At 33.9% G+C, this 69,386-nt stretch overlaps 1 protein-coding gene and 4 long non-coding RNA genes across 11 annotated transcripts; 1 reads left to right on the top strand and 4 right to left on the bottom strand.

The window, feature by feature from the left end:
• Positions 1-32,969: 32,969 nt before the first annotated feature.
• LOC129872994 (uncharacterized) lies at positions 32,970-35,580 on the bottom strand. Of its 2 annotated transcripts, none has more exons than XR_008762628.1 (4): positions 35,383-35,580; positions 34,898-34,957; positions 34,428-34,676; positions 32,970-33,217 (listed from the first exon to the last, which is right to left on the bottom strand). It is a non-coding gene; the product is annotated as an uncharacterized LOC129872994 (long non-coding RNA). The 2 variants fall into 2 exon arrangements; XR_008762629.1 differs by having other exon boundaries at positions 34,428-34,524.
• Positions 35,581-36,382: 802 nt separating this feature from the next.
• Positions 36,383-57,746, bottom strand: LOC129872995 (uncharacterized). 3 transcript variants are annotated; one of them, XR_008762632.1, is made up of 5 exons: positions 57,599-57,746; positions 57,016-57,197; positions 55,730-56,062; positions 55,529-55,580; positions 36,383-36,694 (listed from the first exon to the last, which is right to left on the bottom strand). It is a non-coding gene; the product is annotated as an uncharacterized LOC129872995 (long non-coding RNA). The 3 variants fall into 3 exon arrangements; XR_008762630.1 differs by lacking the exon at positions 55,730-56,062 and having other exon boundaries at positions 36,391-36,694; XR_008762631.1 differs by lacking the exons at positions 36,383-36,694; positions 55,529-55,580 and having other exon boundaries at positions 55,587-56,062.
• On the bottom strand, positions 40,540-54,111 carry LOC129872993 (uncharacterized). Of its 2 annotated transcripts, XR_008762626.1 has the most exons (16): positions 53,844-54,111; positions 53,741-53,756; positions 53,056-53,224; positions 52,233-52,293; positions 52,088-52,117; positions 51,859-51,921; positions 51,114-51,180; positions 50,319-50,783; positions 50,101-50,229; positions 49,907-50,001; positions 47,299-48,983; positions 46,937-47,029; positions 46,672-46,862; positions 42,714-42,773; positions 42,241-42,337; positions 40,540-40,739 (listed from the first exon to the last, which is right to left on the bottom strand). It is a non-coding gene; the product is annotated as an uncharacterized LOC129872993 (long non-coding RNA). The 2 variants fall into 2 exon arrangements; XR_008762627.1 differs by lacking the exons at positions 51,859-51,921; positions 52,088-52,117; positions 53,056-53,224; positions 53,741-53,756 and having other exon boundaries at positions 52,233-52,283; positions 53,823-54,110.
• Positions 54,117-54,498, bottom strand: LOC129872996 (uncharacterized). Its single transcript, XR_008762633.1, has 3 exons — positions 54,459-54,498; positions 54,314-54,372; positions 54,117-54,203 (listed from the first exon to the last, which is right to left on the bottom strand). It is a non-coding gene; the product is annotated as an uncharacterized LOC129872996 (long non-coding RNA).
• An 822-nt stretch (positions 57,747-58,568) lies between the features above and the next one.
• Positions 58,569-67,151, top strand: LOC129872991 (uncharacterized). Of its 3 annotated transcripts, XM_055947967.1 has the most exons (9): positions 58,569-58,730; positions 60,160-60,316; positions 60,433-60,487; positions 64,189-64,247; positions 64,358-64,450; positions 64,526-64,739; positions 64,861-64,953; positions 66,281-66,331; positions 66,447-67,151. In XM_055947967.1, the coding sequence occupies exons 1-6, from the start codon at positions 58,682-58,684 to the stop codon at positions 64,542-64,544; spliced, it is 432 nt and encodes a 143-aa protein (XP_055803942.1). In that variant the 5' UTR covers positions 58,569-58,681; the 3' UTR covers positions 64,545-64,739; positions 64,861-64,953; positions 66,281-66,331; positions 66,447-67,151. The 3 variants fall into 3 exon arrangements, with proteins under 3 accessions (XP_055803942.1, XP_055803941.1, XP_055803943.1); XM_055947966.1 differs by lacking the exon at positions 64,861-64,953; XM_055947968.1 differs by lacking the exons at positions 64,189-64,247; positions 64,358-64,450; positions 64,526-64,739; ... (1 more) ...; positions 66,281-66,331; positions 66,447-67,151 and adding exons at positions 60,571-60,628; positions 60,719-60,966.
• The last annotated feature ends 2,235 nt before the right edge of the window (positions 67,152-69,386 follow it).

Here is a 69,386-nt window from a genome sequence, read left to right as displayed (position 1 = left end):
AACTCTTACTCAACTTTGAACAATAGATATTTGACGGATGTAGTACAGTGAATAGGGTTGCTCTTTCGTTAACCAAAAGTCTCAAGTTCGAGTCCTGAGTATGAAAAAATTCTTGATAGAAAGTGCTTCTCCTGAATGGGGTACCGAAAATCGGATGGAAAAAAAATAAATAACCTTAATAAAAGCATAATTTTTCATCGTTATGGTACTCGTTTTCCTCAGCTTCTATCTTATCAGAAGATCTTATTCAAACTCAGTACCTACTGCTTTAATCTCGTCTTTGCCAACTTTTGCTTTTTCTCTAATTCCACAAAATCTCCCTTTTTGTGCAAGTTTTTTTTTTTGGGGTAAGTAAGACATATTATAATAAAATTTCCATTTCAATTTGGATCGTTCCGAATGGTCCCAGTACATAGTTAAAGGCCAATGATTGGCCTGCATTGTCGATATTATATACGTTAATTTTTTCTAACAAAAGTAGTTCGTAAAGTGTATGCTTCCAATAGCATGCACTGGGGGAACGCCAGCTCCTTCCTTTGTTAGCTCATTTGCCACCTTTTAAACGTAAATATGAGTATTTTTAAGCTAAAAATATAAAAATAGATCAAAATGTCCCATAGTATTTTAAATATGTTATCTGAAAAATTATTTAAAGATTGATCAAAAAATGAAAGGAACTTTTAAAAAAATAAACAAATTAAAAAAAAGAGAAATAATGAAATAGTAACCATGAACATGGATAAACTACAGGCTTTTCGTTTTATTTTATGTATCTTGAGTATAAAGTTTTATGGAATGGGTGAGACTTTTAAATTTTATAATTTAAAATAACAATTATCAACAATATATTAGAATAGTTAAAAATCTTAAAATTTTAAAGATATAATGTGAGATGTTAAAGAAATATATAAAATTAAAAAAAGTATTTTTTTTAAAAGAAAATAAATCAACTCAAAAAGTAGGACATATAAATTGAATGTAATTAATACTCCTTACATATTAAGTAAATTATGTTTCCAAGAGTGCCGTTAATCCTTCAATTCAATGTATTTTGATAATTTTATTTATTTTTAAGAAAGACTGAATGTTATAATCCAATTTCGAAAACCAAATTACAAAACCGTTTCATAACTTGGCAAAAATTTTCATTTAAATTTACTTTTTTTAATTATTATTTTTTTTAGAAAAAATAAAAAATTTTGAAAAAAAAACTTTAAATAAACTAAAGTCGAGTAAGGATTCGAGCAATCCTTTAACAAAGATTTTACGCACCTTAAAGACCCACTAACATGCGTAAATTTAGCTAAAAGACAAATTAAATTAATTTTTTAGAAATCTTATATTGAAAATGACTATAACCATTTAAAACACCAAACGTTGAGTTCCCAAAACCTTTTCGTCGGTGCTCTCCAAAACCTCTTCGAAACCCTCTCTCCCTCCTTTTCTCCCCCTTTTTAAACGGAGATAAGTGTCCGATTTATAGCAGCAAATAGCCAATTTGAATTTCAAATTGGAGCCGCTTAAGAGGGGGAAAGGAAAATCTTTCTCCAAGATCTTGTTTGAAAAGTCTTTCAAAGATTAAGAAAAGTAGGGAAGAAAAGGATGACAAAAGGGATGGGTTACCTACTCCTAGACTGATTTGAGGGAGATGGATGAACACAAATTTCGCCGGATTTGGGGGGGATCTTCTCAGGGAAAGGGTTGGTGGTGAGGACTTCCGGTTCTTGTTGTTGACAAAAAGAGAGAAAGATGACTGAAATGTGTGTTTGTTTTTTTTTGGAAAAGGGAAAGAGAAGAGTATTGAGTTGGGGTAATTTGAAGTGGAGTGGGCTGAGTATGAGGAAAATTGAGCCTGATTAAGGTCCAGCTTTGGACGAAAAATGATCCTAAATTGGATTCAAAAATGATCTTAAAATTGACTCAAATAAATAGGTAAAGGGACCAAGTCCCTTGGGAATTTTTAGTAAAATAATTATCAAATTATCAAAACAAAAGATTAATTACTATTTAACTATAATTTAACTGAAGTAAATACTTATCTGAGTTAAACTCCCATTTTTTGAGATGATTTTTTAAATTACTATTAAAGCCAATAAATATAAATATATATATATATATATATATATATATATAATTATGTATATAAAGATATATATTTTATAGAAAAATGGCAAAATTAACTTGCAAAAAGATTTTTAAAGTATTTTTTAATTTTTTAAAATAATTATTTAAAATTATTTAAAATCGAAGAAGCTTGAAACTTAATTTAATTGTGGAGAACCAAAATTAGGTGTCAACAGTGACGATCTGAGAAGAAGGTGAAAACCGATCTGCTTAAAAAGCTTATAATTGTCATTCTAATCAATCGAAAGAAGTCCACACAAAAAAAAGGTTATTTTATAGAAACAAGACCACATATATAAGCTTTTTGAGCAGGACAGCCTTCACCTACTCTCTCAGAATATCATATTCTTCCTTAAAATGAAAAAATATCAAAATAGATTGAACTAGAGGTTTGACTACAAAAAATTCTTATTTCCTACTCTCTCTTTTATTTCCTTTCTCTCTAGTTAGGAACTATTTATAGTGAAAACAGACCTCGCATTGCACGCACAACACACACTTTTATTGTCCAAAAAACCCCATGTGTTAGGAGATCCCATTGCATTGTATTTATCATTAATGAAAAATTTAAAACTCACAAGGGACGTGCATTGGGGCCGTAACTCGTTATTTTACAATTTTAACCAACACTTTCCAAATTCAAGTTTTGACTACTTTTCCACTCTCAACCACTCCCACCTTGCACCAGACTTACGCTACTATGTTTTAATTTGGGCCGTTCAAAATCAAATCATAACCAATAATTGAATTGTAAATTTAATTTATTGACTTATTGATATTGAGTTATTGGATTAACATTTAATGAACATCTTAAAAATTTATAATCACTGATTTATTGATATGAAGGCAAATTGCTCAATTTTCTTATTAGATAAATCATCAATCCATTAAGAATTATCATATTTATATTTTTTCTAACATATAATTATATCCCCCCCCCCCTTACTTCTATTTTTTTTTCTTATTAATGTAATCTAGAGATTTGATTTGTTCTTGGGACAGATCTCATGACATATTTAATGAAAAAAGATAAAAGTTAATTAAAGCAATGATAGGTATTTTCTTGTTGTGATTTTAATTGAGGAGAAAAAAATATAACAGTAATATTTAAAATGTATGTTGGTGCTATAATTTAATTGATACATCGTTCGACAACCGTTTAATCATTTTTAATTCGATATCAACTAATAGATATCTTATTTGTTGGCTAGCGAATTATTATATTTAAAAATTGACATCCAATAAGTCAAATCGCAAAGTGTGATTATCCATTTAATTTGCCCGATAAGCAGGCCTTGTTTCAATCATCTCTACATTCTCATGTGGATCCCACACCCCTCGAATTCACCTCAATAACAAATTTTCTATAACATAAACGTAGCCCAAATTAAATTTATAAACTTGCGAAATTCTACATAGGCTTTCTTTATCACTTTATTACAGTTGTATTAAATCCGAATAAATATTCAAAATTGTAAAGTTGTAGATCAAGCACTGAGCTGGACTTGGCTAGTCTATGAGCCAAATAAAAATATTTAATTCAAAGTTATACAAAAAAAAAAGGTAGATTTACATTGCAAAGTCTAAAGATGAGTCAAATTCAAATCTGCATAATCCATCATATATATTTACATTGCAAAGTCTAAAGAAAAAAGTTTTAAAAATTAACATAAAATTATATTTCTGAAATATGTAAATAACAATTCTAAGTCCTAGTCCTAAAAGAAGCTCTCTTTCGGATACCAAGCTTGTATAAAGACCAACAAATTAATAATAAAAAATATATTATATAATTATAATCATACTGAAATCAACAAGCCAACTCGGAAATTCTTTACATAATGAATATTACTAATTATTAAAAACATTGAACAGTTAGATTAAGACAATTTAATTGTGATTTGAAAATTAACTAGCAATACTACATATATTTATCTGGTATATACTTATGTTAGCATTTTTAGAATAGAATTTTGATTAATAAAGTTCTGAAATTTTATTTTTTAAAAAATAGAAAATATACGGATTGGCACGGCCCACGGCCCACGTAGAGTTGGGCTGAGTTTAACCATATTAAGGCTCATTCAAATGATGGGCTGGACCAACTCCCTTGTTAAATTTTAAAGAAAAAATTATCAGGGAGAACACTAGTTGTGCAAGAAAATAATTTCTGATCTGTTTTATTTTAGAAAATAATATTTCACAACATATTTTTTGTCATACCAAGCACATTATTTCAGCTCCACTAATAAGTGAAGTTTCTAAAAAAAAATCCCCTTAAATTTGATGGTCTTTAATTTTTGCCTTTGATGCTCACTATAAAAATTTGTGGGTCAGAATATACTTATTTATGATTTAATTTTATTTGGCATACGTTTAAAGAATGTTTGTCTCGCTTGACATAAATTTTATAGGAATTAAGTTATATAATATAAGTTGTGTAGTATTTAACTCTCTCAGTATAACTTTAAAGAACTTTTAATTTGTCTCTCTTAACATAAGTTCTGTAAAATTATGTTACGTCTCTTACGACATAACTTGCGGGTTTCTAAAATTAATTTTTGTTCTTGCTCGACATAAGTTTTGTAAGAACTAAATTATATCTTTTATAGCATAATTTTTATGCTTTGAACTGAATTTTATTTCGATCAGCATAAGTTATATTATATAATGATACAAAAATATAAATTTATGTTAAACGAAAATTGTTTGTTATTTTGGTGTCAATGTTATTTTTAAAAATTGTAAAGAGAAAAAATTAAAATCATATATTTAAGGGGACAAAATTAAATATCAACCAAAAATATGAATGTTTCAATTACTTTTACTTAATATTTTGAAACAATATACTACTCTATCTACTTGTATACAAGAACAAGTACTAAGATGATTTGGAGTTCTCAAGGTCGAATTTATTATTGAACTTTGTGAATGATTTAAATTTGTATTTTACCAATTGTAATTAGTCCGTAGAGACAAATTAGAATTATTTTTATAACGACGGAGATAAGAACGAGACATTCTTATAATAGAGAACAAAAATTCTAAGATAATTTTTTTATCCTTTTATCGTAAATTCATGTGCAAATTCTGAATTCAAATCTTGCGCTAAAACTAATGCAAGCAGATAAAAAACGTAATCAAAATTGAGAGACCTGAGGGCTTGAAAATCTCCTACTACTTTAGCTAAGAATGCTTATTTATTTACTCCCTCTTGCCAATCTATTGACATTTTCTTTTTTAAGTTAATCCCCACAAAAAAAAAATGATAAATATTTGATAACATTATCAATATTCTACTCCCCTACTTATTTGGAAAAAAGTTTACAATGTACTATTTCCATGATAAAATTGATCAACAATTGTAAAATGGAAAATTAGTGTTTTTTTTTCATAAACGGAAAATTCAATTAGTCAAGTAGAATGGTGTTGTTAAGGCTATCAATAATTCGAAGATAAAATTAATGATTTGCGTCAAGTTCAAAAGTGTTTTCAATACTTTTCTCATAATTAATCAACCGTTAAATTAAACTTTTCAATAATTTTGACCGACTGATCATAATCATACTCGTAATAGTGAAAGAGGGACTAATCCGTCATGTGTTTCATGATTAATGGGACTAAGTAATTACTCATCAATAAGCACAAAATCATATATACTGAAGTTTTAGCAATTAGTTAAATTCGCTCGGATCTGGTCATAATTAATAACAAAGATAAATTTAAAACTAAGTGATAAATTATAAATTTTGCAAAGTGGTCATTCGATCCTTTGCTTTATCAAAACTTCTACATCTATAGAAGTTCTAATAATAGTGAATTGTAAGATCACTGTTAAAGCAATTAAGAATATTTTTCAAGGCATCTAAAATATTTGGCAAATAATTTTTAATTTTTAATTTTCCTATTGATTATATTGATTACTAACCCCCAATTGGCATTATTTATGGGCTACAAAATACACCAATTCAAATTAGCTTTGCCGGAAAATTTAGCCTTGGAAGATGTTTATATTAGTATGATTGTGTGTTAATTAATCTCTGATTATGAAGTTATTTCCACCTTATGAATAAAAAACCCAGTTTGTTGATCCTTCATATAAAAAATTACTGAAAATATTTTTCACGTACATAAAAATTATTACTATATTAAAAAAATAAAGACACTTAAAATGTTGATTGAGTTTTTATCATTTACTAAAAGGATCTACAATAAAACAAAATTGTTATTACTATTTTCTTCAAATAATTTTCACTTAATTATTATCCTAATATTCAGGACTTTGAAAATTAATTAAAATTAAAACTATTAAATTTGTAAGACGTAAGAACTATTAATTTTTTTCTGTTTTAGTATCGTATTTTGTAGTAATCACATGTGTGATGGTTGATAACTTCGTTTACTCTTTATTGATTATTAAGATTGTATTGTAGCAATGCTTGAAAGTGGGAAGGTATATATATTTTGATTTAAGGATTGAATTGTATAGAATGTTAGTTCATCGTATACTGTTAAACATATGTATACTTGCCTTAAGACAATTTTAGAATACATAGTAATGAAGAATTTTAGTAGAGATAAGAGTTACCAGAGGTAAAGGTAAAGAAGAGAAAACAAGCAAGTATAATGCAACACACGCAAAACACGTATATTAAATTAATTAACTAAAATAACCAAGTAAATCTGTGACATGTCAAATATATTTGCACTGAATTTTTTTCTATAAGAGTAATGTTATTTGGCACGAACTGACATGATATTGCCAAAAGACATCTATGCCCTTTTGGCTCCAAAATCATTCAACATTTCCCTCCAAAATTAAAATCACCTTTGACTTTTTTTATTTTTTTTCCTTCCAATAACTTTATTTCTTTTATCCATACTAGCTTTCATTTTGATTTTAGCTTTTTTATTTTTTTCGGTCATCTCTAAATTCAAATCGCAAAATTATATTAAATTTGATTTTTGATTTTTCTTCTATCATTTCTAAATTCAAGTCATATAGTTGTATTAAAATGAACCCTAATAACCAATTAAGCTAAAATTATTTTTTACATAGTTCGAATCCACTTTACGTTTTTATTTCCTATTTTCCAAACCTATATATCCTTTTTAATTCAATGTTACGTTAATTATTTATTTAATATAATTATATGACAACTCTTAAAACTCGTTAAATTTGAAATTCAGTGTAGGTTTTTGATTTGAAAAGAAATTTTAATAAAAATAAATTGATTTTTAACATAGTTCACATTCAGTGTGGGTTTTTATTTTCTATTTTTGCAAGCCCGTTGATATTTGAGTTAATTCAACGTTACATTAATTGTTTATTTAATGTAATTGTTGACACCCAATTTTGATCCTCCACAACTCAAATTAGCTATCGAGTTTCTTTGAATTTTGAACATTTTTGAAATAATTAGCTTTTATAAAAACAAAGATATTTTCATGTTATTCTTAACTATTTTTATCTTTTTATAAATTTTAGTATAATATACATATTTCTATATAACTATATCTTTAACTATTATTTATGTGGTTATTTGAAAAATTATTTCAAAAAAAAATTATTTTTAACTAAATACAATGTTAGTTAGGTTAGTTTAATTATAGTTTTTATTTTTAAATTTTTTAGTTTTTTCTAAAATAAAATAAAATAAATAAATATCTCCCATATCGAAAATTCTTGTATTTATTAGGTTCGTGAGAGGTATTAAATTAGACGTTTTTCATTTAAAAAAAATATTTCTTCTTCCTTACCTCTTTGCCATTACTTCCTCCCCCACTTCATCATACACCGTTCTTCTTCCTCTTTTTTCTCAGTACACTTCACTTCCTTACCTTCGTCATTTTTTATTTTTTTTTGGCCCCATTGTCATTTATATCAGTATTGTCAGCAACGTCATAATTGTTCTTGTTTTGACCACCACCATTTGATAGTCCTCTGCCTTTCTTGCCACTCTTTTGAGTAGATCTCCGTCTTGACTTTGATTTCTTCATTAAATTGATGTATATTTCTGTTAATTTTGTGGGATAATTTTTATGTTATTTTTTGCTTTGCTCAATTTTTTTTATAGTATTTTGATTGTTATGAACATATTGTTTTGACTTTAAATTGATCTTTATTTGTGGAAGGATTTTCATGCATATATTTGATTAAATTGGGGGAAGAAGATAGTGGGGTTGCCGGATAGCAGGGGAAATGAGGGGGTGGGGAGTTACAATTTTTTTTAAATTTCTTTTACTTAGAAATAATTTCCTTTTTCTTTTATTCTATAATATATTTTTAATATTTTTTTAAATTCAAAAACACGTGTCATTATTTAATTTGTCAAATTATCATATCACCGCGAGTGTATTTCGCACGTCTTACCCTTTTAGCTTATTGTCACAATAATATTCAAATTTGAGAGGGTAAGGGTGTTCAATAGGTACAAGATCGAGTTGAGGTATCTAAGTGAATAATGCGGACAAGTTTAAGAGGCTACAGATGACTTAAGCATAAAAAAATACTAGATAGTTTGAATGAAAATTACGGTTACTATAGATAGATGTACAGTTCGATTACGAATATAAAATATAGTTACTTTAAAGTTTTAAAATTTTTTAAATCATAATCAATCAATGAAAATTTGCACAAAATGAAGTAATTTAAGTTTGTACATTATCAATGGAATAGACTCTTCTTATTAAAAAATAAATAAGTACCAGAATAAATTTTACAAAAAATAATATATTTTGTATTGACTAGTTTTTTATTTTTTCTACATGTGTTAACTAGTTCAAAAACTAAAAAAAATTAAAAAATACTAGAATAAAAATTTCACATTAATGCAATAAACTCTTCTTATTTTTTTTTAATAAATAAGTACTTAGAATAAAAACTTACAAAAAAATATTATATTTTGTATTAACTGTTTTTTTTTCCGCGTGTATTAACTAGTTCAAAATTCAAAATCTATAAAAAAGACACCACCTGCTCACTTTATAACTCACCACCATCATATTACGGAAGCCATACGCTACCGGATTGCTGATCTTAACTGTTCCGGTGACGATGTCCGATCAAAGCCCTAAATCAATTTTCCCGGTGATCATCTTCTCAAGTAATGCTGCTGTTCTTCCCATTATCTTGCTGATTCTTGGCATATTTTAAGGAATTCAAGAAATCTTGGAATTCTTGCATGCATTCTTTTTAAGAAAAAATCAACAACATTAAGCGATTGGTATTCTTAAAAGCATGTGTTAAGGATGTTCAAGAATTATGTTGTCCGATCAAAACCCTAAACCCTAAATCAATTTTCCCGCCGTTCTATCTGCTCTCTACTGATCTTCCCATTATCTTGGTATTCTTCCGTCCATTAAAAAAGAAGGAAGGAAAATTCATGGCGTTTTGAAGTTACATGTTTACTGTCATGGAACATATCAAGAAAATTCAAGAAGTCTTCTAAAAAAAAATCATGTTGTATGTTAAGGATGTTCAAGAATTTGTTTTTTACTTTTTTAGGGAGATGGGGAGCATTAAGCGAATGTCTGAGGCTATTTGGAGTTCAATTCAGTCAGGGGTTATCTTGTAAGATTTCGCACAGTTTCGATGCTGGTGTCCCCAAGGTGTAATTTACCCTTTCAAAGTTTCAATATTCTTTATCGCACACTCAATTGGACAGACTTTCGTAAACACCCTCACTGGTTAGTTTCTTTTACATGGTCTGGACTTTTTGATTTTTATTGTTTCTTAAAAGTTAAAATTGTGCCATGTACGAGAATGAGGAATTATATTTTTGTTTCTGATTTTGTTATGTTTTGTGGATCAATCATCTCATCATCTGTTAATTTGAATCTATTTGCTTCTTCATTCATCTGGTAACCAATCATATCGTGTTGAATTTGCTTCGAAGCCCTTCTCTCTTCTATGAGTGTTCTTAGTAGGTTCACAATAATTCTCCTTGCCTGAAAGACATTTATCTTAATTATTTAGATACGCTCTGAAAGCATATAACATGTTAAATCATACTGATAGCATCACGAAATTGTACTGTAATCCGCAATGATAGTTGGTGTTGGGAAGGTTGATAGGTGGTGAAAGTGTGCCTAGTACTAACTTGAAGAATTTAGGCATGAATTCTTGAGCTAAAGAGCTAGATTCAATCCCAGGAATTTGCTTCAATGATGATAGAAATGCCATCTATGGGAAAACTCAGATTAGAACAGAGTCCAAACAGAGACTTTTTCTGTCAAATAAATTTGATAAGACTTACGGACTGACCCTATTGGTTTTTTCTTGAATGTCAATGACTCCCAATTGGTCAAGTGGGATCTCATGAACTCATCAATTTTGGGCAAATGTTGGTCTCTGATCATTTGTAGGGCTAATTAGAGATAAATGTGTCTTTTTACATTGTAGGGCTAATTATAGATAAAAGTTGGTCTCTGATCATTGTAGGGCAAAAGTTGGTCTCTGATCTCATGAACTCATCAATTTTGGGCAAAAGTTGATTGCATGCATTACTCAACTAATAGGCTGTTTGAGCATTTGTGTTCGTTGGTATCTTTTTGCAGATGTTTTTTTTATTTCTTATTTTGTGGTTTTACTTGTTATTCTTGAATGGCTACACTTTTACCTTTGTTGTTACTTTTGCCAGTAGGTGTAGTAGAATCAGGTGTTGAACCATTCTTCACAGCAGGTGCTGAACTATCCTCCGTCGCCTTGTATAATAGTACTGGTCTCTTTTGGGGTTTAGTGGTTCTTTTCTCATCAGTGATTTCATAGTAATAGGAGTTATTGACAAGCTGAATATGTAATTTGCCTTTTAGATCGGTGACCTTTATCCAAATACATTCTGCACGCTCATCATCGTTCACGGTTACCTTGTCAATACAGATGATTTCAAGAATTAATAACTTGTGCTTAGCTACATATTCCCCCCATCCTTTTCCTCCAAGGTATTATCCCTCCTCACAAACGGCAGTAACCGGTGAGGCTCTTCAATGAATTCTTATGTTCCTTTGTTTGCTACTTCTGATGATGAGGGCACATGCTTTATATGAAAATTGATGCTGTTTTTTCTCCTCTTAGTATGATGCTCCTAGTTTGAACTTTAATCTAGTTTCCACTTTCTGCCAGGTATCTGTTGCTATCGGCATTGGGACCTTCTATATTAAGGTGGATGACAATGGTAAGTATTAGTTTCTTTTCTCATGGATCTAATGCATATTGATGTGCAGAAAGTTATGCTCAATTTTATTATTTTACTTCATCACCTGAAGTTGTACCTTCTTTTGAAGGATCTGGTGTCTCACAAGATGGACTGGTGCTGATGGGAAAAAGATATGGTAATCTTTTTGCAAAATGTTGGACTGACATCATCTTTTTTATTGTATTGATGCTGCTGTCCATAATTTGTTTTGCCGACAACTATGATGTTCATAACTTGGAATGGGATTGCATGCATTACTCAACTGATAGGCTGTTTGACTGTTTGTGTTCATTAGTATCTTTTTACAGATGTTCTTTTATTTATTATTTTGCAGTTTTACTTGTAATTGAGAAAAGTGGTTTGGCTGTTCACAACACAAAATATTGATGCTGACAATTTTTTTTTTGCTTTTATTATAAGAACATCGCATTTCTGGTGCTTCATTTGCAATAAAATACTTTCTTTACCTGTATCGCGTCCCCCATAAAAAGGGAGGATATATATATATATATATATATATATATGGAGCCAGAGAGAGTGAGAGAGAGAGATGAAATATATTTTTTGTTGATCACTATTGCATGTAGAAATGTTTTGATTATTTGTTCTAGCTGAAGTTGAGTTGGAACATACTTATTGGTGCTTAGGTACTTTTAGCCCAGCTTATGGAGACAGTATATGTGCCTGTTTCTTTCATATTCTGTTGTGCTTCCTTTTTGTCTGGAACTATGGTTTGGTATGCTTGCTTTACACCAGCTATATCAAAATAGAACCATTCAGATTATATGTACGCTTTCCCAGCAAGCTTGGGCTTTGGAGGAGATGCTCTGAGCTCTGTTTCTGACGTTTCCTTGTTGGAAATTGTTACTAAAACTCACGGGAGGTCAAATGGATATCGTAAGGTTTTGAAGATAAAGTCCTTTTGAGTTTTAGTTGGTAGTATCCATTAGGATAAGTATAAAACTACTAAGTTGGTCCTTGTTCTTGCCATTGTTTATCGGACGACAAGTACTTGTACCTTGGAATTGATGATTGTAGACAAAATGTTGGTACAACAGGTAATCCTGTATAAGCCCTACCTGATACATGAGTTGATGTTGTTCGCTTATAATAAAATTTGTTGGCATTTTCTCTTTGCAGTCATTTTTCGTGATGTATTTTACAACCAACCAGTTTGAAGGTAGAAAATGCACTCCCAAGTACTTCTAGTTTTCTCAAAATTCAAACAAATAAATAATTTTGATTTACATACTTCTTAAGCTGTACTCTGTCCTATTTGATCTTTTGGTTTGCGTATATAATCTGGAAGCCCAAAGAGTGTATCACATTCTCTGAAAGAGCCTCTGCTAAGAATCGCCTTTGTGCATCCCAGTGGCTCCTTCAAAATTGTTGATATTGAAAGGACCCTCTTTGTTATACGAGATCACTTGGGATATTTCCAGTCTGGTTTCTTAGATTTTGTTCATTTGTCGTGTTATGTTGTTCTCTGAATAATGTATTTGCAACCCACTTAACTAACTCTCTTGTTTTAACGTTACACCTTCCTCCAATTAACGCCTCATTTTAATTTATTCCACCCCTCTCATTTCTCTTTTGATTATACATCAACAAGAAGCGGAGGAGATGAAGCCGAAGGCTGCCAATGGAATTCTGGAAGATTGTGCTTTTATACGCTTTTTTTCCTTTATACGTTATCTTTAGACAAACTTCTGTTATTCACTTCTTATATTAGTTTTCCATTTCAATTTCCCCTTACAGCAACAACAAAGATGAAGACAAATGTATAGTTGCTTATACTTCAAGCCACTCTATTTGATCATTGCTATGTGGAATCCATTCAGCGCCAAGTTTAAGGTAAACCACTTAGGTGACATTTGTTTACAGTTTTAAAAATTGACTTTTTAAAGAGTTCAACTTTTCACATAATCTGAAAAGGTGATTGGCTTACATTACTTTTCTATTTTCTAATTCTAATAATGTAATAGGAAGTTCCTACAACTGTTTCTGACCAAAATGAGAACTTCATTGTTCAAATTGAAGTAATCTTTACATAAATGTATGTATAAAGATAAAACGGACGAACAAGGTGATTTTTGATGATGTTGAAAGTTGATGTATATGTGTTTGTTTGGTTTAAATTCAAGAGTTTTTGGAAGTTTGCGAGCTTAGATGCAATTTGCTTTTTTATAAAAGCTAGCAGTTACTATGCTTTTCATTAGGAGCTTAAAAGGATTTAGTTTCTTTAAAAAGTAACATTGATGGTCTTTACCTTTGTTAGTTTTATTGATAAATATTAGTGTTTTGTAGTGATGAATGTTGAGGTTCAAGAAATAATGTTGTTCCTTCTCTGTTTTATCCCGAATTTTAATCACTATATTGAATTCATGATCATTATATTCTTCTGTGTTGAAATGAATCTACCTTTCCTCACTGAATTCATTTATTATGTTATTATTTAAGTTGGTTGACATAGCATGTCCTCTCTAGGTGGAATATAATATGGATTCTTTGTACATGTATGGAGAATCCTTAGCATTCTCTAACATTGAATAAAAGGAGCGAAAACTGCACTAGATCTGGTGCTGGAATACTTTCTGATTTACTGGCCATCTGTAGCTATTTTAGTAACTTGGTGTAGGGATTCCATATTAGTGCTTTTTATGGAGTTTATATTGCAATCACATTTCTTTTGGCAATTGTACTACTGTTAATTGCAAAAAGGATACGGACTCACTTAATCATGAATACAGATCTGTACATGTATCAATTATATTACTCACATATCTACTCTGTTCCTCCAGTGTATCTCTTTATAGAAGCAAGTCTTTGGTTAGTATTTCGTGAACACATGGCTTGGATTAGTTTCTATGTGGAAATAGCGGCTTGAATTTATATTCAAGTGATTTGTCTTAAGAATTATTTTATGCATGTTCGAGTTATACAGTCCCTTAATTTCTATTATTTATTTTTAACTTTCTAATGCTTATGGATGCTATAACGATGAGTTTTAACAGTGCTTCTGACATGGACCAGCAAAGTAGATCTCAGATATATCCATTGTTTTTGTTGAACCTAAACTGCCCAAGATCTTTAGATGATTTGACTTTGGAGCCTTCAAAGACCTTTGTGGAATTTAAGGTGAGATTTTTTGTTGACATTTATTTTTTGGTTGTTTTTGGGTTGGGAAACGAGCGTGGGTCTTTGGATTTACTTTTGTAGAATTCAGTTTGTGTTAGGGCTTGTCTCGTGAGAATTGGTTTGGGTTGTTTTCTCAAAAAATAATTCACATCTTATTTAATGGGTGAGGGACTAAGTTTTTACTAACACCTAGCATAATCTAATATTGGACACCAGTAAAGCACAAAGTAGGGAAGCCACCTTAGTTTGCTTATAGTGAAAACGTAAGAAATAGAATATCACCAGAAGATCTGGCTAGAGAAGTTCCAGTAGATGGAAGCTTACCAGGAAAGTGAATGTTGCTATCAGAAAAATGACCAGAAAGAGGTGCAAGTACAGGAATAATCACCGAAAAGAGGCTCGATGTTTTGGGAACGCTTCTTAGAAAGAGGCGCGACACGACAAGACAACCATCTGAAAATAGTCACGACTTTGTTAGAAAGTTATAGGAAAAAGGCGTGACTCTATTAGAATGGTTGTTGGAGAGAGGCTGATATTGCTGAACTGTCATTGGAAAGAGGTCTTCTTGACCAGTTGTCAAAAAGAGGCATGTTCAATCCGGAACGACCACCGGAGAAAGATAAGATACTGAATAGAAAAGGGCCGATTGTAAATGGTTCCAGCCTTTGGCTAAGGCTGCCTGTCAACTGGTTTAACCTGTATGAGATACAATCCACATCTTAGAGGAACTAGCTTCATTTTAACACTACTCTAACGTTCTAACAGTTTTAGTAAATACTAGAAATTTATTAATTTGAATGAGGGGATTAAGGAAAAGCTAGAATAGGCTCGGAGGAAGTGACAATTTTCTTATTTTTCTTTGAAGAGTGGAGGTAGTGGTAGCACATGTAATCAGTGGACTGTGTTTGGTTCCTCTTAGTTTTCGACAACAGATCATGGACTAGATCAAACTTGAGAACTGTTGCACTTTTTAGGATTACTGAATTTTCTTTAACCTGATTACATGTCTGATTATGTAGACATTTTGCTATGAACTGGAAAGGAAGCTATTGACTTCAATGGCTTGCTATTTGTTAGAAAGGCTGCTCAGCAGCAGCTCAGAATTTCCACTTTGTTTGACTTATCACCACAAAGAAAAAAATTGAAAGGTGGGTGGGGCGGGTGGGGGGTAGGTGTGGTTCTTGTTTGTCTATTAGAACATGTCACTTGTTCATTTTTTTCCCATGTTTAATCTGCAATCAAATTGCCAGAAATGATGTGCAGCATTATATCACTTTGTTGGCTCCATTGATACTGATTGTCTTAATCTGATAAAGTTATTTTGTTGTGTTTTTTGTGTTTTTCAAGAACCTCTTATGGTTACTGGTTGGTTCTTAATGTTACTTGTAGGTTGCGGCCCATCCTTCTCTTTATTGAGGATACTATCGCAAATCTCTGTACTGGAAATAACTCTATTGGTGAGAGCAATTGTACTAAACATTTTTCTGCAACATTATTACTTAGGATTCATTGTATTTGATGTTATTTGTATTTGTGGCTTTGTCCACTTTACATTCCCTTCCCTGTAGGCTGTAGCCACCCACCTGCCTCCCTAAAAGAGGGGGGGGGAGGGAGAGGGAAACAAATTGTGGAAGTGGAAGAGAGAGTTACTTATGCATCAGATGGTGCAAAGCATTTCACTGGTATGCCATCGTGATCTTTTATTTTTTATTCTAACATTTATCTTTGTTGAATAATACAGTCATTTTCATGTTCTACAGCATGCATTCATTCGGAAGAACTACATGAGAAGGTAATGATCGTCTTAATATTCATTGAAGTTTCATTTCAACGTGGGTTCTGTAACTTGTTGAATTATCAGGTCCTATCTGAAAAAATGAGAACAACAACCTATCTTGATTCTGAGCAAGAATTGGTATATTTATTTTTATAATAGGTAACATTGATTTTGAGTCTTTGACCATGCTCTTTGCAGGTCATGCCTGAAATTGTTTACCACTAACTGGGGTTGGATCTTCAACAATCATTCTCAAGCTTATTTACCAGGTAAGTTACGATCTTTGTTTAGATTTTCATCACACACCCAGTCTATGGAGCTTGATAAAATTGCCATTTACCATAATATTTTTTGCACTAACTTTTGCAACATTCATTAAAGTTAAACCTCCTAACTCTGAGCATGAAGTTGTATGTTTTGGTTAAAGCGGAAACTTAAATCTGATTCACAAACAGCCAACATCTGTTACACTTCTTGCAGGTAACATTCTCTAATACCGATCTCTGTCATATTATAGTTTCAAAAAGTTAAGTACATGTAAACCATTTGCAAATCTGTCTTAGAAGGGAAAGGTATTGTAGTACTGATTGTAGTTGTTAATACATGATTAGTTGCTCATATATATTCTCAAACCTTTTTTTTAGAAGGTAACAACTTGCATTCTATTCCAAAAAATCAAACCTGCCACAATATGTTACAGGCTTACTAATTACAGATATAGGAGAGTAGAGTATCAGGAAGATCCTCAACCCTAAAAGAAAAAATTACAAGGTTTGTAAAGCATCATTACTGATTCTAGATCTTCCATATACTCCTGTTTACACCAAAAATGAAACAAAACTAAACAATTCATCTTCTGGATGTTGTTACTTTTGTTCTGAAAGCATCTGAGATTCCTCTCTTTCCACACAGACCACCAAACATTCATATCTTATTCTCTTCAACATTCATATTCCTCCCTCTGAAGGATATATGCCCGTCTGAATGTGGAAAACAAAGCATGACAAGAACTTCTTTGCAGGCTATTTATTCCATTATGAGGTATCAATAACAATTCATATCAGTTCTGTGTTCCATTTTTTTAAAAGCAAGAATGATTTTCGAGGGTTTAAGCTTGTCAAGTGTAATGTGTGTGCATTGTCTCTTAAGGTCCATTTTATGTTTTAATTGGGTTAATTATAGCAAGTGAATTTGTTTTGTAACTTATAACTTACAAGGGAAGAGCTTTTTTGTTCCAAGACCATCAGTAACAAGACTATGCTAGAGGTTCTCTCTTTTTGAATTATAAGGCCTTGAAGCTTGAATAGCTTCCAACTTAATTTGGAAGCTATTCATCACATCATTCATGTTTTAGGAAATACTCCTAAGCTAACAAGATTCTCTTGCGTGTGTTTCATAAGAAAATAATTGTTTTCTTGATAATAGAGGTTCCATGTATTTACTGGGTTAATCTAACTGATGTGGATCTGTTAGAATTTCAACAGGTCAGTCCATCGACACTAATTAGCTCTCATAATTTACTCCATTTAATTAACTCTTAATCTTTCTTATGTTCTTGCTTAATTGCCGTGTCATTGTTGAAGAGTTGAAGCAGACTTCATTGTGTTTCAGGTGAGGAAATATATGTGTTGGAACTGCATTTGATGGTATGTTTAAAAGTGGAATTCCATATTATGAATGGCTGCAATATCTTTTCGTTTGTTAGAGTGCTCATGGGTGATCAACTTTTGTCCCTATTTTGCCAACTTGGGTGCTTTGCATGAGTAGATTGCTAAGTTAGGTTCGTGGAGTAGGAGTTCCTCCGAGGCATGGTGTGGATTACATCGGCATGAAATCAACCTAGAACATGCAGCAAAGCGACTAAGATCAGCCATATCCTAGTGTCTAAAAGCTCTGGTGAGTATATCTCATTTAGTTCTTCTTGCTACCTATTAATTTCACTCTGAAGATATCTAGATCGAGGATAATCTGGATATGGATCTCGGTACTAATTTTACTTTGAAGATATCCAGTCCGCGATTATCACATTGTAGAATAATTTGGATATGGAGCTTGGTACATATATACAGATTCAACAAATAAATGTATGTATTAAATGTAACACTAGCTTTTGGTGGCACAAGACACACACACACATACACACACATGAAAAATAGGAAAATGGAACGGATTGTAAAGTTTCCATGTAAAGGCAGAGTAGCTCACTAGTTATAGAATGTAAAGAAATACGACGATAATGAATTAGGTAATTTGATTGTAACATTATTCATTTGTTGAGATGATTAAATTTGTATGTCCCACTCTCTAACCCTTTCTTTTTTGATCTATTAAGTAATAATAGTCACTTTTCGGATCAAATTGACTGCCGCGATATTTTTAAATTAAACTATTAGTTGAGGGTATTTTTGTTCAATTTTGCATAGTTTATAGATATTTTTGATCATTTTTTGAATATAAAAATATTATTTTATTTGATTGTTTTGAAATATAAGATTATCAGAGTAGAGAAATTAAAATTGTCACATGAATTGAGAGAAGAGTGCAACAATTAACATTCATGAAACTAAAAAGGAAAAGAAACTTTTTCCCAGTTTGGTTTAATTTCGTGTGCCAAATACCCATATATAATATATTTAGATTATACATTACCTTGTTGTTTTGGTATTAAGTTTCATAATTAACTAACGGGATGAAAGAATCATCTAGGATCAAATATAATACTAATTAATTGATGCTTACATTTTGTTTTTGCTTTTATTGTAAGATGTTCATGTACATCTCAATCTTGGGGCTTCATTTGCAATATATATATGTATCCCCCATCTTTTTGTTTGGTGCTTCATCTTCTGTTGTGCTTCCTTTTTGTCTGGCCATTCTAACTATGGTGTCGTATGCTTCCTTTACACCAGTGACATCAAAATACAGAATTCAGATGATATGCATGCTTTCCCAACAAGCTTTGGCTTCAAAGGAGAGGCTCTGAGCTATATTTCTTATGTTTCTTTGTTGGAAATTGTTACTAAAACTCACTGGAGGCCAAATGAATATCGTAAGGTTTTGAAGGTAAAGTTCTTTTGAGATTCGGTTGGTAGTATCCATTAGGATAGGTATATAACTACTAACTTGGTGTTTGTTCTTGCCATTGTTTACAGGACGACAAGTGTTGGTACCTTGGAATTGATGATTGTAGACAAGAGGGTGGCACAACGTAGTTTACTTCTAAATCTGTGCTCTGTCTTGTTTGATCTTTTGGTTTGCGTATATAATCTGGAAGCCCAAAGAGGGTATCATATTCTTGGAAAGAGCCTCTGCTAAGAATCGCCCTTGTGCATCCCAGTGTCTCCTTCAAAATTGTTGATATTGAAAGGTTTGTCTCTGTTATACTAGCTAACTTAGGATATTTCCTGTCTGGATTCTTAGATTTTGTTCATTTGCATGCAGTGAGTATGACCTACTTTGCACACGTGCTTCTCCTTCTCCATTGCCGCTATTATCCAGTGGGTTTGGGATTCATCTGAGTTCCCTTAATAATTTGAATGCAATCGATGGTTCATTCAAGCTCACTGTTGTGATGTTCATTCACGGTGTTTTTGTCTCCCTTGACCTTCATAATGGAGATACCAATTCAAGATTTGCTTCCAAAGGACCAATACATAAATTACTTAATAACATAACAATGAGTTTTGACAGTCTTCTGACATTGACCAGCGAAGTAGATCTAGATCTCTGATATATCCACTGTTTTTGTTGAACCTATACTGCCCAAGATCTTTATATGATTTGACTTTGGAGCCTTCAAAGACCTCTATGGTATAAGGTGAGATTTTTTGTTGGCATTTATTTTTTAATTGTTTATGGGTTGGGAAACGAGTGTGGGTCTTTGGATTTACTTTTGTAGAATTGAGTTTGTGTTAGGGCTTGCCTTGTGAGAATTAGTTTGGGTTGTTTTCTGAAAAACTAACTCACATCTCTTATTTATGGGTGAGGGACTAATTGGGTTGATTATTGCGAGTGAATTATGAATTGTTACTTCTGAGGATTTTTTTTTGTTCGAATACCATCAATAATAAGACAATGCTAGAGGTTCTCTCTTTTTGATTTATGGTTGAAACTCGAATAGCTTCTAACTTATTTTGGAAAACTATTCATGACCTTATTCATGTTTTAGGAAATATTGCACTAGCTAAGAAGATTTTTTTGCATGTGTTTAATAAGAAAATGGTTGTTTTCTTGATAATGCAGGTTCCGTGTATTTTAAGGGTTAATCTAACTGATGTGGATCTGATAGAATTTTTTTAACAGGTTTGTACATTGACAGTAACCAAATCTCATATTTCACTCCATTTAATTAACTCTAATCTTGCTTATGTTCTTTGCTTAAATGTCGTGTCATGTTGTTCTCTGAATAATGTATTTGCAACCCACTTAACTAACTCTCTTGTTTTAACGTTACTCCTTCCTCCAATTAACGCCTCATTTTAATTTATTCCACTCCTCTCATTTCTCTTTTGATTATACATCAGCAAGAACCGGAGGAGATGAAGCCGAAGGCTGCCAATGGAATTCTGGAAGATTGTGCTTTTATACGCTTTTTTTTTCCTTTATACGTTATCTTTAGACAAACTACTGTTATTCACTTCTTATATTAGTTTTCCATTTCAATTTCCCCTTACAGCAACAACAAAGATGAAGACAAATGTATAGTTGCTTATACTTCAAGCCACTCTATTTGATCATTGCTATGTGGAATTCATTCAGCGCCAAGTTTTAAGGTAAACTACTTAGGTGACATTTGTTTTCAGTTTTAAAAATTGACTTTTTAACATTACGGTTCTATTTTCTAACTCTGATAACGTAATAGGAAGTTCCTACACTTGTTTCTGACCAAAATGATAACTTCATCGTTCAAATTGAAGTAATCTTTACAAAAATGTATGTATAAAGATAAAACGGACGAACAAGGTGATTTTTGATGATGTTGAAAGTTGATGTATATGTGTCTGTTTGGTTTAAATTCTAGAGTTTTTGGAAGTTTGCGAGCTTAGATGCAATTTGCTTTATTATAAAAGCTAGCAGTTACTATGCTTTTCATTTGGAGCTTAAAAGGATTTAGTTTCTTTAAAAAGTTACATTGATGGTCTTTACCTTTCTTAGTTTTATTGATAAATATTAGTGTTTTGTAGTGATGAATGTTGAGGTTCAAGAAATAATGTTGTTCCTTTTCTATTTATCCAGTATTTAAATCACTATATTGCATGCATAATCATTATATTCTTTTGTGCTTAAATGAGTTTGCCTTCCCTCATGAATTCATTTATTATGTTATTATTTAAATTGATTGACATAGCGTGTCCTATCTTGTTTGAATGTCATATGGGTGATTTTTACATGTATGGAGAAATCCTCAGTATTCTCTAACATTGAATGAAAGGAGCGAAAACCACACTGAATCAGGTGGGTGGTATACTTTCTGATTTACTGGCCATCTGTAGCTATTTTAGTAGCTTAGTGTAGAGATTTCATACATTAGTGCTTTTATGGAATTTATACTGCAATCACTTTTCTTTTGATTAATTCTGAATACAGATCTGTACTGTAACATCCCCTAAAAACGTTGTATACGATGTTTCAATTTTTGCCTAAACATGATACAGCCTCTGTATTTTGGTCATAACTTTTCATAGGAATATCCAAATTGAGTGATTCAAATTTCTGAGTAACCACAAGATCATTACCTACAACATTTATGAAGACCATATTTTAAGATTCGGAGGTTAAGTAGGTCAAATAAATTAATCTTTGTAAGGTAGGATGCTGTGACGGAAATGAGTGTTTATAGAATAAAAATCATATCTCACTGTAGGTTTATCCAAATTGGTTGATTTTTGAACTATATGAAACTAGACTTCCATATCTACAATTCTTATGAAGACATCAAATCCTAATAAGGAATTTATCTTATTCAAACGTAGCTCCCAAAAAGAGTATTCTGTCAAAGATAACTCATTTCACCTACCATAGAAAGATCTAGATACATTTGACATCACTCATGACATAAATTGTCCTCCATTTAACATCATCCATGACATCAATATATTCCACTAAATTTTCAGATTTTTATTTATAATTATTTTATTTATTGTTAGGTCCTCTTTCCCACCTATAAATACCCACCTTATTTCCTCATTTTATTAATCAAGCTTTCTCAAGCAAATCTTCTCTCTATACACTTCTTTACACATTCTCAAATATAGTTTTAGTTCTTAGTAGTGAAGAAATACTATTCCGGTAATTCATATATTCCGGATAGTACACAAAACGTTCCGGCAAGGAGAGAAGCTAGGACTCAAGAGTGGTCATTAAGTCTTCCGGTACCAACTAAAGCTTCGATTTCCAGGTATGTAAGGTTTCAATGAGAGTATTCCTTCCACTCTCATGTCTAAATTATTTTGATTATATGATAAATTATGTTTATTTTCTTTAAGCTTTACTCTAAGTTATGTGGGTGTTTATCCATGGGTTCTTCCACCCATGTAGTCCAAAAACTCTTTCAATTAAGTCTCTTGATTTCAAGTAATATTTTCTTATGGTAATTCTTAATTTTACTTAATAGTATGAATCATGGTTAAATTAATGATTATTGCTCTATTTTGATGCAACATAATTATATATGTATGAATTGATGGTTTACAAGTAATTCCTCTATTTATCTATTTAAAGGTTCTTGAAATTCATGGTGGGTTGTTTAAAAGCATGATTTTTAATTAATGGATTTCAAAGTATTTATGTATATTTATTTACATATATATTTGCAAGTTGAAGTGATTTGAACCCACCTAGTTTTACTATGTTTTTAATAAAGTTTGACTTGAAAGCTTTGACTCCAAACAAATGTTTATGAAAACAATATCTATGATCAAAAATGGAGTCTTATGAAATGAAAGAATGATGAAATGATATGAATGATGGATTCTTTATGCAATAAGGACAATTCTTGCATATTTGAATTATCAAATGTTTTAATGAGCTATTCTACCGAATATGATGTTTGAATTCTCAAGTTATATGCTATGAATATTTTGAAGTATTAAACTATTTCGTGGGATTGACTTAGCACCGAATGAGGCATTGAGGTGGGATTCGGTAAGGGAATCCTAGTAGCAACCCCTTGTCTCATTAACTATGTGCCAACATAGGAGCCCTTGTAGGCTTAGGCTAATGGATCCATAAATAGCCCTTAAAGTTAAAGTTAAAGAAATGAATGAAGTTGACGGAGTTCTACCCGGCAAGTAGTCTCCCCGGCCAACGTAGGGGGTTATGTTGGATTCCATGTAATAGCTCGCATGGTCTTAAATGTCGGTTATGGTTAATTTCCCACAAAATGAATGTTTTAAAGAATATATATATATGATTTATTATGCATACATTAAATTATGTTCCATATTACATAAACTTTTAATGTTTTCTCAATGTTCATGCATCCTTACATACTTAGTACATTCAAAGTACTAACGCATACTCTTTTGCCTACATGATATCACCATGTAGGGATCAGTGTTCCTCCTCATTCTCCTCCACGTGGCTAGTTGATATTCCATTGAAGACTATTTTTGGTGAGTTCCCATGTTCCGGGAACAATACTCCTTTGTCTTTCTAGTTTATGATATGTTAAGATATTTTACTATGTCATTTCTTCTATTATGATTGAGGGTGAGCTAGGGACTTGTCTTAGCCCCGTTAAATCTAATAGTTAGAGGTATTGTTGGACATATGTAAGTTGAAGATTTATTATGATTTCCGCTTGTTTATTTATCATCATTACCTATGAAAGGCTAAAAGAATGCTAAGAGGCTTGTTTGAGGTACTTTCGGGTTCCTCATTCGCCATGTCACGTCTAGGCCCTAGGCTTGGGTCGTGACAAACTTGGTATCAGAGCCCGATGTTTTGAATGATCCTTGGAAGTCCAACATACCGCGTCGAATAGGTTCTTGTTCATGGTTGTGAAGCGCGCCACAATTATGAATAAGAGACTATGAGACGTTTAGGAAAATTTTCACTTCTTTCAAATTCATGTCGTGCCTTAGAGTGTCCTAAGCTTTCCTTTAACTAACGACCCATTTTGTGTTATCTAGATAATGACTCGTGGAAGACCACCTCGAAGAGCAAGGGTTGACAATGAGGACCAAACTCCTCCGATTCCTAATGCCCAACATCATGAGGACGGGGTAACCCATACCGAGTTTCGCAGTGTTATTACTTTGTTAGCCCAAGTCGTAGCTAACCAAGAGAATCTAGGTGTTCCTCCTCCCCAAATGCAAAATGCAGCCTCTAGGATTCGGGATTTCCAAAGGATGAATCCACCCGAGTTCGATGGTTCTAAACTAGATGAGGACCCTATGGAGTTCATTAATGAGATGTACCGGATTGTGGCTATCATGGGTGTGCCACCAAATGAGAAGGCCGAGCTAGTGGCCTATCAACTCAAAGGTGTGGCTCGAGTGTGGTACGAACAATGGATTGTTGAGAGGGATGAAGAAATAGGGTCGATAGGATGGGAAGAGTTCAAAGGTGCCTTCCTAGACCGCTTCTTCCCATTGGAGCTAAGGGAGGCCAAAATCCAAGAGTTTATCAACCTTCGTCAAGGAAGTATGAGCGTGAGGGAGTATGCTCTCAAATTCACTAAGTTGTCAAAGTATGCTCCCTTCATGGTCTCCGAGCCAAAAGCTAGAATGAGCAAGTTTATTTCCGGTGTCTCAAGCTTGGTGTCCAAGGAGTGCAAAACGGCCATGTTGATCAAGGAGATAGACATCTCTCGGTTAATGACTTACGCAGAACAAATTGAAGAAGAGAAGCTTAGAGAGAGATCAAGGGGGTTCAAAAAGGCTAGAGTGGATGGTGGAGGGTTTAACCCTCAAAGGTCCGATCATAGAAACAATGGCAAAGGCAAGGTGGGCAAAGATTTGTGGGACAAGGTTCCACCAATACTCCTCCTCCAAAGTTCAACAAGGACAAGAGTGGTAAACCAATGATTCCAAGAGAGAATGTTGCTACTCAAACTTTCCCCACTTGCAAGAAGTGTGGAAGGACTCACAAAGGGGAATGCTTAGCCGGCTCCAATGCATGCTTTAAGTGTGGCAAGCTGGGCCACCATGCTAAGGATTGTAGAGATGGTGGTGGTGGTAGGACTCAAGGACAAATTGCTCATGGTCAACAAGTCCAAGGAGGTGTCCAACGCACCAACCGCTTTTACGCCTTGCATGGGAGACAAGAGGTTGAGGATGCACCCAATGTCATTACTGGTATGTTAAAGGTCTTTTCTTTTGATGTGTATGCACTATTAGATCCGGGTGCAAATTTATCTTTTGTTACTCCATTCCTTGCTAATAGATTTGATGTTTTACCTGAAATGTTATTAGAGCCCTATTTGGTGTCTACCCCCGTTGGTGAGTCAGTTATTGCTAGAAAGGTCTATAGGGGTTGCCTTGTGTCTATCTTGCATAAATTTATTCCTTGTGATCTCATTGAGCTTGACATGATAGATTTCGATGTCATTCTTGGGATGGATTGGTTACATGCATCTTATGCTTCCATAGATTGTAGGAATCGTCGAGTCAAATTCCAATTTCCAAATGAGCCTGTTATTGAATGGCAGGGTCATGATTCGGTGGTGAAGGGTCAGTTTATTTCTTATCTTAAGGCCCGCAAAATGATTTCTAAGGGATGTATTTACCACATTGTGAGGGTTAGGGATGTCAACTCCAAAAGTCCTTCTCTTGAGTCAGTTCCTATAGTCAATGAATTCCCCGATGACCTTCCTGGTGTCCCTCCCGAAAGGGAAGTTGATTTTGGTATCGATCTCCTCCCTGATACCCAACCTATCTCTATTCCTCCTTACCGTATGGCCCCGGCAGAATTAAAAGAGTTGAAGGAACAGTTAAAGGACTTGTTAGAGAAGGGGTTCATAAGACCAAGTATTTCTCCATGGGGTGCTCCCGTTCTATTTGTAAGAAAGAAGGATGGGTCACTTCGAATGTGCATAGACTACCGGCAATTAAATAAGATGACCATTAAGAACAAGTACCCACTCCCTAGAATAGATGACTTGTTTGATCAATTGCAAGGGGAAAGTCACTTCTCCAAGATCGACCTTCGGTCCGGCTATCACCAACTACGGGTAAGGGAGTGTGACATTCCCAAAACAGCCTTCCGAACAAGGTATGGTCACTATGAGTTTGTGGTGATGAGTTTTGGGTTGACGAATGCACCGACGGTGTTTATGGACTTGATGAATAGGGTGTTCAAACCTTACCTTGATACCTTTGTAGTAGTCTTCATTGATGATATTTTAATTTACTCTCGGGGTGAGGAAGAACATAAAAATCACTTGAGAGTTGTGCTTCAAACATTGAGGGATAGACAATTATTTGCAAAATTTAGTAAGTGTGAATTTTGGTTAAAGGAGGTAGCATTTCTTGGTCACGTAGTGTCCGGTGATGGAATCAAGGTTGATCCTAAGAAAATAGAGGCAGTCAAAAATTGGCCTAGACCATTATCTCCTTCAGACATTAGGAGCTTCTTAGGTCTAGCCGGGTACTATAGAAGGTTCGTCAAAGGCTTTTCTTCCATCTCATCTCCTATGACAAAATTGACCCAAAAGAAATCCAAATTCATATGGACAGATGAGTGTGAGAAGAGTTTCCAGACCTTAAAAGATCGACTTACCTCTGCTCCTATTTTAACTCTCCCAGAAGGATTAGAGGGGTTTGTAGTTTATTGTGATGCTTCAAAGATTGGTTTAGGTTGTGTCTTAATGCAAAACGGCAAGGTCATAGCCTATGCTTCTAGGCAATTAAAGGTGCATGAGCGTAACTACCCTACCCATGACCTTGAATTGGCGGCCGTTGTTTTTGCTCTGAAGATTTGGAGGCATTACCTATATGGGGTGCATGTGGATGTGTATACTGATCATAAGAGTCTTCAGTATGTGTTCACCCAAAAGGACCTTAACCTAAGGCAAAGGAGGTGGCTAGAACTCCTTAAGGACTATGACATGAGTGTGCACTATCATCCGGGTAAAGCTAATGTGGTTGCTGATGCACTTAGTAGAGTGTTTATGGGGAGTATGGCCCATGTGGATGAAAGTAAGAGGGAGTTGGTGAAAGATGTTCACCGATTGGCTAGATTAGGGGTGAAGTTGTGTGGTACTAATGATGGGGGTATGGTTGTTCAAAATAGGTCTGCATCCTCTTTGGTGGTGGATGTTAAATCCAAGCAAGATCTTGACCCAAAGTTTATCGAGTTAAAGAAGTTGGTAAAGGAAAAGAAGATAGAGGTCTTTTCCCAAGGGGGAGATGGGGTACTGTACTATCAAGGTCGGATATGTGTTCCAAATGTTGATGGCTTAAGGAGTTTGATCATGATGGAGGCTCATAATTCTACATACTCCATTCATCCCGGTTCAACGAAAATGTACCGAGACTTAAAAGAGTTGTATTGGTAATGTACCGAGACTTAAAAGAGTTGTATTGGTGGGGTGGCATGAAGAAGGACATAGCAAGGTTTGTGTCCGAATGTACGAATTGCCAACAAGTGAAGGCCGAACATCAAAGGCCGGGTGGCCTAGCCCAAGACATTGAAATCCCAACTTGGAAGTGGGAAGATGTGAATATGGATTTTGTAGTGGGTCTGCCTCATACCCGGAAGCGTCATGACTCAATTTGGGTAATTGTTGATAGAATGACTAAGTCAGCTCACTTCCTACCGGTTAAAACTTCCTATAGTGCCAAAGACTATGCCAAGTTGTATATTCGGGAGTTGGTGAGGTTACATGGTGTGCCATTATCCATTATTTCGGATCGTGGTACCCAATTCACTTCTCACTTCTGGAGATCATTTCAAAAAGGCCTCGGTACTAAGGTAAAGTTGAGCACAACATTCCATCCTCAAACGGATGGGCAAGCCGAAAGGACGATTCAAACACTAGAGGATATGTTAAAGGCTTGTGTGTTGGAGTTTAAAGGGAATTGGGATGATCATCTACCTCTCATCGAGTTTGCCTATAATAATAGTTACCACTCAAGTATTGAGATGGCACCGTTTGAGGCTTTGTATGGGAGACGATGTAGATCACCGGTTGGTTGGTTCGAAGTAGGTGAGATGACCTTGTTGGGCCCCGATTTGGTACTTGATGCTTTAGAGAAGGTGAAGATCATTAGAGAAAGGTTGAAGACGGCTCAAAGTCGTCAAAAGTCCTATTCTGGCACTAGAAGAAGGGATCTTGAGTTTAATGTGGATGATTGGGTGTATCTGAAGGTTTCACCCATGAAAGGTGTGGTTCGATTTGGTAAGAAAGGGGAATTGAGCCCTAGATATGTAGGGCCTTATAGAATCGTGAGACGTGTTGGTAAGGTTGCATATAAGTTGGAATTACCATTGGAAATGGCCATGGTTCATCCGGTGTTTCACGTGTCTATGTTGAAAAAACATGTGGGTGATCCTAGTTCCATTGTACCTATGGGAGTAGTGAATATGGAAGAAAACTTGACCTATGAAGAAGTTCCTGTGGAAATTTTGGACCGGCAAGTTAAGAGATTGAGGAACAAAGAAATTGCATCTGTTAAAGTCCTTTGGAGGAATCAACATATAGAAAGTGCAACATGGGAAGCGGAAGCGGATATGATTAAGAGATACCCTCATCTTTTCCCCTCTACCCAAACCTAAGGTATTAAGTTGTCCTTGCTAAATTACTTGAAATCCTTATATCTCAACTTTTCTTGTCATATGGTTGCAAAATTATGAAATATATTTTAAACGATATTTTAAATTACACTGTTGCATTAATGATAGGTTGTTTGTTAACACTCTACTCTACTCAAGCTAAGTCTTTTCTCATTCGAGGACGAATGTTTCCAAGGGGGAGATAATGTAACATCCCCTAAAAACGTTGTATACGATGTTTCAATTTTTGCCTAAACATGATACAGCCTCTGTATTTTGGTCATAACATTTCATGGGAATATCCAAATTGAGTGATTCAAATTTCTGAGTAACCACAAGATCATTACCTATAACTTTTATGAAGACCATATTTTAAGATTCAGAGGTTAAGTAGGTCAAATAAATTAATCTTTGTAAGGTAGAATGCTGTGACGGAAATGAGTGTTTATAGAAGAAAAATCATATCTCACTATAGGTTTATCCAAATTGGTTGATTCTTGAACTATATTAAACTAAACTTCCATATCTACAATTCTTATGAAGACACCAAATCCTAATAAGGAATTTATCTTATTCAAACGTAGCTCCCAAAAAGAGTATTCTGTCAAAGATAACTCATTTCACCTACCATAGAAAGATCTAGATACATTTGACATCACTCATGACATAAATTGTCCTCCATTTAACATCATCCATGACATCAATATATTCCACTAAATTTTCAGATTTTTATTTATAATTATTTTATTTATTGTTAGGTCCTCTTTCCCACCTATAAATACCCACCTTATTTCCTCATTTTATTCATCAAGCTTTCTCAAGCAAATCTTTTCTCTATACACTTCTTTACACATTCTCAAATATAGTTTTAGTTCTTAGTAGTGAAGAAATACTATTCCGGTAATTCATATATTCCGGATAGTACACAAAACGTTCCGGCAAGGAGAGAAGCTAGGACTCAAAAGTGGTCATTAAGTCTTCCGGTACCAACTAAAGCTTCGGTTTCCAGGTATGTAAGGTTTCAATGAGAGTATTCCTTCCACTCTCATGTCTAAATTATTTTGATTATATGATAAATTATGTTTATTTTCTTTAAGCTTTACTCTAAGTTATGTGGGTGTTTATCCATGGGTTCTTCCACCCATGTAGTCCAAAAACTCTTTCAATTAAATATCTTGATTTCAAGTAATATTTTCTTATGATAATTCTTATTTTTACTTAATAGTATGAATCATGGTTAAATTAATGATTATTGGTCTATTTTGATGCAACATAATTATATATGTATGAATTGATGGTTTACAAGTAATTCCTCTATTTATCTATTTAAAGGTTCTTGAAATTCATGGTGGGTTGTTTAAAAGCATGATTTTTAATTAATGGATTTCAAAGTATTTATGTATATTTATTTACATATATATTTGCAAGTTGAAGTGATTTGAACCCACCTAGTTTTACTATGTTTTTAATAAAGTTTGACTTGAAAGCTTTGACTCCAAACAAATGTTTATGAAAACAATATCTATGATCAAAAAGGGAGTCTTATGAAATGAAAGAATGATGAAATGATATGAATGATGGATTCTTTATGCAATAAGGACAATTCTTGCATATTTGAATTATCAAATGTTTTAATGAGCTATTCTACCGAATATGATGTTTGAATTCTCAAGTTATATGCTATGAATATTTTGAAGTATTAAACTATTTCGTGGGATTGACTTAGCACCGAATGAGGCATTGAGGTGGGATTCGGTAAGGGAATCCTAGTAGCAACCCCTTGTCTCATTAACTATGTGCCAACATAGGAGCCCTTGTAGGCTTAGGCTAATGGATCCATAAATAGCCCTTAAAGTTAAAGTTAAAGAAATGAATGAAGTTGACGGAGTTCTACCCGGCAAGTAGTCTCCCCGGCCAACGTAGGGGGTTATGTTGGATTCCATGTAATAGCTCGCATGGTCTTAAATGTCGGTTATGGTTAATTTCCCACAAAATGAATGTTTTAAAGGATATATATATGATTTATTATGCATACATTAAATTATGTTCCATATTACATAATTTTTTTAATGTTTTCTCAATGTTCATGCATCCTTACATACTTAGTACATTCAAAGTACTAACGCATACTCTTTTGCCTACATGATATCACCATGTAGGGATCAGTGTTCCTCCTCATTCTCCTCCACGTGGCTAGTTGATATTCCATTGAAGACTACTTTTGGTGAGTTCCCATGTTCCGGGAACAATACTCCTTTATCTTTCTAGTTTATGATATGTTAAGATATTTTACTATGGAATTTCTTCTATTATGATTGAGGGTGAGCTAGGGACTTGTCTTAGCCCCGTTAAATCTAATAGTTAGAGGTATTGTTGGACATATATAAGTTGAAGATTTATTATGATTTCCGCTTGTTTATTTATCATCATTACCTATGAAAGGCTAAAAGAATGCTAAGAGGCTTGTTTGAGGTACTTTCGGGTTCCTCATTCGCCATGTCACGTCTAGGCCCTAGGCTTGGGTCGTGACAGTCATGGGGGTGGGTGGTGTAAAAATGCAAAAAAAAAAATTAAACTTTTTTTAAGAATTCTATTGGAGTGAGAGCGTGGGGGCTGGGTATGTGGTGGTGTAGAAAATTCAGAAAAAAATTAAAAACCTTTAAAAAAATCAAGGAGGGAGGGTGGGTGTTGGGGTATGTGGTGTAGTAAAAAAAATTAAAAATAATAATTAATAATTAAAAAAAATGAGTGGGTTGTGGAGGGAGATGGTATATGGTGGTGTAAAAAATTTTAAAAAAAAAGGTCAAAAATACTCCTGAACTAATGAGGAAGAAGGAGAGAGGTTGATATGATCATCCATGTGAATATTTTTTTTATTGTGGCACGGTCACGTTAGTTTTAACAGTCAACCGTTAAGTGACGGGATATTTGTGGTCTCTTTTGATAATGGCGAAGATATATTTGATCCCAAAAATAGTTGAAGGGTATATCTAAGCTATTTCGAAAGTAATTTTAACCCTTTTTCGTTTATTTTTTAATAAGAAGATTGTATTCCATTGATAATGTGAAATTTTGTCATTATATATAACTTAAATTATTTAATTTTGTGCAAATTTTTATAGGTTGATTGTGATTTGAAATTTTAATCCAAATTATAAATTAATATTTTATACATATTACATAGATTTTTTAAAACTTAAATATAAAATTTAGTCTAAAGTAACCATATTTTAACTTCATAGTCAAACTGTACATCTATTTTTAATAACCGTAATCTCCATTCAAAATATTTAGTATTGTTTTATTGAACTTATAGTAAATTAGTCAGTGCTTCGCGCAGCAACACATTAATTTTTTTTTTATTGAGTATTACAATCATTTTAAATGATACGTAGTATATATGTAAAACAATTAGTCACTTTTTGAATAGCGAAGTGTTCATAATTCCAAAACATATAGAGTACAAAAAAAGCACTATGTTCATAGACCAGTAATGAAAGACAATCATCAACACTTAACAGTGAATTAATAAAAAAGAGATAATACTTTTAATTATACCAAATACACCATAAGCGAATATAAATACAACCATATCAAACAATTGTAGAATACGTTATCAAGATCATAATTACAAAATGACACAAAGAGATGTCTTAATATATAAAATAAACAAAGATTAACTTACATCTTATGTTTGGAGTTCTAAAAATCATTAGAGATTTTGCATAGTTACCTTGAAATGATTAGCCTTACAAAAAATGAGTCTCAAACATCCAATTTCTTTAATTGTTTCGTACAATTTCTAATCTTGAATTAGCAAATAAACTAATTATCATTGAGATCTGAGGCTCTTCTTTCATGAATTCTAAGATATGTCCCTAATTGGATACTATTAAAGAATTTATGTAACCACGCATGTAAAGTTTATATACTTAATTGTACGTCCACCAAAGAATCTATCTACATATAGCAATAAAATTGAATTAACACCATACATTATAGCATATCCACAAGCATTAAAATGTAAAAAATAAATTATAGAAATTCAGGAATTGTATAACTCAAACATGCAAAAATAATTCTTAAAGAAAAATCACGTAACTATAAATTCAACTAATTGTTGGATAAAAACTCAAGCTTGCACGACTAAGACGGTTCTCCTGTTGCTTAAGAAGGAAAATGTATCAAAATTCTTTTATTTTTCAAATATCATATTCAATTCTGAAATCAGCAGTGAATTAGGCAATTCATGCAACAAGCAAATCTGCAATTTTTTCAAAAAAAAATATTTAAAGTTAGAACTCTCAAAATTTGAGAGGTAATTCAAATTTATCAAACTTGAAAATGTTCAATAGAATTCAGATCGAGTGTCATTTACTTAACCTATTACGAATTTATTTTTGAAGGCAATTAAGAAAATCAAACCCCATGACTTTACTTTTAAGAGGGGGGATAACTAATGTTACCAGATAAATAGAGGTGTATGTTCATTTTATTTGAATTTTCAAGCAACTATTTCCACATAAAAACTAAACCAAGCAAAGTGTTCACGAAATACCGACCAAGTCTATTGCTTATATATATTTCTTGCTTATATAAAGAGATATGCTGGAGGAACATAGTAGAAATGTGAATAATATATTTTGATACATGTACAAATCTGTATTCAGAATTAATCAAAAGAAAAGTGATTGCAGTATAAATTCCATAAAAGCACTAATGTATGAAATCTCTACACTAAGCTACTAAAATAGCTACAGATGGCCAGTAAATCAGAAAGTATACCACCCACCTGATTCAGTGTGGTTTTCGCTCCTTTCATTCAATGTTAGAGAATACTGAGGATTTCTCCATACATGTAAAAATCACCCATATGACATTCAAACAAGATAGGACACGCTATGTCAATCAATTTAAATAATAACATAATAAATGAATTCATGAGGGAAGGCAAACTCATTTAAGCACAAAAGAATATAATGATTATGCATGCAATATAGTGATTTAAATACTGGATAAATAGAAAAGGAACAACATTATTTCTTGAACCTCAACATTCATCACTACAAAACACTAATATTTATCAATAAAACTAAGAAAGGTAAAGACCATCAATGTAACTTTTTAAAGAAACTAAATCCTTTTAAGCTCCAAATGAAAAGCATAGTAACTGCTAGCTTTTATAATAAAGCAAATTGCATCTAAGCTCGCAAACTTCCAAAAACTCTAGAATTTAAACCAAACAGACACATATACATCAACTTTCAACATCATCAAAAATCACCTTGTTCGTCCGTTTTATCTTTATACATACATTTTTGTAAAGATTACTTCAATTTGAACGATGAAGTTATCATTTTGGTCAGAAACAAGTGTAGGAACTTCCTATTACGTTATCAGAGTTAGAAAATAGAACCGTAATGTTAAAAAGTCAATTTTTAAAACTGAAAACAAATGTCACCTAAGTAGTTTACCTTAAAACTTGGCGCTGAATGAATTCCACATAGCAATGATCAAATAGAGTGGCTTGAAGTATAAGCAACTATACATTTGTCTTCATCTTTGTTGTTGCTGTAAGGGGAAATTGAAATGGAAAACTAATATAAGAAGTGAATAACAGTAGTTTGTCTAAAGATAACGTATAAAGGAAAAAAAAAGCGTATAAAAGCACAATCTTCCAGAATTCCATTGGCAGCCTTCGGCTTCATCTCCTCCGGTTCTTGCTGATGTATAATCAAAAGAGAAATGAGAGGAGTGGAATAAATTAAAATGAGGCGTTAATTGGAGGAAGGAGTAACGTTAAAACAAGAGAGTTAGTTAAGTGGGTTGCAAATACATTATTCAGAGAACAACATGACACGACATTTAAGCAAAGAACATAAGCAAGATTAGAGTTAATTAAATGGAGTGAAATATGAGATTTGGTTACTGTCAATGTACAAACCTGTTAAAAAAATTCTATCAGATCCACATCAGTTAGATTAACCCTTAAAATACACGGAACCTGCATTATCAAGAAAACAACCATTTTCTTATTAAACACATGCAAAAAAATCTTCTTAGCTAGTGCAATATTTCCTAAAACATGAATAAGGTCATGAATAGTTTTCCAAAATAAGTTAGAAGCTATTCGAGTTTCAACCATAAATCAAAAAGAGAGAACCTCTAGCATTGTCTTATTATTGATGGTATTCGAACAAAAAAAAATCCTCAGAAGTAACAATTCATAATTCACTCGCAATAATCAACCCAATTAGTCCCTCACCCATAAATAAGAGATGTGAGTTAGTTTTTCAGAAAACAACCCAAACTAATTCTCACAAGGCAAGCCCTAACACAAACTCAATTCTACAAAAGTAAATCCAAAGACCCACACTCGTTTCCCAACCCATAAACAATTAAAAAATAAATGCCAACAAAAAATCTCACCTTATACCATAGAGGTCTTTGAAGGCTCCAAAGTCAAATCATATAAAGATCTTGGGCAGTATAGGTTCAACAAAAACAGTGGATATATCAGAGAGATCTCTTCGCTGGTCAATGTCAGAAGACTGTCAAAACTCATTGTTATGTTATTAAGTAATTTATGTATTGGTCCTTTGGAAGCAAATCTTGAATTGATATCTGCATTACAAAGGTCAAGGAAAACAAAAACACCGTAAAAAACAAGCATCCAATATAGTAAATGCTAACCAAAGATAAGTTTACAGTTTTGTTTGTTCAGGAAGATATACTGAAATAATTGGATACAAAAATATTGAAGGATCTGCAAATTAAACAGTAGTTATTAGGGAAAGAAAGTGTAGAAAAGATAACTTGTCACATATCCAATCCATCAATTTTGGGCCTGTATACTTTTCACTGTGTAAACATCAAGACCTGAGATGTATCCTGAGAGTTTTAATGAACCATCCCTTGCATTCAATTTGTTAAGGGAACTCAGATGAATCCCAAAAACACTGGACAATAGATTTAAACTAACAGATGATGAGATGATTGACCCACAAAACATTAACAAAATCAGAAATAAAAATATAATCCCTCATTCTCGTACATGGCACAATTTTAACTTTTAAGAAACAATAAAAATCAAAAAGTTCAGACCATGTAAAAGAGACTAACCAATGAGGGTGTTTAAGAAAGCCTGTCCAATTGAGTCTCTTCATTCATATACTACAAATCACAACTTCTTTTAATTAAACTACTTAATTTTTTTTATATATATATATATATATATATGTTATCTATCTCTCTCTCTCCTCTCTGGCTCCATGGATATATATATATATATATATATATATATATATATATATATATATATCCCCCTCCCCCTTTTTTGGGGACGCAATACAGGTAAAGAAAGTATTTTATTGCAAATGAAGCACCAGAAATGCGATGTACATGAACATCTTATAATAAAAGCAAAAACAAAATGTCAGCATCAATATTTTGTGTTGTGAACAGCCAAACCACTTTTCCTAATTACAAGTAAAACCGCAAAATAATAAATAAAAGAACATCTGTAAAAAGATACTAATGAACACAAACAGTCAAACAACCTATCAGTTGAGTAATGCATGCAATCCCATTCCAAGTTATGAACATCATAGTTGTCAGGCAAAACAAATTATGGACAGCAGCATCAATACAATAAAAAAGATGATGTCAGTCCAACATTCTGCAAAAAGATTACCACATCTTTTTCCCATCAGCACCAGTCCATCTCGTGAGACACCAGATCCTTCAAAAGAAGGTACAACTTCAGGTGATGAAGTAAAATAATAAAATCGAGCATAACTTTCTGCACATCAATAAGCATTAGATCCATGTCAAAGAAACTAATACTTACCATTGTCATCCACCTTAATATAGAAGGTCTCAATGCTGATAGCAACAGATACCCGGCAGAAAGTGGAAACTAGATTAAAGTTCAAACTAGGAGCATCATACTAAGAGGAGAAAAAACAGCATCAATTTTCATATAAAGCATGTGCCCTCATCATCAGAAGTAGCAAACAACGGAACATAAGAATTCATTGAAGAGCCTCACCGGTTACTGCCGTTTGTGAGGAGGGATAATATCTTGGAGGAAAAGGATGGGGGGAATATGTAGCTAAGCACAAGTTATTAATTCTTGAAATCATCTGTATTGACAAGGTAACCGTGAACGATGATGAGCGTGCAGAATGTATTTGGATAAAGGTCACCGATCTAAAAGGCAAATTACATATTCAGCTTGTCAATAACTCCTATTACTATGAAATCACTGATGAGAAAAGAACCACTAAACCCCAAAAGAGACCAGTACTATTATACAAGGCGACGGAGGATAGTTCAGCACCTGCTGTGAAGAATGGTTCAACACCTGATTCTACTACACCTACTGGCAAAAGTAACAACAAAGGCAAAAGTGTAGCCATTCAAGAATAACAAGTAAAACCACAAAATAAGAAATAAAAATAGACTAACCAATGAGGGTGTTTAAGAAAGCCTGTCCAATTGAGTGTCTTCATTCATATACTACAAATCACAACTTCTTTTAATTAAACTACTTAATTTTTTTTAGAGTTGTGCGAGTGGGGACTTCCATTCAATATCTAGTAAATTCATAAAGATTATAGACACTTGAAAGGGTAAATTACACCTTGGTGGCACCAGCATCTAGACTGTGTGAACTCCAAATAGCCTCAGACATTCGCTTAATGCTCCCCATCTTTTCTTTTAAAAGCTTGCATGCAAGAATTCCACAAAATCTTACAATATCAAGTTCTCTATTTTTCCTTCTTTCTTTTTTAATGGATGGAAGAATACCAAGATAATGGGAAGAGTAGTAGTATTACTTGAGCAGATAGAACGGCGGGAAAATTGATTTAGGGCTTAGGGTTTTGATCGGACAACATAATTCTTGAACATCCTTAACACAAGCTTTTAAGAATACCAATCGCTTAATGTTCTTGATTTTTCTTAAAAAGAATGCATGCAAAGAATTCCAAGATTTCTTGAATTTCCTTTATATGTGCAATGCCAATAATTAGCAAGAAAATGGGAAGAGCAGTAGCATTACTTGAGCAGATGATCACCGGGAAAATTGATTTAGGGCTTTGATCGGACATCGTCACCGGAACAGTTAAGATCAGCAATCCGGTGGCGTACTCTAAGATGCGCCGGTAGCGTACGACTTCGTAATATGATGGTGGGGAGTTCTAAAGTGCCCAGGTGGTGTCTCTTTTATAGTTTTTGAACTAGTTAATACAAGCGGAAAAATATATTATTTTTTGTAAAATTTATTCTATTACTTATTTATTTTTTGGAAAAGGGTGAAAATTACCCTCGAACTATTCGAAATAGTTTAAATATATCCTTCAACTATTTTTGGGATCAAATATATCCTCATCGTTATCAAAAGAGACCATAAATACCCTTCCACTTAACAATTGGCCGTTAAAGCTGACGTGGCAGTGCCACATGGAAAAACAAATATCCACATTAACGGCCACTTCAGTTTCTCTCCCTCTTCCTCTTTACTTCAGGGGTATTTTTGACCCTTTTTTTTATATATTTTTTTTTAATTTCCTACACCACCACATACCCCTTCCCTCCACAACCCCACCCACTTATTTTTTAATATTTAATTATTATTTAAAAATTTCTACAACACCACATACTCCCCCCACCCTCAACCCTCCCCAAAAAATTATTTCTTAAAAATTTAAAATTTTGGAGGATATGGTGGGGTGGGGAGGGAGGGTCATGGGGTGGGTGGTGTAAAAATGCAAAAAAAAAAAAACTTTTTTTAAGAATTTTTTTGGAGTGAGAGGGTGGGGGCTGAATATGTGGTGGTGTAGAAAATTCAAAAAAAAATTAAAAATCTTTAAAAAAAAATCAGGGAGGGTGGGTGGGTGTTGGGGTATGTTGTATTGTAAAAAAAATAATTTAAAATAATAATTAATAATTAAAAAAATATGAGTGGGTTATGGAGGTAGGTGGTATATGGTGGTGTAGAAAATTTAGAAAAAAAAATAAAAAAAAATAAAAAATACTCCTGGACTAATGAGGAAGAAGGAGAGAGGTTGACATGGCCATCCATGTGAATATTTTTTTTCATGTGGCACTGCCACGTTAATTTTAACAGTCAACCGTTAAGTGGCACGATATCTGTGGTCTCTTTTGATAATGGCGAGGATATATATGATCCCAAAAATAGTTGAAGGGTATATCTAAGCTATTTCGAAAGTAATTTTGACCCTTTTTCGTTTATTTTTTAATAAAAAGATTGTATTCCATTGATAATGTGAAATTTTGTCATTATATATAACTTAAATTATTTAATTTTGTGCAAATTTTTATAGGTTGATTGTGATTTGAAATTTTAATCTAGATTATAAATTAATATTTTATACATATTACATAGATTTTTTAAAACTTAAATATAAAATTTAGTCTAAAGTAACCATATTTTAACTTCATAGTCAAACTGTACATCTATTTTTAATAACCGTAATCGCCATTCAAAATATTTAGTATTGTTTTATTGAACTTATAGTAAATTAGTCAGTGCTGCAACAATTTTTTTTTTTTTATTATTGAGTATTACAATCATTTTAAATGATACGTAGTATATATGTAAAACAATTAGTCACTTTTTGAATAGCGAAGTGTTCATAATTCCAAAACATATAGAGTACAAAAAAAGCACTATGTTCATAGACCAGTAATGAAAGACAATCATCAACACTTAACAGTGAATTAATAAAAAAGAGATAATACTTTTAATTATACCAAATACACCATAAGCGAATATAAATACAACCATATCAAACAATTGTAGAATACGTTATCAAGATCATAATTACAAAATGACACAAAGAGATGTCTTAATATATAAAATAAACAAAGATTAACTTACATCTTATGTTTGGAGTTCTAAAAATCATTAGAGATTTTGCATAGTTACCTTGAAATGATTAGCCTTAAAAAAAACGAGTCTGAAACATCCAATTTCTTTAATTGTTTCATACAATTTCTAATCATAAATTAGCAATTAAACTAATTATCATTGAGATCTGAGGCTCTTCTTTCATGAATTCTAAGATGTCCCTAATTGAATATTATTAAAGAATTATGTAACCACGCATGTAAAGTTTATATACTTAATTGTACGTCCACCAAAGAATCTATCTACATATAGCAATAAAATTGAATTAACACCATACATTATAGCATATCCACAAGCATTAAAATACAACAACAACAACAACAAACCCAGTATAATCCCATAATGTGGGGTCTGGGGAGGGTAGAGTGTACGCAGACCTAACCCCCACCTTGAAAGGTAGAGCGGTTGTTTCCGAAAGACCCTCGACTTTAAGAGAGGACAAGATAAAAGGTCAGATAGGGGCAAACATATAGAAAACAAGATGAAAACAGGAATAGCAAAAGGGAAAGTCGTGATAGAGTGGTACGGGAAGAAGGGGGCATAACTACAATAAATAAATAGATAAGATAAGATAGATAAGACAATCAAAGTACAACGGTGCCACAACTATAAACAGCAATACAATGCAGAAATCAAAAGGCAATAAACAATGAGCAGAACTACAACTGCTATGGTGCAAAAGATGAATCACTTAGCCTTTAATCCTAATCTGAGTCCTCCACAAAGGAAATTATAGTGCGCTAATGCGCCTACTAATAGGGTAGGATAACGCGACTATGTACTAGCCTTCTACCCGAATGCGGATCCTCCACACACTCCTATCTAAGGTCAAGTCTTCGGTAAGCTGTAACTGTAAATGTAAAAATAAATTATAGAAATTCAGGAATTGTATTAACTAAAACATGCAGAAATAATTCTTAAAGAAAAATCACTTAAATATAAATTCAACTAATTGTTGGATAAAAACTCAAGCTTGCACGACTAAGACGGTTCTCCTGCTGCTTAAGAAGGAAAATGTATCAAAATTCTTTGATTTTTCAAATATCATATTCAATTTGAAATCAACAGTGAATTAGGCAATTCATGCAACAAGCAAATCTGCAATTTTTTCAAAAAAAAATATTTAAAGTTAGAACTCTAAAAATTTGAGAGGTAATTCAAATTTATCAAACTTGAAAATGTTCAATAGAATTCAGATCGAGTGTCATTTACTTAACCTATTACGAATGTATTTTTGAAGGCAATTAAGAAAATCAAACCCCATGACTTTACTTTTAAGAGGGGGGATAACTAATGTTACCAGATACATAGAGGTGTATGTTCATTTTATTTGAATTTTCAAGCAACTATTTCCACATAGAAACTAAACCAAGCAAAGTGTTCACGAAATACCGACCAAGTCTATTGCTTATATATATCTCTTGCTTATATAAAGAGATATGCTGGAGGAACATAGTAGAAATGTGAATAATATATTTTGATACATGTACAGATCTGTATTCGGAATTAATCAAAAGAAAAGTGATTGCAGTAAATTCCATAAAAGCACTAATGTATGAAATCTCTACACTAAGCTACTAAAATAGCTACAGATGGCCAGTAAATCAGAAAGTATACCACCACCTGATTCAGTGTGGTTTTCGCTCCTTTCATTCAATATTAGAGAATACTGAGGATTTCTCCATACATGTAAAAATCATCCATATTACATTCAAACAAGATAGGACACGATATGTCAATCAATTTAAATAATAACATAATAAATGAATTCATGAGGGAAGGCAAATTCATTTAAGCACAAAAGAATATAATGATTATGCATGGAATATAGTGATTTAAATACTGGATAAATAGAAAAGGAACAACATTATTTCTTGAACCTCAACATTCATCAGTACAAAACACTAATATTTATCAATAAAACTAAGAAAGGTAAAGACCATCAATGTAACTTTTTAAAGAAACTAAATCCTTTTAAGCTCCAAATGAAAAGCATAGTAACTGCTAGCTTTTATAATAAAGCAAATTGCATCTAAGCTCGCAAACTTCCAAAAACTCTAGAATTTAAACCAAACAGACACATATACATCAACTTTCAACATCATCAAAATTCACCTTGTTCGTCCGTTTTATCGTTATACATACATTTTTGTAAGGATTACTTCAATTTGAACAATGAAGTTATCATTTTGGTCTGAAACAATTGTAGGAACTTCCTATTACGTTATCAGAGTTAGAAAATAGAACAGTAATGTAAACCAATCACCTTTTCGGATTATGCGAAAAGTTGAACACTAAGTTAAAAGAGTCAATTTTTAAAACTGAAAACAAATGTCACCTAAGTAGTTTACCTTAAAACTTGGCGCTGAATGAATTCCACATAGCAATGATCAAATAGAGTGGCTTGAAGTATAAGCAACTATACATTTGTCTTCATCTTTGTTGTTGCTGTAAGGGGAAATTGAAATGGAAAACTAATATAAGAAGTGAATAACAGTAGTTTGTCTAAAGATAACGTACAAAGGAAAAAAAAGCGTATAAAAGCACAATCTTCCAGAATTCCATTGGCAGCCTTCGGCTTCATCTCCTCCGGTTCTTATTGATGTATAATCAAAAGAGAAATGAGAGGGGTGGAATAAATTAAAATGAGGCGTTAATTGGAGGAAGGAGTAACGTTAAAACAAGAGAGTTAGTTAAGTGGGTTGCAAATACATTATTCAGAGAACAACAACATGACATGACATTTAAGCAAAGAACATAAAGCAAGATTAGAGTTAATTAAATGGAGTGAAATATGAGATTTGGTTACTGTCAATGTACAAACCTGTTAAAAAAATTCTATCAGATCCACATCAGTTAGATTAACCCCCAAAATACACGAAACCTGCATTATCAAGAAAACAACCATTTTCTTATTAAACACATGCAAAAGAATTTTCTTAGCTAGTGCAGTATTTCCTAAAACATGAATAAGGTCATGAATAGTTTTCCAAAATAAGTTAGAAGCTATTCGAGTTTCAAGCATAAATCAAAAAGAGAGAACCTCTAGCATTGTCTTATTATTGATGGTATTCGAACAAAAAAAATTCCTCAGAAGTAACAATTCATAATTCACTCGCAATAATCAACCCAATTAGTCCCTCACCCATAAATAAGAGATGTGAGATATTTTTTCAGAAAACAACCCAAACTAATTCTCACAAGGCAAGTGTGACACCCGGAATTTTTTTCGCTAAGATTCGAACATTTCTTCACGTGAGTGTAGACTCGGACCGGAGGACTTGAAATTTTTTCACATGAGTTAGGATGAGTTCCTAAGTAATTAAAGAGCGTTAGAAGTGATGTGGGGTCATGAAGGACCCCTAGGACCAAATCAAGCCAAAAGGTTCGTCGTGGCTAAGTTTGAGGAGGAGTTTGCATGAGGAGTTGACTTCTAACGACCCTATCTTTTGATATATGACGATCTGGGTAGCCCACGACCTATTAAATTAAAGGTCGTCGAGTCTTCTTTCCAACGCCACCAAGAATGTGAATTTTGGAGTTCGGGGTTGAGAGATATGACGATCCTAAGACGAGCTAGCACGGCAGGAATTTCATTTTTTGGCCTGAGTTGCAACTGCTGGGGAAATGGCCTTGGCGCTGTAAGGGCGCGACGCGCCACTATCGTGCCTGAAACATGCCTCAGTAGTTTGGTCCCTGGCGCGACGCGCCACTAAAAGTTGTGCAGGGTTTTCAGGCCAAATTTCCAGAACCCAGAAAATATGGCATTGGCGCTATAAGGGCGCGACGCGCCACTATCGCGCCAGAAACATGCCTCAGTAGTTTGGTCTCTGGCGCGGCGCGCCACTGCGAGGTGTGCAGGTTTTAGGCGTAATTGGCCTGGCACTGCAATGGCGCGACGCGCCACTATCGCGCCAGGTGCATTTTTAGCCTATTTTCAGAACTTTTGAAGAGGGGCAATTTGGGAACTTACCCAAATTATATATGTATTGCCTTTGGTCTTTTGGAAACACATTTCTCAGCCTCACTCTCTCTCTAGAAAAGCCCTAGGGGTTCCTCTCTCTCTCTCTTCTTCATCTTCTCCATTTCCAACAAAAAGAGTTCAAGAGTTTCAAGGATTCAAGTCTTCCATTGAAGACCTAACATCAAGTTCCTTCAAAGTCTTCAAACAAGGTATGTAAGGCTAACCTAAAATATGGATTTAGTTCTTCCATATGCCCATAGATGTGTTGGATAGAAGTTGTGAAAGAATTGAACCTTCTAAGAAGGTTTTCTTGAAAGTTTTCCTAAACTATAGAATGTTTTTAAGTACTATTAGTTTATTGATGTTTTTAATGAATTGAGTTACTAAATAGTTATTTTTCATATTATTAACTACAAATGTATCTTTGTATATAGATTTATAGGTATTGACGATATTCTTGAGTTGAGTTTTGTTGAGAGTATGGATTCATGTTTCATTCACATGAACCCAAGATGAGATTTCTTTGGTCATAATTTGTCTTGAGTTGAGGTGGATGGTTTTGTGTATATATGTATTGATTGGAATAAAAAGAATGAATTAGATAGTTAAGAATGTCCTTTTTGCTTCTATAAAATGAACATAGAACTAAAATAAGAATTTTGGAGTAGATGTTTGACGATTGATGTGAATGATGATATATGATGATGATGTGATGATAATGTTTGATGATGATGTGAATGATGATATATGATGATGATGGTTGGTGACGATGTGAACGAAGAGGTGATGTCGATGAGGATGTTGTGTGATGAAGTGGATTGGAGTCTAATGTGATTTTGTGGTATGTGAGGTGCATAATTTGAGTAGATTGGAGTCTTAGAAATATTTTGAAAATAAATGATCTTTTGAGGAGGAGCTTGCAATAAATTATTTGTGAACCTTTTTGCATAAACTATTTATACACTATTTTGAGTCTAAAGAATTATTAGTTTCATCTTTGATTTAGAAAGGAGCTTAAGTATGAGTTGAGTATGAGGAGCCTTTAAATGAGTTGAGTATTTCTACATTAAAGTATCTATTTTGAGTTTGAGTTGAGGAGTTGAAATTATATTTTTATGTACATAACATTTTCTGCATTCATTGAGTTGAGATTGTATAAATTTTTAAAGAGAAGAGTTTGATGATTTGAGATGAGTCGATTTGAAAGAAGGTCCAATTAGACTTGTCATTATGAGTTAATTTGAGTTGAAATGAGAACAAAGTTGATGAGGTGGCAATGTTCCACATGAAACTAGCCGTGAGGGCTTGTTTGAGATGATTGGAGGAGTTTTATGAGCATGGAGTTATGGGAGGAGTATCGAGCACCGAATTGGGCAAGAGTATAGTCCATACTCGAACCCAATACCTATGTTGCCAAACGTAGGGGGGATTGAACCGTTAAAGTCGGATGCTTCCCCGAGAGATTTGATTTGTCCTGACATTATAGGACTTGGTTGGATTGGATCCATGAGTGTTTGATTCGTTCATACCCTGGCAAGGTATGAACGGGCGCGGCAACAACGTCGTTTTGTTGTACCTTTACTGGCTCATAAGTGATGGTTGTCGGTTAAGAGAAACTCCCATTTAGGTCTTGATAGTACTCTGAGTCAGTTGAGTTGAGTGAGTTGCTATATGCTTATGAGTTAGTCCTGTCTAAATTATTTCTTGTTAGACTTAGGACACTTGAGTGAGTTGTTACATATTTATTGAGTTGAGTCCTTTGAGTTGAATTGTAAAGCGTTGCATAATTTAATTTGCATATTTATTGAGTTGAGTCCTTTGAGCTGATTGTTGAGTTGAATGCTGAGTAGATTGTATATGGTCGAATTGGATGAATTGTGATTGGATTGAATAGAATGGTATGTGACTAGATTGGATTTGATTATTGAGTTGATTGTTGAGTTGATTGTGTATATAATCGGAGTGTACATGATTGAAAGGGATCGAATTGTAAATGATTTGATTGAACTGTATTGTGTATGATTGGATTGGACTGTATGGTATATGATTGGTCTTTGTCTAAAAATGTATTATCACTTTAGACTTATGACGCCTTGTTGAGTCTCTCTCATCTTTCTGAATTGAGATATGTGGACCGATGTTATTCTTCCTTGAGGTATGTTTCATTCTGCCATTTTTACATACCAGTACATTCCACGTACTGACGTCCATTTGGACCTGCATCGTTTCATGATGCAGAGACAGGTTTAAGAGATCGTCAATAGGAGCATCATTGGGGATCTATTCGCACTCAGCGTATTGGTGAGTCCTCCCCTACATTCGGAGGACACCGTCTGTGTATTCTTGCATCGAGTTAGCCCTTTTCATTTTGATTTGAGGTAGCCATGAACATGTCATTGGCACCAATTAGATAGTAGTGATAGAGGCTTCATAGACTAGATAGTGATGAGTCGATTGAGTATTTCTATCCTTGAGTATTTTTTGTCAAACTATTTTTAAATGACAAATATTTTAGTTGATCTGTCGGCCCATGGCCTTTATTCTTTGAGTTGGATGGGTTATTTGAGTTGCCCGCTAAATTACTCTTTATTTTTAAACTTTCCGCTGAATGAATGAATGAACGGATGTGTGATCAGGCTATGTGGTTCGCTTGGGAGCCAGAAATGGTTTCTGAGTGCCGGTTACGTCTAGGGTACCCTCCCGGGGCGTGACAGCAAGCCCTAACACAAACTCAATTCTACAAAAGTAAATCCAAAGACCCACACTCGTTTCCCAACCCATAAACAATTAAAAAATAAATGCCAACAAAAAATCTCACCTTGTACCATAGAGACTCCAAAGTCAAATCATATAAAGATCTTGGGCAGTATAAGTCAAATCACAACGGTGAGCTTGAATGAACCATCGATTGCATTCAAATTATTAAGGGAACTCAGATGAATCCCAAACCCACTGGAAAATAGCGGCAATGGGGAAGGTGAAGCACGTGTGAAAAGTAGGTCATACTCACTGCATGCAAATGAACAAAATCTAAGAATCCAGACATGAAATATCCTAAGTTAGCTGGTATAACAGAGACAAACCTTTCAATATCAACAATTTTGAAGGAGACACTGGGATGCACAAGGGCGATTCTTAGCAGAGGTTCTTTCAGAGAATGTGATACCCTCTTTGGGCTTCCAGATTATATACGCAAACCAAATGATCAAACAAGACAGAGCACAGATTTAGAAGTAAACTACGTAAATCAATATTTTTCATTTGTTTGAATTGTGAGAAAAATAGAAGTACTTGGAATGCATTCGCTTCCTTCGAACGGGTTGGTTGAAAAATACATCACAAACAATGAATGCAAAAAGAAAAATCCCAACAAATTTCCTTATTGGCAAACAACAGTCAACTCATGTGTCAAGTAGGCTTATACAGAATTACATGTTGTACCAACCTCTTGTCTACAATCATCAATCCAAGGTACAAACACTTGTCGTCCCGTAAACAATGACAAGAACAAACACCAAGTTAGTAGTTTTATATCTAGACTAATGAATACTACAAACTGAATCTCAAAAGAACTTTACCTTCAAAACCTTACGATATTCATTTGGCCTCCAGTGAGTTTTAGTAACAATTTCCAACAAATAAATGAAAAGGCTCAACATTGGAGGTCCCAAGGTTCAATTTTGTTCAAATCTACAGCACCAACAGCAATAGCAAAGAAATTGATATCGAAAACCAGCTGGCAGTTCCATCTGATGATGCTGATCATCGTCCTTGACAACTCCAAAGTAATTTTCGATAACTACGACACCTCAAGATTTATCCAAATTGTTTTTGTTTATAATCAAGAGTTAATTGCTTCAGCTTTAATACATATACAGTAAGACTTTTTTCATGGCCATCAAGTCCCCAGCTGACTCTGAAACAAAGTTATAGAAATGGATTTTTCGCCAAACAGCTCAAAAAAAACCATGAGCAAGAACACTAAATCAAGAATGGAGAAAATGGAGAAAATGGGGATAAAGATAATCCATGGGAACTAACCTGAAAGATTGGGAAAAAAAGTAACAAGACTACAAGACCATAAATAAAGTTTTTTTTTATGACAAGGAAAACCCGCATCTGCTATCCTTTGGGTGCGCACAGGGTAAACCCAGCTACTATGCAATAGCTCGCAAACCACACAGAGAGGTCCAATGGGGAGACAAACATAGTGATGGGGGCAACAGGTGTCCTTCCAGGTACTTTAGGCTCTCTTATTACAGTTGGTGCTACACCGCCAGTTCAAGGGCCAAGTGTAGGATTTCAGACTCTTGATTCTTCTTCGGTGCTTTCTATTGCACCTCCGATATTTGTATACGACGAGCTCGACCCAGAAGGCAAACCCCTTGCTTTCGCTGGCAAGGGGTTTCGAACTTGAGACTTCTAACATGGAAGTCCCAAGAGCCACCCCGAAGGGTCATAAATAGAGTTTTTTTGTGTGAGATAAAAACGAACTTTAAAGAATTAACTAGGTGGGGTGGGGGAGAAAAAGGTTGTTTAGGCCTTCTTCTCTTTAACTCTTCCTAACCAGGATACAAATATACATCTACCTTTATATATATCATTTGACCAAATACAACTCATCCCTAAAAGTTAAAACCATGCATGTAACAATTTTCAACTACTTTTGTCATTTTTATATATTCACATTCTCTCTTAGAAAATTTGGTTATCCTAGTTCAGCTCCAAACACATTTTCTTCCATATAATTTGTTATCAACCTAGCCAATTGAATGTTTTAAGTTTCGCATGTTCCTCATCACAAGTCAATCAACCGAGCAAAGCTTGGCTTAATTTGAACGTATAATCAAACATAACCCATCAAACACAAAAGAACAGAGTACTGGTTGATAGTTTACCTCAAATTTGGAGAAAATTCCCTACACGTGATTTTCACTCTCCACAATCTCAACAACCACATGGGTACTCCAAGACAGCTCCAAGCAAAAACTAAATGCAGAAATACAACAGGTCAAGCATTTAACACATGGAAAACAAAAGAGGAAAAAAAATCCAAAACTGAAACACATACAAAGAGACGCAAATACATACATATAGAAGAAAAAGCTTACCTTTTGGGCAAGAGGATGCCTGTAGAAACAGGAAAGTCAAGAGAAATTAACGAAAATTCAATCGAGCAAAGAAAAGAAATTATTTAGCGGAGAAAAGTACAGCAATAGAAAAGGCCATGAAAGATGGCGACAGAAAGGGCTGGATGCAAGCTATCCAATATACCCTTAGCTTGAAATTAATTGACCCACAACAACCAATAACAAAGGAAATCGAAAAAATAATCAAACTTTATTAAGCACCGTAACATTATACTCAAATGTTTCTTCCTTCTAATTAGGCCTAAACCCCAAATCTGTATCACTATAAGGCTAAACCCACAACAATCTAAAATGAAATTAACAAACACGGAAAAAATCCGGAAGAATTCTAAACCCAGATCTCTACACTTCTTTTGAAAACGAACAGGAGACGGAAGGTCTGAAGAACAAGAATGTGAAAAATAAATATGGCATAATCCATTGACAAAGAGATATACACATTCCTACGTTTCCTTTAGCATTGAATATGCAAAAAGATAGAAGTGATGGAGAAGATAGAGAGATAATGATGTAGTTATGGTGGTCTATTGAAAATTGAAAACAGAAGTAGAGGAAACAGCTGACGTGCTAGGAGGCCTCATATTGAATATAGCAGCAACATAACACGTGGAGAGCTTGAGTGATAAGACTAAAATACCCTAAAATGAAATTAAATGGACAATAAGCATACATGTTGAAACTAGATCTTTCTAGTATAGTAGAAGATGGAATTTGAAAGAGACTATGTGGTCAAGGAGACTTACAAAGAGACATTGTAATCTCAAATGCTTTCAGGATTAATAAGAATGCATTCTAAGATAATCTTGAAAAGTGCGTGAGAGAGATGAAGCTAATTAACTGAAACACACAGTAGAAAAATTCAGCTCTTATTCACGTCAGGAACAAACAGCAGAAATGGTTTACCTTGTTTTGACTCCCCATCATGTGGACTTGTGCACTCCCCTAGAGTTTGTAACTTGATATTCCAGATGTTAACAAGTTTCATTTTCACACTTGACCTGAAGAGAGAAACATCAGGTCGTGCGAGTTAATAACATATTTGATTGAGATAACACCGGAAAGTGACCTAATCCTCCCAAGAAATTTGATAACTTTACCTTTCATCAGAGAATACACTGTCACCACAACTTGGGTGGAAGATTGATCACACTGATGGGACGACTGCTGAGGAAGCTCTGAGCAAATAGCTTTTGCAGAATGCTGCAGTCTCCATACAGCTCTAGTTTCTGCACGGTGGAAAATAACATTAACTAGTTGCACACATTTTCTGACATCATTGATTATTAATACAAACAAGCACTAAAGGATAATTTACCTGGCATTGGATGAAAGGGCTGCACAGAGCTTCTCGATTTCCAGTTTACACCAACTGTACAATGAGCAAGAGATCGATCAATTGACCGACTTGAACTTTCAATCTGACAGAGGAATCCAGACTCAGGATCATGCTATTCGGAAGCACTTCCCCACAGAATATTATGCGAAGATCGAATCTCTCTCCTAACAGTGCACTCTCTAGTCAGTTTCTTTGGCATCAGCGGGGCAGGAAGCTGAAGTGTAGCTTTGCAACACTGGGCCCTGCACCTCTTTTTCTTGATCTCATAATTCACAGGTATATCTGAAAAGAGGAGTAGGGAATGGAATAGCAATAGACGAGGAGGATACTTCAACAACGATAATCTAGTCAGTTTCTTTGGCTGCGGGGCAGCAAGCTGAAGTGTAGCTTTGCAACACTGGGCCCTGCACCTCTTTTTCTTGATCTCATAATTCACAGGTATATCTGAAAAGAGGAGTAGGGAATGGAATAGCAATAGACGAGGAGGATACTTCAACAACGATAATCTAAAGAGAAAGGAAAGTGACAAAACTACAAGATGGTATAACAGTGAAATGCTTTGCACCATCTGATGCATCAGCAATTCTCTCTTCCACTAACCAACCTTCCACAATTTGTCCCCCCCCCCTACTTCTTTTAAGGAGGCAGGTGGGTGGCTACAGCCTACAGGGAAGAGAATGTGAAGTGGGCAAAGCCACATGTACAAATAACATCAAATACAATGAATCCTAAGTAATGATGTTGCATAAAAATGTTGAGTACAATTGCTCTCACCAACAAAGTTACTTCTAGTCCAGAGATTCGCGACAGTGTCCTCAATAAAGAGAAAGACGGGGCAATCCTACAAGTAACATTAAGAACAAACCAGTCACCATAAGATATTCTAGAAAAACACAACAAAATAACTTTATCAGATTAAGACAATCAGTATCAATTGAGCCAACAAAGCTGCACATCATTTCTAGCAATTTGATTGCACATTAAACATGGAACAAAAAATGAACAAGTGACATGTTCTAATAGACAAACAAGAACCACATCTATCCCCCACCCACCCCACCCACCCTTTTTTTTTCTTTGGGGTGATAAGTCAAACAAAGTGGAAATTCTGAGCTGGTAATAAGAAGCATTTCTAATAAATAGCATAGCATTGAAGTCAATAGCTTCCTTTTCAGTTCATAGAAAAATGTCTACATAATCAGACTATGTAATCAGTTGAAAGAAAATTCAGTAATCCTAAGAAGTGCAACAGTTTTCAAGTTTGATCCAGTCCATAATATGCAGTCGAAAACTAAAAGGAACCAAACGCAGTCCTCTGATTACATGTGCTACCACTTCCTCCACTCATCAAAGAAAAATAAGAAAATTTTGTCACTTCCTCAGAGCCTATTCAAGCGTTTCCTTAATCCCCCCTCATTCTAATTAATAATTTCTACTATTTCTTAAAACTGTTAGAACGTTAATTTTCAAATGACGCTAGTTCCTCTAAAATGTAGATTGTATCTCATACAGGTTAGACCTGCTGGCAGGCAGCCTTAGCAAAAGACCAGCACCATTTACAATCGGTCCTTCTCTCTCTCCGCTGGTGTAAAGGAAGCATACGACACCATAGTTAGAATAGCCAGACAAAAAGGAAACAGAAGAGAAGTGAAAGAAACAGGCGCATATACTGTCTTGGGCTAAAAGTCCTATGCGCAAATGTGTATGTTCCAGCTCAACTTCAGTACAACACTTTGCAAAAAGATTACCATATATTTCTCCCATCAGCACCAGTACATCTCATGAAACACAAAAGAAAGTACAACTTCAGATGATGAAAAAAAATAATAAACTGAGCAGAACTTTCTGCACATTAAAATGCATTAGATCAATGTCAAAGAAACTAATACTTACCATAGTCATCCACCTTAACATAGCAGGTCCCACTGCCTATTGCTCATATACCTGGTGGAAACTGGGTTAAGGTCAAACTAGGAGTACACTACATATAAGATAACAAACATAAAAAGAACAGTCATATGAGGAAGTAAATCTCATGGAAAAAGAAATAGAGTTGTGATATCAGAATATTCAATTGGAAAAACATTTATTTATTATACTAGAATGGAGCATCATACTAAGAGGAGAAAAGGTATATCAATTTTCATATAAAGCATATGCCCTCGTCATCAGAGGTAGCAAACAAAGGAACATAAGAATTCATTGAAGAGCCTCAACGATCACTGCCTTTTGTGCAACTAGTCTAAGTGATGAAAATTGCATAAAAGCACAACTTGCCGTATTCTCAGCAGCCCACCTCTATTGATCCTCAAACCATTAACAAAATCAGAAATAAAAATATAATTCCCCATTCTCTTACATGGCACAATTTTCAACTTTTAAGAAACAATAGAAATCAAAAAGTCTAGACCATGTAAAAGAAACTAACCAGTGAGAGTGTTTACGAAAGTCTGTCCAATTGAGTGTCTTCATTCATATACTACAAATCACAACTTCTTTTAATTAAACTACTTAATTTTTTTAGAGTTGTGCGAGTGGAACTTCCATTCAATAATACCTAGGTGTTTTGAAATATTTTTTACACAAAACAATCCAAACCATTTCTCACAAAAAAGACCTAACACAAACTCAATTCTACAAAAATAAATCCAAAGACACACACTCATTTCCCAACCCCCAAAAAATTAAATAATAAATACCAACAAAAAAATCTCACTTTAAACTCCAAAGAGGTCATTGAAGGCTCCAAAGTCAATATGTAAATATCTTGGGCAGTTTAGGTTCAACAAAACAGTGGATATATCTGAGATCGACTTCGCTGCTCATCGCTATGTTATTAAGTAATTTATGTATTGGTCTTTTGGAAATAAATCTTGAATTGATATCTGCATTACGAAGGTCAAGGAAAACAGAAACACCGTAGAAAAGAAGCATCCGATATAGTAAATGCTAACCAAAGATTAGTTTTTCGTTTTCTTTGTTCCAATGTTGTCAAAGGCGCGCTGTAAGCACGCTTAAGCCCTGAAGCGAGGCTCAAAACATGTTAAACGCTTCGCCTCGCTTTATGTGCGCTTCAGTGTGGTCATCAAGGTTCTAAGGCAAACTTTTCCTTGCCAATGAGCCTCTTTTGAAGAAGTGACACTAAACAATTGATATTTCACTTTATCATTCTTTTTTTTCAATTTCTTGGCCATATATTTGTCATTCTTGTTTATAATTATTGGTCTTCGACTAAACATATATATTTGTATCTTTTTCTCCCTTTGCGCCTTTTTTCATTAAAGCCCACACTTTATTTGTGCTCTGTGCTTAAAGCCCCAATGAACCTTAGAGCTTTTTTGGGCTTTTCGCATTTGATAACACTGCGTTGTTCAGGAAAATAAACTGAAATAAGTGAATACAGAACTATTGAAGGACCTACAAATAAACAGTGGTTGTTAGGGAAACAAAGAGTAGAATAGATAACTTGATCACATCTCTTACCCATCAATTTGACTTGTATACCTCCACTGTGTAAACATCAGGACTTGTATACCCATCAATTTGGGCCTGTGTAAACATCAGGACCTGAGATGTATCCTGAGAACTTCAATGAACCATCGCTTCCATTCAAATTCTTAAGGATGAATCCCAAACCCACTAGACAATAGAGGCAACAGAGAAGGAGAAGCACATGTTCAAAGCTGGTAATCCACACTACATGCAAATGAACAAAATCTAAGAAACCATACAGGAAATATCTTTAAGTTAGCTGGTGTAACAAAGACGGACCTTTGAAAATCAACAATTTTGAAGGAGCCACTGGGATGCACAAGGAGTATTCTTAGCAGAGACTCTTTCAGAGAATGCAAGACCCTCTTTGGGCTTCCATATTATATATGCAAACCAAAAGATCAATCAGGAAAGAATACACCTTAAGAAGTATGTAAATCAAAATTATTTATTTGTTTGAATTTTGAGAAAACTAGAAGTACTTGGGAGTGTATTTGCTTCCTTCGAACTGGTTGGTTGTAAAATACATCACGAACAATGACTGTAAAGAGAAAATCCCAAGAAATTTTCTTATAAGCAAACAACATCAACTCATGTATCAGGTAGGTAGGGCTTATAAAGGATTACCTGTTGTACCAACATTTTGTCTACAATCATCAATTCCAAAAACAAGGACCAACTTAGTAGTTTTATACTTATCCTAATGGATACTACCAACTAAAACTCAAAAGGACTTTATCTTCAAAACCTTACGATATCCATTTGGCCTCCCGTGAGTTTTAGTAACAATTTCCAACAAGGAAACGTCAGAAACAGAGCTCAGAGCATCTCCTCCAAAGCCCAAGCTTGCTGGGAAAGCGTACATATAATCTGAATGGTTCTATTTTGATATAGCTGGTGTAAAGCAAGCATACCAAACCATAGTTCCAGACAAAAAGGAAGCACAACAGAATATGAAAGAAACAGGCACATATACTGTCTCCATAAGCTGGGCTAAAAGTACCTAAGCACCAATAAGTATGTTCCAACTCAACTTCAGCTAGAACAAATAATCAAAACATTTCTACATGCAATAGTGATCAACAAAAAATATATTTCATCTCTCTCTCTCTCACTCTCTCTGGCTCCATATATATATATATATATATATATATATATATATATATATATATATATATATCCTCCCTTTTTATGGGGGACGCGATACAGGTAAAGAAAGTATTTTATTGCAAATGAAGCACCAGAAATGCGATGTTCTTATAATAAAAGCAAAAAAAAAATTGTCAGCATCAATATTTTGTGTTGTGAACAGCCAAACCACTTTTCTCATTTACAAGTAAAACTGCAAAATAATAAATAAAAGAACATCTGTAAAAAGATACTAATGAACACAAACAGTCAAACAACCTATCAGTTGAGTAATGCATGCAATCCCATTCCAAGTTATGAACATCATAGTTGTCGGCAAAACAAATTATGGACAGCAGCATCAATACAATAAAAAAGATGATGTCAGTCCAACATTTTGCAAAAAGATTACCATATCTTTTTCCCATCAGCACCAGTCCATCTTGTGAGACACCAGATCCTTCAAAAGAAGGTACAACTTCAGGTGATGAAGTAAAATAATAAAATTGAGCATAACTTTCTGCACATCAATATGCATTAGATCCATGAGAAAAGAAACTAATACTTACCATTGTCATCCACCTTAATATAGAAGGTCCCAATGCCGATAGCAACAGATACCTGGCAGAAAGTGGAAACTAGATTAAAGTTCAAACTAGGAGCATCATACTAAGAGGAGAAAAAACAGCATCAATTTTCATATAAAGCATGTGCCCTCATCATCAGAAGTAGCAAACAAAGGAACATAAGAATTCATTGAAGAGCCTCACCGGTTACTGCCGTTTGTGAGGAGGGATAATACCTTGGAGGAAAAGGATGGGGGGAATATGTAGCTAAGCACAAGTTATTAATTCTTGAAATCATCTGTATTGACAAGGTAACCGTGAACGATGATGAGCGTGCAGAATGTATTTGGATAAAGGTCACCGATCTAAAAGGCAAATTACATATTCAGCTTGTCAATAACTCCTATTACTATGAAATCACTGATGAGAAAAGAACCACTAAACCCCAAAAGAGACCAGTACTATTATACAAGGCGACGGAGGATAGTTCAGCACCTGCTGTGAAGAATGGTTCAACACCTGATTCTACTACACCTACTGGCAAAAGTAACAACAAAGGTAAAAGTGTAGCCATTCAAGAATAACAAGTAAAACCACAAAATAAGAAATAAAAAAAACATCTGCAAAAAGATACCAACGAACACAAATGCTCAAACAGCCTATTAGTTGAGTAATGCATGCAATCAACTTTTGCCCAAAATTGATGAGTTCATGAGATCAGAGACCAACTTTTGCCCTACAATGATCAGAGACCAACTTTTATCTATAATTAGCCCTACAATGTAAAAAGACACATTTATCTCTAATTAGCCCTACAAATGATCAGAGACCAACATTTGCCCAAAATTGATGAGTTCATGAGATCCCACTTGACCAATTGGGAGTCATTGACATTCAAGAAAAAACCAATAGGGTCAGTCCGTAAGTCTTATCAAATTTATTTGACAGAAAAAGTCTCTGTTTGGACTCTGTTCTAATCTGAGTTTTCCCATAGATGGCATTTCTATCATCATTGAAGCAAATTCCTGGGATTGAATCTAGCTCTTTAGCTCAAGAATTCATGCCTAAATTCTTCAAGTTAGTACTAGGCACACTTTCACCACCTATCAACCTTCCCAACACCAACTATCATTGCGGATTACAGTACAATTTCGTGATGCTATCAGTATGATTTAACATGTTATATGCTTTCAGAGCGTATCTAAATAATTAAGATAAATGTCTTTCAGGCAAGGAGAATTATTGTGAACCTACTAAGAACACTCATAGAAGAGAGAAGGGCTTCGAAGCAAATTCAACACGATATGATTGGTTACCAGATGAATGAAGAAGCAAATAGATTCAAATTAACAGATGATGAGATGATTGATCCACAAAACATAACAAAATCAGAAACAAAAATATAATTCCTCATTCTCGTACATGGCACAATTTTAACTTTTAAGAAACAATAAAAATCAAAAAGTCCAGACCATGTAAAAGAAACTAACCAGTGAGGGTGTTTACGAAAGTCTGTCCAATTGAGTGTGCGATAAAGAATATTGAAACTTTGAAAGGGTAAATTACACCTTGGGGACACCAGCATCGAAACTGTGCGAAATCTTACAAGATAACCCCTGACTGAATTGAACTCCAAATAGCCTCAGACATTCGCTTAATGCTCCCCATCTCCCTAAAAAAGTAAAAAACAAATTCTTGAACATCCTTAACATACAACATGATTTTTTTTTAGAAGACTTCTTGAATTTTCTTGATATGTTCCATGACAGTAAACATGTAACTTCAAAACGCCATGAATTTTCCTTCCTTCTTTTTTAATGGACGGAAGAATACCAAGATAATGGGAAGATCAGTAGAGAGCAGATAGAACGGCGGGAAAATTGATTTAGGGTTTAGGGTTTTGATCGGACAACATAATTCTTGAACATCCTTAACACATGCTTTTAAGAATACCAATCGCTTAATGTTGTTGATTTTTTCTTAAAAAGAATGCATGCAAGAATTCCAAGATTTCTTGAATTCCTTAAAATATGCCAAGAATCAGCAAGATAATGGGAAGAACAGCAGCATTACTTGAGAAGATGATCACCGGGAAAATTGATTTAGGGCTTTGATCGGACATCGTCACCGGAACAGTTAAGATCAGCAATCCGGTAGCGTATGGCTTCCGTAATATGATGGTGGTGAGTTATAAAGTGAGCAGGTGGTGTCTTTTTTATAGATTTTGAATTTTGAACTAGTTAATACACGCGGAAAAAAAAACAGTTAATACAAAATATAATATTTTTTTGTAAGTTTTTATTCTAAGTACTTATTTATTAAAAAAAAATAAGAAGAGTTTATTGCATTAATGTGAAATTTTTATTCTAGTATTTTTTAATTTTTTTTAGTTTTTGAACTAGTTAACACATGTAGAAAAAATAAAAAACTAGTCAATACAAAATATATTATTTTTTGTAAAATTTATTCTGGTACTTATTTATTTTTTTAATAAGAAGAGTCTATTCCATTGATAATGTAAAAAACTTAAATTACTTCATTTTGTGCAAATTTTCATTGATTGATTATGATTTAAAAAATTTTAAAACTTTAAAGTAACTATATTTTATATTCGTAATCGAACTGTACATCTATCTATAGTTATTTATTGTCTTTTATTTTGTGTTTTGGCTTGATATAGTTACTTTAAAGTTTTAAAAATTTTTAAATCATAATCAATCAATGAAAATTTGCACAAAATGAAGTAATTTAAGTTTTTTACATTATCAATGGAATAGACTCTTCTTATTAAAAAAATAAATAAGTACCAGAATAAATTTTACAAAAAATAATATATTTTGTATTGACTAGTTTTTTATTTTTTCTACATGTGTTAACTAGTTCAAAAACTAAAAAAATTAAAAAATACTAGAATAAAAATTTCACATTAATGCAATAAACTCTTCTTATTTTTTTTTAATAAATAAGTACTTAGAATAAAAACTTACAAAAAAATATTATATTTTGTATTAACTGTTTTTTTTTTCCGCGTGTATTAACTAGTTCAAAATTCAAAATCTATAAAAAAGACACCACCTGCTCACTTTATAACTCACCACCATCATATTACGGAAGCCATACGCTACCGGATTGCTGATCTTAACTGTTCCGGTGACGATGTCCGATCAAAGCCCTAAATCAATTTTCCCGGTGATCATCTTCTCAAGTAATGCTACTGTTCTTCCCATTATCTTGCTGATTCTTGGCATATTTTAAGGAATTCAAGAAATCTTGGAATTCTTGCATGCATTCTTTTTAAGAAAAAATCAACAACATTAAGCGATTGGTATTCTTAAAAGCATGTGTTAAGGATGTTCAAGAATTATGTTGTAAACCCTAAATCAATTTTCCCGCCGTTCTATCTGCTCTCTACTGATCTTTCCATTATCTTGGTATTCTTCCGTCCATTAAAAAAGAAGGAAGGAAAATTCATGGCGTTTTGAAGTTATATGTTTACTGTCATGGAACATATCAAGAAAATTCAAGAAGTCTTCTAAAAAAAAAATCATGTTGTATGTTAAGGATGTTCAAGAATTTGTTTTTTACTTTTTTAGGGAGATGGGGAGCATTAAGCGAATGTCTGAGGCTATTTGGAGTTCAATTCAGTCAGGGGTAATCTTGTAAGATTTCGCACAGTTTCGATGCTGGTGTCCCCAAGGTGTAATTTACCCTTTCAAAGTTTCAATATTCTTTATCGCACACTCAATTGGACAGACTTTCGTAAACACCCTCACTGGTTAGTTTCTTTTACATGGTCTGGACTTTTTGATTTTTATTGTTTCTTAAAAGTTAAAATTGTGCCATGTACGAGAATGAGGAATTATATTTTTGTTTCTGATTTTGTTATGTTTTGTGGATCAATCATCTCATCATCTGTTAATTTGAATCTATTTGCTTCTTCATTCATCAGGTAACGAAGCATATCGTGTTGAATTTGCTTTCGAAGCCCTTCTCTCTTCTGAGTGTTCTTAGTAGGTTCACCATAATTTTCCTTGCCTGAAAGACATTTATCTTAATTATTTAGATACGCTCTGAAAGCATATAACATGTTAAATCATACTGATAGTATCACGAAATTTTACTGAAATCTGCAATGATAGTTGGTGTTGGAGGAAGGTTGATAGGTGGTGAAAGTGTGCCTAGTACTAACTTGAAGAATTTAGGCATGAATTCTTGAGCTAAAGAGCTAGATTCAATCCCAGGAATTTGCTTCAATGATGATAGAAATGCCGCCGTCTATGGGAAAACTCAGATTAGAACAGAGTACAAACAGGGACTTTTTTGGTCAAATAAATTTGTTAAGACTTATGGACTGACCTAATTGTTTTTTTCTTGAATGTCAATGACTTTGTTATCCCGAACTCATCAATTTTGGGCAAAAGTTGGTCTCTGATCATTTGTAGGGCTAATTAGAGATATTTGTGTCCTTTTACATTGTAGGGCTAATTAGAGATAAAAGTTGGTCTCTGATCATTGTAGGGCAAACGTTGGTCTCTGATCTCATGAACTCATCAATTTTGGGCAAAAGTTGATTGCATGCATTACTCAACTAATAGGCTGTTTGACCATTTGTGTTCATTGGTATCTTTTTACAGATGTTCAGTGGTTACTTTCATCTTCTGTTATGCTTCCGGTTCATCTGGCCCTTCTAACTATGGTTTCGAATGCTTGCTTTACACTAGCAACATCAAAATACTGCAATTTAGATGATATACATGTTTTCCCAGCAAGCTTTGCCCTAAAGGAGAGGCTGTGAGCTCTACTTTTGATTTTTCTTTGTTGGAAATTGTTACTAAAACTTACGGAAGTATCCATTAGGATAGATATAAAACTACTAACTTGGTCTTTGTTCTTGCCATTGTTTACAGGGCAAGTGTTTGCACCTTGGAATTGATGCTTGTAGACAAGATGTTGGTAAAACAGGTAATTCTATATAAGCCTACCTGATAAAAGAGTTGACTGCTGACTGCTAATAAGGAAATTTGTTGGGATTTTTCTTTTTGCAGTCATTGTTTGTGATGTATTTTACAACCAACCAGTTTGAAGGAAGCAAATGCACTCCAAGTACTTCTAGTTTTCTCACAATTCAATCAAATATACTGCTAAAGCTTACTGTCCTGATTGATCTTTTGGTTTGCATATATAATCTGGCAGCCCAAAGAGGGTCTTGCATTCTATGAAGTGTCTCTGCTAAGAATCGCCCTTGTGCATCCCAATGTCTCATACAGTTTTGTTGATATTGATAGGTCCGTCTTTGTTATTCCAGCTAACTTAAGGATATTTCCTTTCTAGTTTCTTAAGATTTTGTTCATTTTCATGGCTTTGCACACGTGCTACTCCTTCTCTGTTGCCGCTATTGTCCAGTGTTTTTGGGATTCATCTGAGTTCCCTTAACAAATTGAATGCAAGGGATGGTTCATTAAAACTCTCAGGATACATCTCAGGTCTTGATGTTTACACAGTGAAAAGTATACAGGCCCAAAATTGATGGATTGGATATGTGACAAGTTATCTTTTCTACACTTTCTTTCCCTAATAACTACTGTTTAATTTGCAGATCCTTCAATATTTTGGTATCCAATTATTTCAGTATATCTTCCTGAACAAAGAAAACTGTAAACTTATCTTTGGTTAGCATTTACTATATTGGATGCTTGTTTTTTACGGTGTTTTTGTTTTCCTTGACCTTTGTAATGCAGATATCAATTCAAGATTTGCTTCCAAAGGACCAATACATAAATTACTTAATAACATAGTGATGAGCAGCGAAGTCGATCTCAGTTATATCCACTGTTTTATTGAACCTAAACTGCCCAAGATCTTTATATGATTTGACTTTGGAGCCTTCAATGACCTCTGTGGAATTTAAGGTGAGATTTTTTGTTGGTATTTATTTTTTAATTGTTTTGGGGTTGGGAAATGAGTGTGAGTCTTTGGATTTATTTTTGTAGAATTGAGTTTGTGTTGGGGCTTTTCTGTGAGAATTAGTTTGAGTTCTCAGTAAAAAATATTTCAAAACACCTAATCATTTTCTGAAACATTAATATGGGTGAAATAAATAGGTTAAAACTGGCTAAACATCATTATTTATTACTAATTGTATTGGAATTCAAAGTATTAAAAAGGACCGAACCCCCTGACCAGCAAGGCCTTGTGTCACAGCTGTTCCTGGAGTCCGTAGAGCAAAATAATCTTTCTGTTGTTATGGGAGAACAATGTAAAACCACGTTTCTAGCTTCTTTTGGTTGCAAAACCAAACTGGCCAATGTTAACAAGGACATTTCGTATATATTTGTTTTACTGATTGGAGTATTGTATTTCTTATTACAATGTGTTTGCTGCTTCTAAGACTGACATTCTTCCAGTTAGAACTTACTTTCCTACTTTCCTGATTTTTGCTTACCCAATCATTCCCAACCTGATGGATTTAGAGTTGCAACGACAAGTTTACCTGAATCCAGTATAGCCAACGCAGAGTACAAATTTACGTGTAAAAATTCATTACTTAGATCCTTAGAAGTTGAATTCATAGAGTTTTAAATCTTGAATTCGGCTCATTAAACTCTAACAATAAACATTTCAAGAGAGCTAAGGGTTTTAGCTACATATTAAACTTTCTCCCAAGTCAAACTTTGGCAATCTATCAAAAAGAATGCAGAAAATATAATACATGTTAATTGCGTGTTCCCCGATAATGCCGAAATGATTAAGTGGATAAGGTACAAGAACATGACAAAAATGAGACTACAGCCGATTAACATGTAAAAAACTTGAGCATGAGTATGAAGCTGCTGCTTTGTTTGATGGGTGAGAATGTAATACAATCAATCGTCTTATGAGAGCCAGTAGTCGTCATCGCTATCTTATTCTTGAATGGCTACACCTTTACCTTTGTTGTTACTTTTGCCAGTAGGTGTAGTAGAATCAGGTGTTGAACCATTCGTCACAGCAGGAGCTGAACTATCCTCTGTCGCCTTGTATGATAATACTCGTCTCTTTTGGGGTTTAGCGGTTCTTTTCTCATAAGTGATTTCATAGTAATAGGAGTCATTGGTAAGCTGAACATCTAATTTTTATCCAAATACATTTTGCACGCTCATCATCGTTCACGGTTACCTCGTCAATACAGATGATGTCAAGAATTAACAACTTGTGCTTAGCTACATATTCCCCCATCCTTTTCCTCCAAGATATTATCCCTCCTTCTCACAAACGGCAGTGACCGGTGAGGCTCTTCAATGAATTCTTATGTTCCTTTGTTTGCTACTTCTGATGACAAGGGGGCACATGCTTTATATGAAAATTGATGCTATCATAAATATTTCTCTCCAAATGAATATTTTTATGACACAACTCTTATTTCTTTTTTCCATGAGATTTACTTCCTTATATGTTTGTTATTCTTATAAGTTGTGTACTCCTAGTTTGAACTTTAGTCTAGTTTCCACTTTCCACCAAATATCTGTTGCTATAGGCATTTGGACCTGCTATGTTAAGGTGGATGACAATGGTAAGTATTAGATTCTTTGACATTGATTTAATGCATTTTGATGTGTAGAAAGTTATGCCCGATTTTATTATTTTACTTCATCACCTGAAGTTGTACCTTCTTTTGAAGGATCTAGTGTCTCATGAGATGGACTGGTGTTGATGGGAAAAAGCTATGGTAATCTTTTTGCAAAATGTTGGACTGACATCATCTTTTTTATTGTATTGATGCTGCTTGTCCATAATTTATTTTGCCTGAAACTATGATGTTCATAACTTGGAATGGGATTGCAGGCATTACTCAACTGATAGGTTGTTTAACTGTTTGTGTTCATTAGTATCTTTTTACAGATATTCTTTTATTTATTATTTTGCAGTTTTACTTGTAATTGGGAAAAGTGGTTTGGCTGTTCACAACGCAAAATATTGATGCTTACATTTTGTTTTTGCTTTTATTGTAATATGTTCATGTACATCGCATTTCTGGTGCTTCATTTTCAATAAAATACTTTCTTTACCTGTATCGCGTCCCCAAAAAAAGGGGGAGGATATATATATGGAGCCAGAGAGAGATGAAATTTATTTTTTGTTGATCACTACTGCATGTAGAAATGTTTTGATTATTTGTTAGATCAGAAGTTGAGTTGGAACATACTTATTGGTGCTTAGCTACTTTTAGTCCAGCTTATGGAGACACTATATGTGCCTGTTCTTTCATATTCTGTTTTGCTTCCTTTTTGTCTGGCCTTTTAACTATGGTTTGGTATGCTTGCTTTACACCAGCTACATCAAAATAGAACCATTCAGATTATATGTACGCTTCCCCAGCAAGATTTGGCTTTGAAGGAGATGCTCTGAGCTTTATTTCTGACGTTTCCTTGTTGGAAATTGTTACTAAAACTCACGGGAGGCCAAATGGATATCGTAAGGTTTTGAAGGTAAAGTTCTTTCAAGTTTTAGTTGGTAGTATCCATTAGGATAGGTATAAAACTACTAACTTGGTCTTTGTTCTTGGAATTGATGATTGTAGACAAAATGTTGGTACAACAGGTAATCCTGTATAAGCCCTACCTACCTGATACATGAGTTGATGTTGTTTGCTTATAAGAAAATTTCTTGGGATTTTCTCTTTACAGTCATTGTTCGTGATGTATTTTACAACCAACCAGTTCGAAGGAAGCAAATACACTCCCAAGTACTTCTAGTTTTCTCAAAATTCAAACAAATAAATAATTTTGATTTACATACCTCTTAAGCTGTATTCTTTCCTGATTGATCTTTTGGTTTGCATATATAATATGGAAGCCCAAAGAGGGTCTTGCATTCTCTGAAAGAGTCTCTGCTAAGAATACTCCTTGTGCATCCCAGTGGCTCCTTCAAAATTGTTGATTTTGAAAGGTCCGTCTTTGTTACACCAGCTAACTTAAAGATATTTCCTGTATGGTTTCTTAGATTTTGTTCATTTGCATGCAGTGTGGATTACCAGCTTTGAACATGTGCTTCTCCTTCTCTATTGCCTCTATTGTCTAGTGGGTTTGGGATTCATCCTTAACAATTTGAATGGAAGCGATGGTTCATTGAAGCTCTCAGGATACATCTCAGGTCCTGATGTTTACACAGGCCCAAATTGATGGGTATACAGGTCCTCATGTTTACACAGTGGAGGTATACAAGCCCAAATTGATGGGTAAGAGATGTGATCAAGTTATCTATTCTACTCTTTGTTTCCCTAACAACCACTGTTTATTTGTAGGTCCTTCAATAGTTCTGTATTCACTTATTTCAGTTTATTTTCCTAAACAATGCAGTGTTATCAAATGCGAAAAGCGCAAAAAAGTTCTAAGGTTCATTGGGGCTTTAAGCGCAGAGCACAAATAAAGTGTGGGCTTTAATGAAAAAAGGTGCAAAGGGAGAAAAATATACAAATATATATGTTTAGTCCAAGACCAATAATTATAAACATTAATGACAAATATATGACCAAGAAATTGAAAAAAAAGAATGATAAAGTGAAATATCAATTGTTTAGTGTCACTTCTTGAAAAGAGGCTCATTGGCAAGGAAAAGTTTGCCTTAGAACCTTGATGACCACACTGAAGCGCATATAAAGCGAGGCGAAGCGTTTAACATGTTTTGAGCCTCGCTTCAGGGCTTAAGCGTGCTTACAGCGCGCCTTTGACAACATTGGAACAAAGAAAATGGAAAACTAATCTTTGGTTAGCATTTACTATATTGGATGCTTCTTTTCTACGGTGTTTCTGTTTTCCTTGACCTTCGTAATGCAGATATCAATTCAAGATTTATTTCCAAAAGACCAATACATAAATTACTTAATAACATAACGATGAGCAGCGAAGTCGATCTCAGATATATCCACTGTTTTGTTGAACCTAAACTGCCCAAGATATTTACATATTGACTCTGGAGCCTTCAATGACCTCTTTGGAGTTTAAAGTGAGATTTTTTTGTTGGTATTTATTATTTAATTGTTTTGGGGTTGGGAAATGAGTGTGAGTCTTTGGATTTATTTTTGTAGAATTGAGCTTGTGTTAGGTCTTTTTTGTGAGAAATGGTTTGGATTGTTTTGTGTAAAAAATATTTCAAAACACCTAGGTATTATTGAATGGAAGTTCCACTCGCACAACTCTAAAAAAATTAAGTAGTTTAATTAAAAGAAGTTGTGATTTGTAGTATATGAATGAAGACACTCAATTGGACAGACTTTCGTAAACACTCTCACTGGTTAGTTTCTTTTACATGGTCTAGACTTTTTGATTTCTATTGTTTCTTAAAAGTTGAAAATTGTGCCATGTAAGAGAATGGGGAATTATATTTTTATTTCTGATTTTGTTAATGGTTTGAGGATCAATAGAGGTGGACTGCTGAGAATACGGCAAGTTGTGCTTTTATGCAATTTTCATCACTTTAGACTAGTTGCACAAAAGGCAGTGATCGTTGAGGCTCTTCAATGAATTCTTATGTTCCTTTGTTTGCTACCTCTGATGACGAGGGCATATGCTTTATATGAAAATTGATATACCTTTTCTCCTCTTAGTATGATGCTCCATTCTAGTATCATAAATACATTTTTTTCCAAATGAATATTCTGATATCGCAACTCTATTTCTTTTTTCCATGAGACTTACTTCCTCATATGACTGTTCTTTTTATGTTTGTTATCTTATATGTAGTGTACTCCTAGTTTGACCTTAACCCAGTTTCCACCAGGTATATGAGCAATAGGCAGTGGGACCTGCTATGTTAAGGTGGATGACTATGGTAAGTATTAGTTTCTTTGACATTGATCTAATGCATTTTAATGTGCAAAAAGTTCTGCTCAGTTTATTATTTTACTTCATCATCTGAAGTTGTACTTTCTTTTGTGTTTCATGAGATGTACTGGTGCTGATGGAAGAAATATATGGTAATCTTTTTGCAAAGTGTTGTACTGAAGTTGAGCTGGAACATACACATTTGCGCATAGGACTTTTAGCCCAAGACAGTATATGCGCCTGTTTCTTTCACTTCTCTTCTGTTTCCTTTTTGTCTGGCCATTCTAACTATGGTGTCGTATGCTTCCTTTACACCAGCGGAGAGAGAGAAGGACCGATTGTAAATGATGCTGGTCTTTTGCTAAGGCTTCCTGCCAGCAGGTCTAACCTGTATGAGATACAATCTACATTTTAGAGGAACTAGCTTCATTTGAAAATTAACGTTCTAACAGTTTTAAGAAATAGTAGAAATTATTAATTAGAATGAGGGGATTAAGGAAAAGCTTGAATAGGCTCTGAGGAAGTGACAAAATTTTCTTATTTTTCTTTGATGAGTGGAGGAAGTGGGAGCACATGCAATCAGAGGAGTCCGCGTTTGGTTCCTTTTAGTTTTCGACTGCATACTATGGACTGGATCAAACTTGAAAACTGTTGCACTTCTTAGGATTACTGAATTTTCTTTCAACTGATTACATAGTCTGATTATGTAGACATTTTGCTATGAATTGGAAAGAAAGCTATTGACTTCAATGCTATGCTATTTATTAGAAATGCTTTTCATTACCAGCTCAGAGTTTCCACTTTGTTTGACTTATCACCACAAAGAAAAAAAAGGGTGGGTGGGGTGGGTGGGGGATAGATGTGGTTCTTGTTTGTCTATTAGAACATGTCACTTGTTCATTTTTTGTTCCATGTTTAATGTGCAATCAAATTGCTAGAAATGATGTGCAGAATTATATCCCTTTGTTGGCTCAATTGATACTGATTGTCTTTATTTGATAAAGTTATTTTGCTGTGTTTTTCTAGAAATCTTATGGTGACTGGTTTGTTCTTAATGTTACTTGTAGGATTGCCCCTTCCTTCTCTTTATTGAGGACACTGTCGCGAATCTCTAGACTAGAAGTAACTTTGTTGGTGAGAGCAATTGTACTCAACATTTTTATGCAATTGTAAAAAAAAAAACTTTATTTATGGTCTTGTAGTCTTGTTACTTTTTTCCCCAATCTTTCAGGTTAGTTCCCATGGATTATCTTTATCTTAATTTTATCCATTTTCTCCATTCTTGATTTAGTGTTCTTGCTCATGGTTTTTTTTGAGCTGTTTGGCGAAAAATCCATTTCTATAACTTTGTTTCAGAGCCAGCTGGGGACTTGATGGCCATGAAAAAAGTCTTACTGTATATGTATTAAAGCTGAAGCAATTAACTCTTGATTATAAACAAAAACAATTTGGATAAATCTTGATGTGTCGTAGTTATGGAAAATTACTTTGGAGTTGTCAAGGACGATGATCAGCATCATCAGATGGAACTGCCAGCTGGATTTCGATATCAATTTCTTTGCTATTGCTGTTGGTGCTGTAGATTTGAACAAAACTGAACCTTGGGACCTCCAATGTTGAGCCTTTTCATTTATTTGTTGGAAATGGTTACTAAAACTCACTGGAGGCCAAATGAATATCGTAAGGTTTTGAAGGTAAAGTTCTTTTGAGATTCAATTGGTAGTATTCATTAGTCTAGGTATAAAACTACTAACTTGGTATTTGTTCTTGTCATTGTTTACAGGACGACAAGTGTTTGTACCTTGGATTGATGATTGTAGACAAGAGGTTGGTACAACATGTAATTCTGTATAAGCCTACTTGACACATGAATTGACTGATGTTTGCCAATAAGGAAATTTGTTGGGATTTTTCTTTTTGCATTCATTGTTTGTGATGTATTTTACAACCAACCCGTTCGAAGGAAGCGAATGCATTCCAAGTACTTCTATTTTTCTCACAATTCAAACAAATGAAAAATATTGATTTACGTAGTTTACTTCTAAATCTGTGCTCTGTCTTGTTTGATCATTTGGTTTGCGTATATAATCTGGAAGCCCAAAGAGGGTATCACATTCTCTGAAAGAGCCTCTACTAAGAATTGCCCTTGTGCATCTCAGTGTCTCCTTCAAAATTGTTGATATTGAAAGGTTTGTCTCTGTTATACCAGCTAACTTAGGATATTTCCTGTCTGGATTCTTAGATTTTGTTCATTTGCATGCAGTGAGTATGACCTACTTTTCACACGTGCTTCTCCTTCCCCATTACCGCTATTTTCTAGTGGGTTTGGGATTCATCTGAGTTTCCTTAATAATTTGAATGCAATCGATGGTTCATTCAAGCTCAGCAGATACATCTTAGGTTGTGATGCTTACACAGTGAAGGTATACAGGCCCAAATTGATGGATAATCTATGTGATAAGTTATCTTTTCTGCACCTTGTTTCTCTAAAAACCATTGTTTAATTTGCAGGTCCTTCAATAGTTCTGTATCCACTTATGTCAGTATATTTTCCTGAACAAAGAAAACGGAAACCTAATCTTTGGTTAGCATTTAATATATCGAATTCTTGTTTTTCACGGTGTTTTTGTTTTCCCTTGACCTTCATAATGGAGATACCAATTCAAGATTTGCTTCCAAAGGACCAATACATAAATTACTTAACAACATAACGATGAGTTTTGACAGTCTTCTGACATTGACCAGCGAAGTAGATCTCTGATATATCCACTGTTTTTGTTGAACCTATACTGCCCAAGATCTTTATATGATTTAACTTTGGAGCCTTCAAAGGCCTATATGGAATTTAAGGTGAGATTTTTTGTTGGCATTTATTTTTTTAATTGTTTATGGGTTGGGAAACGAGTGTGGGTCTTTGGATTTACTTTTGTAGAATTCAGTTTGTGTTAGGGCTTGTTTCGTGAGAATTAGTTTTGGTTATTTTCTGAAAAAATAATTCACATCTCTTATTAATGGGTGAGGGACTAACTTTTTACTAACACCTAGCATAATCTAATATTGGA

The sequence above is a fragment of the Solanum dulcamara genome, chromosome 11 (genome assembly GCF_947179165.1).
Source record: "Solanum dulcamara chromosome 11, daSolDulc1.2, whole genome shotgun sequence".
NCBI classification, from domain to species: domain Eukaryota; kingdom Viridiplantae; phylum Streptophyta; class Magnoliopsida; order Solanales; family Solanaceae; genus Solanum; species Solanum dulcamara.
Note: the sequence above shows the minus strand (reverse complement) of the source record. Positions and strands in the feature narration are given on the sequence as shown.

Excerpts from the sequence above, each read along its gene's own strand:
- LOC129872991 (XM_055947966.1), top strand. The coding sequence starts at position 58,682 with ATGTCCGATCAAAGCCCTAAATCAATTTTCCCGGTGATCATCTTCTCA. Across the intron at positions 58,731-60,159 it reads CCCGGTGATCATCTTCTCAA|ATGTTCAGTGGTTACTTTCA; the intron begins GTAATGCTACTG and ends ATCTTTTTACAG. Across the intron at positions 60,317-60,432 it reads TTTGCCCTAAAGGAGAGGCT|GGCAAGTGTTTGCACCTTGG; the intron begins GTGAGCTCTACT and ends CATTGTTTACAG.